The sequence below is a fragment of the Rhinichthys klamathensis genome, unplaced genomic scaffold (genome assembly GCF_029890125.1).
Source record: "Rhinichthys klamathensis goyatoka isolate OS25496 unplaced genomic scaffold, OSU_Roscu_1.1 h1tg000258l_1, whole genome shotgun sequence".
NCBI classification, from domain to species: domain Eukaryota; kingdom Metazoa; phylum Chordata; class Actinopteri; order Cypriniformes; family Leuciscidae; genus Rhinichthys; species Rhinichthys klamathensis.
In genome coordinates this window covers 14,557-75,504 of record NW_026606780.1, presented here as the reverse complement: position 1 = coordinate 75,504, position 60,948 = coordinate 14,557, and the positions used below count along the sequence as shown (strand labels likewise).

General features: G+C 39.6%; 4 protein-coding genes across 4 annotated transcripts; 2 read left to right on the top strand and 2 right to left on the bottom strand.

Moving 5' to 3' along the window:
- Positions 1-2,064: 2,064 nt before the first annotated feature.
- On the top strand, positions 2,065-10,527 carry sema4bb (sema domain, immunoglobulin domain (Ig), transmembrane domain (TM) and short cytoplasmic domain, (semaphorin) 4Bb). Its single transcript, XM_056267363.1, has 14 exons — positions 2,065-2,494; positions 5,031-5,191; positions 5,273-5,335; positions 5,428-5,526; positions 6,119-6,230; positions 6,349-6,465; positions 6,701-6,846; positions 7,505-7,680; positions 7,828-7,978; positions 8,088-8,298; positions 8,387-8,502; positions 9,132-9,289; positions 9,376-9,458; positions 9,542-10,527. Exons 1-14 carry the CDS (start codon positions 2,350-2,352, stop codon positions 10,339-10,341), a joined length of 2,538 nt encoding a protein of 845 aa, XP_056123338.1. The 5' UTR covers positions 2,065-2,349; the 3' UTR covers positions 10,342-10,527.
- A 1,736-nt stretch (positions 10,528-12,263) lies between these two features.
- On the bottom strand, positions 12,264-13,781 carry harbi2 (harbinger transposase derived 2). Its single transcript, XM_056267364.1, has 4 exons — positions 13,309-13,781; positions 13,112-13,227; positions 12,912-13,023; positions 12,264-12,829 (listed from the first exon to the last, which is right to left on the bottom strand). The coding sequence occupies exons 1-4, from the start codon at positions 13,739-13,741 to the stop codon at positions 12,429-12,431; spliced, it is 1,062 nt and encodes a 353-aa protein (XP_056123339.1). The 5' UTR covers positions 13,742-13,781; the 3' UTR covers positions 12,264-12,428.
- Positions 13,025-20,348, top strand: polr2m (RNA polymerase II subunit M). Its single transcript, XM_056267365.1, has 5 exons — positions 13,025-13,043; positions 17,651-17,768; positions 18,234-18,800; positions 19,309-19,516; positions 19,740-20,348. Exons 2-5 carry the CDS (start codon positions 17,659-17,661, stop codon positions 19,881-19,883), a joined length of 1,029 nt encoding a protein of 342 aa, XP_056123340.1. The 5' UTR covers positions 13,025-13,043; positions 17,651-17,658; the 3' UTR covers positions 19,884-20,348.
- serf2b (small EDRK-rich factor 2b) lies at positions 15,077-16,608 on the bottom strand. The gene is made up of 3 exons (XM_056267366.1): positions 16,454-16,608; positions 15,598-15,706; positions 15,077-15,500 (listed from the first exon to the last, which is right to left on the bottom strand). Exons 1-3 carry the CDS (start codon positions 16,458-16,460, stop codon positions 15,434-15,436), a joined length of 183 nt encoding a protein of 60 aa, XP_056123341.1. The 5' UTR covers positions 16,461-16,608; the 3' UTR covers positions 15,077-15,433.
- Positions 20,349-60,948: the final 40,600 nt, after the last annotated feature.

Here is a 60,948-nt window from a genome sequence, read left to right as displayed (position 1 = left end):
AAGATACCAATCAAGTAGTGGATTCATTAACATTGATTGATATTAATCATTTTAATTATGAGTGGGATCTGAAAACTGATATCATCTTGCATGCTTAATTGTGTTGGACTTTTAACTTTGTTTACGCCTCAGATCATGTGACTTTGGAGTGTAGTATGAGGGAGGTTTGATAATGATTAACATGTAAGATAACAATTTAAATGAAATTAGTTATCAATACATTTTTTTCCACAAAAGACCATTTTAGTTACAGAATAAAAAAAGTACCGTAATCTAAACCCTGAGATACGTGGTAATATTTTCAGTCTAAGAGTGAAGATTGAGTGTTGCTAAAAAATAAAAAACAGGTTAAAACTGCAGTTCCTCTAGGTGGTTAGATGAATGAAGAGGGCACATAAAAGCAAACCTTTATTGTTTACATAAACTCTGCTCTCTTTAGAACTGCATCAGCCTTTTGGATCAAAGACTATGAGGACTAGAGAATGAATACCTTGTATGTCCTATCAAAGAACCTTTTGATGTTTATATTATTTGGTAAAGATAGTGTGAGTTCTCCTGTTTTCAGTCAGTAGGGAGTCAACAAATGATAACCAGCTCTCCATTTGGTTGATCACTTTGCCAGAGGAAAAGCCCTAAGGACTCACTATGTAAACTGAAGTAGTAAAAGAAAACGACCAGTGGTGTACTGCCTTCTTCCAGCTAGTATAATAAAAGTGTTAGGGGAAAGATGCTAGGCAGCTTGTAAATTTTATTGCATATATCAGAGATCTTTTTGAAGTAAAAGATAACAAGTTTGACCTTGGTATCTGTGCCATTCTTCTCTAGATGTAACGCTTGGCAGAATGTTCAATTGTCTACTCTATGGCGACAATGAGACGCTTCGTTAAGAGTGTCCTAAGATTTAAAGATTTTACTGTATGTTTACACTTGTTCACATTGCATAATATTTTCTGCTGTTAAAAAGTTACATCACACTCCTAATCAATCATAATCTTTAGTACAAAAATCCTCAGGTTGATAGGTCAAATTATAAATCCCCCTTTCAAGTCATCATCTTTTGAGATCATGCATGTCAGATCATTTCAACATCATTAATTTGCAAAAGTTCTCATAGTAAGGGACGTTTTTTTATAGAGCCATATTTTGTGTGTGTGTACATGACCGGTCTGCTGTAGCAGTAGTTTATGAAAGTGTACGCAGCATGATTTATTTTTATCTCTGTCTTTAATCATTTAGAAGTGCCTGTCTTCCAATTCTGACTCTTGAGTCTTAGCAGGAGCACAGGGCAGTTATGTGACATCTGCAGGCTGTATGGGTGTTTGTGTACATCTTGTACTTATGTCAGTACTACACGCATTTAGGTGGAACTTTGTTACATCTATGCACGATTTAGGCTATATTGCTGATGTATACATCTGTAGTTATATGTTTACATGGCCAATTTAATGGTTTGGGCTGTTTAATGGTCTAAACTGTTTGCGTTTTATGGTTTGCAATGCTAAAGACAAGATGGTCACCTGATCTGACTAACTGAGAGTTTATTTACTGGCAGTCCAAATTCGGAATTGACTGTTGATTTTAATTTTCTCCAAAATAATAATACATAAATAATACAAATATTAAAGATAAATAGAAATTGAGAACATAAGCATGATCAGTATGGAATTTAGTAATTTTATTTGTGTGTTGTGTTTGAGGCTACAGAGACTACACAGCCTTCCTGTTTTCAGGACATACCACCCTTAAAAGCTGATCAGGCCAAAAGGGAGGAGTTGATGCATTTCCAAATTCTGTTTGGATAAAGTCATGCAGAGGAGGACATTAGATTCAGTCTCTTTCCCACAAAAACACTGAAGCATGTGCTGTGGATGTTGAGATCAGCCTCCTTTGAACTGAGAAACATCTATGAGTTGTCTTGAGTTCTTTAATTCAGGCGTGAGGTGGTTTTATCAGCTGTGAATGGCTATAACTCATGGTTGAAGCAAAATGGAATTATTCTTATTATTCCCTCACAGGGAAGCCATATCATTCAGTCTGTTCGTTTCTGTTTAATCATGTGATTTAAATGTGCTTCTGTTTCTCCCTCTGCAGATTCCAGACGGTCTAATTGGAGTTTGCTACGTGGATAGTCTCTATTAGGAGGAATGTGTTGTTTAAAATAAGTGTGTGTTTGCCCACAAGGATCTGATATCTCTCCACCTTTGACCTCTTTGAGGGCATAATTGCAGTATGGCAAGGTCTCTGTGACCTTAAGTATCCCTGAAAGAATCAACGGCAGGGTGTAAACATTTCATTTGAATACCAAAGATACCTGGAATATTACAATCTTCAATTGCAAAGCAGTTGACCATGGCAACCAAATGGAAAGTATCCATGGAAACCACAAACTCTCTCTGGCTCTTGTTTTGGACCATATGGATTTTTTTGGCTGGAGTTTTACATGCAACCGTGGTTAATGAAGATGATGTCACGGCACGCATCAGTTTCTCATATAGTAAGTGCATGAATTAATTAGTTATTCAGCAGTTGCTTTCTTATCCAAAGCTATTTACTCTTCACTTACTACTGTAAAGGCCCGTTCACACCCAATAATGAAAACTATAATGATAAAGATATAGTTCTAAATATAAAAGAAGGTAACACTTTATTTTAATGGTCCCCTTTAGACATTTTGTTGACATTAAAGTACGTTACACCTAATACTCATCAGAGTATTAGTAGACTGTCTGCTCAATATCTACTAACACTTTATTTTGATGGTTCCCCAACACACATTTTACTGGCATAAGTAACTGTGCAAGTACATGTAAACTTATTCTGCTAACCAGAACCCCTTATTCTACTAACCCTACCCCTACTCTTAACAGTCAACTAACTCATAATACTCAACTAATACTCCAATGCGAGTTAGTTGACATGTAACTTTACTTATACCCAAGAGAATGTCTAAAGGGGACAGTTAAAATAAAGTGTAACCTAAAAGAATAGCAGATGAAGAACTATAACTATAACAGCACAGAAACGATATCATTGGAATCACTTTCAGAATGTTTTTTTCTAGCTGATGAACGATAAAACAATGACAGCCAATCAGAATCCATCCTGCTTGAAAGAGCTTGAGCATTTTAAGTGGCAACAATATTATACAGGGTTCCTACGCAATTTGGAAAAGTATGGCATTTGATTTGAGTAATTTCCAGGTCTGAGCAGGTATAGAAAAAAGAAAGCAGTGTATGGAAAAATATTTGCATTTCCAGACTATTGCCCCTATTTTTTATAATTATAGTTTTCTATAATAGAAAATTGAGAATTTAATGAAATTAAATTTATCATACAAGAAGTGTTTTCATGGCAGCTGTTTAGTGATTCTTTAGTGATTGTCAAACACGACTGCCACTATTGCGCCAACAGCCCATTTGCTGTGTAGTTTCTTGGCCGCCACAGAGTACGTGTTAAAGCAGACCTAAGGCTTTGAAAAATGATGTACTTCCCTAACAAAAGCCAATTTTTTAACACTTTTACAATACCAGTCTTTTTTATAGACCCTTGAACTTGGCAAATAGGACAATGCACACAGCCATATTGTGCCATCAGCCCATTTAGTGTCATGGTTTCTCTACCGCCCCAGAGGATGCATTAAATTGGACATTAGGTCTTGCTATTAGAGGTACTACCCCAAAGAAATAGATCTCTATTAATTCATATGCATCCATGATCTCGTTTTATTTATAGTAAGATGGCAGTGACGCTCAAAGGAAATAGGTTATATATAAAACTAGAAATTGTAATGTGTAGACAAGCAAAAAAAATCCCATGTGTTTGTTGACCCCTGAGAAAATTAACATATTTACAGATTACTGTACTATATACCAAATTTAAAGCTCAAAATAATGTTGTATGAACCATTAATGTTAAATATGGTCTGAAAATCTACAGAGAGGTTTGGAAATTTGAGTCTGGAAAAGTATGGAATTTTGAAATGGAAAAATGTATAGGAATTCTTACCAATGCTGCATTTATTTGATCAGAAATAAAGTAAAAACAATAATATTGTGAAATATTATAACAATTTAAACACTTTTCTATTTTAAAGTGTGATGCAAAGATTCCTGTGATGGCAATGGCAATCATTACTCCAGTCTTCAGTGTCACTTGATCGTTTAGAAATCATTTTAATATGCTGATTTGGTGCTCAAGCAACATTTCTTATTATTATCAATGTTGTAGTATCAATGTCACAGTTTTGCTGCTTAATATTTTTGTGGAAGCCATGATATTCTTTTTATCTTTGAAGAATAGAATAGCATTTGAAATGGAAATGTTGTATAAAATGGCATTTTATGCTCACAAAAGCAGCAATGTCAGTAATGCGCACTGCATTCAGTGGAAGAAGCTCTGCTGGCCCAGATTCCCTCAGACTACCACTCATCTGCTATAATTTAGCTCAATTTTAGGGCTACTTGAACTGCCATGATGTTTCTTATTCCCGAAAGACCCATTACGAGACTGTTCCAAATGTTGCGTTCACTCATCTTAGCCAAACAAACAGGCGGGTTTAATCCTTGATTGTAAACATTTACAAGAGCTATTAGAACCATTTGCAAACCCTGGCTGGTGTACTGTATCAGAGTAACAGTCATGCTCATTAATCATTTGAGGTTGAAATGCAAATGTAATGGTTGTACTTAGAACAAAACGGCTTGTAAAAGGTTTTATGTCAGTAAACACTGACGTTAGTGACCTCTGTGCCTTGCCAGGAAAACCTTCTGGACATGCGAACCGACATCATTTTAAAGGGTCGGTTTGTGTGCCAGGTTTGTGTAGTTTTGAAGGAGCATTCCATGTGAGGAATGCAAGATGCTTTCTGAATGTACTGTAAGGCTTTATTTAGACACTGATTAAAAAAAAATATATATATATATATATATAAATATATATGTGCGAAACATTAAGATTTTTTTGGATAACATTGATTTTTGTTCTTTTTATGAGGTGTACGAAGCAATATTTTTGCCTCTGGTTGTGTTCAGATGCAGAAGGGCGATCAGTGAGAGAGTTCTCTGTGGATGGTGTGTATAACTATTCAACTCTTCTGCTGAGCCCAGATAAAAACAAGATCTACGTGGGAGCCAGGGAGAACATATTCTCTCTCAGCCTGGACAACATCAGTGTGACGTATCTACAGAAAACAGTAAGTGCGTGCGAGAATGTTTGTAGTAGTGTGTAGGAGTGCATTTTGATGGTACTCAGTGTTGTTTTGTCTCTTCTGCAGCTCACATGGAGCACTCCAGAAAGGAAGAGGAAGGAGTGTATCTTCAAGGGAAAGGACCCCCAGGTATAAGTGTGTTGCGATTATTGTTAATATAAATGTGACGCAATATATTAAAACAACAAACTAAAAGATAATCTGCCTCTTATGTGTTTCAGACTGACTGTTTTAACTACATCAAGATTTTACTGCATTTGAACAGCACACACCTGTATGTGTGTGGAACATATGCCTTCAGCCCCATCTGCGCTTACATTGTGAGACATCTCTTTTTTTTTCTTTTTTTTAATCTATTTTAAAAATTAAGTTCTTAGAAATGTCCTCTCTATATGCATGTCTGATTCATATAGTTTTGTAAAAACTTGAGAATTTAAATTTAATGTCTCTAAAAATGTGGTATTACGTAAACAGTATTAATATATAAAAGTGATTTTTTTTTAAGTAAAACTAATCTGATATTCATATATATCTGATAGTCATGAAGGTCTGTTTACAGTTTCTCTAAAGTGTCATTTATTTTATTTTTATTATTATTGTTGTTGGTTTTTACACAAACACACACACATATATTATATTTTGGGACAGTTATTTCACCGTAATGTTTTACCTTTTTCCCCAAAAAGAAATATTTAAATAAATAAAAAAATTAAATTTCAACCGGAAATTAAAAATGAGGTGTATTTAAGTCGTTGTGTATTTAAATAGCTTTTTCTAATGTATTTTTGAATAAAATAATATATAGGACAAAAAAACTGAGCTTTATGTCATTGACCCATTTGTGCAAGTGTATCTGGTGTCATTTGATTTAACGAACGAATGATGTGTTTGGGTTTTTCGTGAAATTTGTAGAACATTTCAAGTTTCTCTCTGGAAAGAGATGAAAAGGGGGAACCCGTTATGGAGGATGGCCGTGGACGCTGTCCATTTAATCCAGAATACAGATCTACAGCTATTACAGTGGGTGAGTATACTAATGCAAAAACATTGCAATCTTTTTGTTTGAACTTCATATATAAACATTGAGTTTGATGAAAAGGTTGATTTAGTGTTAATGAGCACTTGAATTTTTTGTGTTATAGATGGGGAACTGTACACTGCTACTGTCAGTAACTTCCAGGGAAATGAACCCACCATATATAGGAGTCTAGGGACTGGCACCCCTCTCAAAACGGAGAACTCTCTCAACTGGCTCCAGGGTAAATATATACAAACACACACACTTCCTCACAAGGGACCTTCTAAGAGATTAATATCTAAAAATAAATGCCAGCATCAGTGATTACAGAACCATGCTTTCTCACGCATGTTGGAAACAGAAAATTGCTGACTGATACTGATGTTAAATTAACAGTTGTACAGTTTTGTTTTCTGGAATATGGTGAATGAAAATGTTTGTGTGTGTGTGTGTGTGTGTGTGTGTGTGTGCGTCAGACCCAGCGTTTGTAGGTTCTGCTCATATTACAGGTCAAAACAGTGAGAGAAGTGATGATCAGATCTATTTTTTCTTCAGTGAGATGGGAAAGGAGTTCGACTTCTTTGATAACACTATAGTGTCCAGGATTGCACGTGTGTGTAAGGTAAGATGGCGTGTTTAAGCAGTTCACACGGTGTTGATAAAGTCAGCATAAACCTGAAAAGAAAAAAAACACACGTACTGACACACATACAGAAATCCCAATATATCCACTATCAGTATACCAGATGAAACAGGTACATATTTTCATATTTTTTAGTAAATTGTTGGGACACTTCTGAAACCGGGGCGTCTGGTCACCCTAGTTTCATGTTAATTTAAGAAGCAGATGAACAAGGTGAATCACAGAAGGCTGTGAACTCTGCCCTATTAATTTCACATATGTGTTACTTTCCCACCCGTTGACGCTCCCTGCCTCCCTGACTTCCATGGGAGTACATTGATAATACCATGTTTGTTTGTTTTTTGACATGTACCAAGGTATTACAATATTATTATTTGAAATACCCTGGATAATTATATAAATACTATAGTATATTAATATGATAATCGGTCAGTACTGTGCTATCACTATCTGAAACTGTCACTGTACCATTGGCAGCTACTTCAACAATACTTCCCCCCTCAGGATGCTCTGAAACCAGGGCTAGAGTTCTAATGCCCCCTAGTGGTCCTTTAGAGTATTATAAAATATTGTAAGAGGAAAATATGTTGAAAGCGTTAAATCAGATGCTTGTGTGTTTTTTTTTGTTTAACCTCAGGAGGATCAAGGTGGAGAGAGAGTCCTGCAGAAGAAATGGACCACATTTCTTAAAGCTCAACTCTTGTGTTCGCTACCTGATGATGGTTTTCCTTTCAACATCATTCAGGATGTATATGTGCTTCCAGCCCAACGCAAGAAAAACACACTCCTCTATGCAGTGTTCACTTCTCAATGGTATGCGGAAAAATAGAGAGGGGCACAGGAAGATAATGTTTTTCTGTACTAATACTATATACTAGAAACTGTCTGCTCTAATTTAACACTGCAAATTCTAGTGTGTCTGTTCTAAAATGTAAACTTTTTTCGCTATATTGTTTGTAGGAGTAAAGGTCTAGCAGGCAGTTCAGCAGTGTGTGTGTTCAGCATGGATCAGGTAGAACAAGCGTTTACTGGCCGTTACAAAGAGGTGAACCGAGAGACACAGCAGTGGTACACACACACTCACTCTGTACCTGAACCACGACCTGGAATGGTAAGATGACACACACTCCCATATACACTTTACCAGTTCTGTATAAGCGGGAAGGATTTTATAGTTTCTGTGAAGCTTTTTGTGAAGATTGCCCCCCCCCTTTCTACAGTGTATTACCAATGCTTCAAGGCAGCTGGGAATAGACTCATCCCTGGATATGCCAGATAAGGTACTAAACTTTGTGAAAGACCACTTCCTGATGGACAGACCTGTCAAAAGTCAGCCTGTGCTCTTCACGCACTCTGTGCACTACACACAAATCGCTGTACACCACGTGCAAGGCCTCCACAGAGCTTACGATGTGATGTTCATCGGCACAGGTATGTTGTGTTTTTTGAGTGTCTGATTTTCTCTGATTTCAATTTCTTTTCTAATTAGCTGTTGATGTTGTGCGCTGTGATTTGACAGATGATGGACGTTTACAAAAGGCTGTGAATGTAGCTGGTACGATGCACATCATTGAGGAGATCCAACTGTTCCCAGAAAAACAGCCTGTACAACACATTGAGCTGGATTCGGCTAAGGTGAATGTGTGCCTATTAAATAATGTATTAAATACCACAAACTAATAATGAAAAATACTTTTACTGCATTTATTAACCTAGGTTAATGTTAATTTCTGCATAAACTACATTTCATATTCATTAGCATGAATAATTAACAACAATCTGTGGTATATTTAACAAAGGTATTTTAATAAATGCTGTAAAATGATTGTTACTTGTAGGTTCTTAATAACTAATGCATTAACTATAGTGAACAAAAAGTGTTACTGTTTATTTGTACTTATGAAAAGGTGCATTCATTTTATTCACTACCATTCAAAAGTTAGGGGTCAGTAAGATATTTTAATGTATAAGTCATATACTATTGTCTTATACTTGCCAAAGCTATATTTAATTAGTTAAAAATACAGTACAAAATGTAATTTTATTTCTGTGATGGCAAAGTTGTATCATTTTATAACATTATAAATGAAAATATGGTCACCTTTCATCAGTTGAACGCATCCTCGTTCAGAAACAAATGGTACTTGTTACTCGCCCCAAACTTTTGCACAGTAGTGTATTTGAATTACACATTTACTTGCACTTGTTCTCTACAAAGATTGTATTTCAATCTCTTACTCTCAATCCTCTCTATCAACAAACAGGGTTTGTTATTTATGTCATCACACTCTGGTATTGTCCAGTTGCCTGTAGCAAACTGCAGTTACCATAACAACTGTGGCGAGTGTGTTTTGGCCAGAGACCCATACTGTGCTTGGACAGGAACACACTGTACTGACGTCACACGAATCACACCACAAAAGTAAGTCTTCCCTGTTTCAAATTATCTATTGAATAAATAATTTTCAGTACCAATACCAATCTTTTACCATCCTATGTGTGTTTCAGACAATGGCAGCAAGATATTGAGGAGGCTGACACTTCATCAAAATGTAACGGCACAATGTTCAGTGTGGACTCTGAAAGCTCAGGTAAACCTGCAAATCCTTGCATATACATGCATCTTATCATCCGTCTGAATATGTTATAGTATATATTTCTTCTCTCTTTCTAGTGTTACCACTTTCTTTCCCAAATTCCCAAGCATCTAATTGTGAGATCATCATCGTCCCAGCTAACACCCTTCGCCTGCTGCCCTGCAATCTTCGCTCCAATCATGCCCACAGAAAATGGTTATACAAGCCAGATGTAGGTCACTTCCTGTTCCCCAGCCCAGATGGTGGATTAGTAGTCAGCGGCCGAGCAGGCGGAGATGAGGTCTTCTCTTGTTGGTCAGGAGAACATGGCTTCTGGCAACTTTTGGCCAATTACTGTGTAAAGGCAGAGCCTTTATCCGAGACCACAACCAATACTGGGCAGATGGATGCACCTCTTATAATCCAAAGCATATCGTCGGACATCCTGTCCGGTGAATCGGCACGCTCTGCTCAACCTCGCATAAAGACGTATGCCACAGAGCTGGCAGTAGTGTGTGTTTTGTTAGCTGTGTGTGTGCTTTCGTTCGGGCTGTCGGTAGCCTATAGACACAGGGGCCGGATGAAGGAGGTACTAAGAGGGGGAGAACAAACTGGAGGAGCCCAAAAGAGCACAGTCAGGCCTGGGGAGAGTGTGCCCCTCAATGCTGGTGTGCTTCCAACCTCCCCATCCGACCACAAAAGCTACCAGACTTTGGAGGAAAACTGCGGTTACATAATCGCTCCATTAGAGACAAGCACGCAGCACAACTCCAAGGAAGCACAGACACTCGCCCAAACGCCACAGAATGGGTTCAAAGAAAGTCATGTGGAGGTCAGTGACATTAGCCCTCGCCCCCGGGTACGACTGGGCTCTGAGATCAGAGACTCTGTGGTTTAAAACATAGACATTGCCAATGAGTTTATATGATTTATGCATAAACAATCTAACAGTCTTAATGTTCACTTGGGCAGCTTTCATGAAGACTAAGCGTACTGAGCCCTGAGTATTAAGAATAGATGTGACGTGCTCAGTGTGCGAATTGCCAAATTTGAGTTATTCAAGACAATGCCCTCAAATCTACTCACATCTGGAGAAAGAGTGGACCAGATGGATTGAGCAGAGAGAAATGGGCAACAAGCCTTCTTGTGTGACTGGTACTGGTGCTTTATCACTGCCAAGACTTGAGTAATGATGCTTCACTCAAGGTGAAAAAAAGAAAAGGTTTATATGCCTATTTGTATTACTTTGCCATTTTTGTGCAAAGATTCAATGCATACGTGTTTAATGAGGGTATTTTAATCTTAAAAGCTGACTATGAAAACAAAAGCCCATCCTCTGCAGATTGTCATTATACCAGCATTGAACACCAGGCAGTTCAAACCAGAGAGCTTGTTAGTGTCGCAGAACTTGGTAACTTTCTAAACAATTTTAGAAATCATTTTTATTTATTTTTTATCAATTTCTTAGGCCTTTTGGGGAATTAGTATGTTAGTGTTTTCTATTCTGTGATTCAAATGTGTTCTTATTAGTAAAGTGCCTGGTGTTAAATACTGGTCTGTGTATGAAAATTTGAAATGCGAAAAAAATCATATTTGCTTTTAGAACAAATGTAGCAAGTGTGTATGAGCATCAAGAAACAATGTTTCTTAATACTTTTGAATGTACATTTGAAGAGCACAAGTACGCGATTATGTCTTGCCACACAGGTTGGTGGCAATTGTGTTCAGTGCAGCATATAGTGCAGTGGATGGAGTCTAAACAGACAGAAACAAAGACAATGATACGGTACAATAGTACAATACAACAAAATTACAGTCGAAACAGTATTGTTGGCATTTGGTAAAGAGTGAGGTATACTGCAAGAGAAAAGAATGATACACATTGTGGATGAATTTGATGTAAATGTACGAATGCATGTAGGAAATCATAAGTGACTAATACAGTGAAATAATTTGGAGATTCCAGTTGGAAAAGGCTGAAAACGTCTGTAAATTTGCAATCTGCTTTAGGGTTAAAAAAGAAAATGTAGAAGAACATGGTTACGTTAATGGGTCATCCATACTTAAAACAAACCCTCTCTGACACAAACACTAACTTCGCTATTATAGACTTCCACTTGGAAAAATCGTTTTAATCCACATTAACCGTGACATGTTTGATGTTGTTTAATCATGTGTTACATTCCACTGTGTTTTCAGCTTTTGTGTTTTGAATGGAAAATGTAAAGTAGATTGTGATTTTATATACTTTGACACTGTTTTGCTGTTGTTTTACATTGTACATTCACGCACTTTATTTTTTCTACCAGTATTTGTAAGCTGTAAATGAGGTAGGCCACTGTCAACGTCTTGGTTTCGTAGTCAATGTTTGTACATTAAAAGAAGGTGTAAAATAGGTCTGAAAGAGTGTCTCCACAGTCTGACATGCAAAATAAAATTTTGCATAAACTTGATCGGCCAGTCTGACTGTCTTTCGAATTAAGGTCATTTCATATGCAGTTGAGAAAAAAAATCAGAGAGCTTCTTATGATCGATTTATGTTCTTGAAATAAGACCAAAACATTTATTATACATGATAATTATACACTGAGGTCCAAAACCTGAAACTGCACTCAAAAACTGAGATTTAAAAATCTAATTGAAACTTAAGAGTTTAAAATACTAAGAAACATTTCAAATCAAATTGTAATGTGGATAATATAATTTTTATTAAAAAAATAAATGTGTAAAAATTATAACAGAAGCAGGATTCTTACTGATATCATCAGATTGAAGAATATATTACATTACATTTATCAGAATTCACAACCCGTGGAGTGCTTTTACAGAGATTTAGAATAATGCATATTAATGTGCAAGATCAATTAATTTCCAGCCATTGCTTTTCCATTGAGCATTTTTAACATCAACATGAGAATAGATGGAAACAAATTTAATGACAATAAAGGTTAATGCATTAATACGGCCTAATATGAAACATTTCTCTCAAACAGACTTATTTAGATGGTCAGTGAAATATTCTGCAGTGATGGCATCTCTAACAGCTCTGCCAGCAGGATGGTCCCGAGTAATGGGGTCAACATCATCATCATCAGGGGAGAGATAATATTCATCTGGCACTCGCTCCTTCCTTATAGTGGCTATGTTGTGAAGGACAACACATGCACCCACAATCTGAGATGCCCGCTCTGGTGACACTCTCAGGTCACGAAGACAGTTAAACCGTGCCTTTAAAATGGCAAGAGTTGTGTCAATCTTGAGCCTGGTTTGACTGAGGGCCACGTTAAAGTCATGCTGTGGTGTTGTCTCAGGGTCAGGGTAGGAAGTCATCAGAAAGCTCTGACATGCGTAAGTCTCGTCTCCCACCAGCAGACCGTCAAACTGCCCTGTCAAATGAACAGAAAAAAAAGTGTCACAATAACAGTCCATTTCTGTAAAGTGTTGTCTACTGTTCCCATTTTACCATACCTTCCTGTAAACGCTTGCACAACGACGAGTTCTCGAAAATCTGGTTGTCATGCATTGAGCCAGGCCATCTGGCATCCAGGCTTGTGACCATACACTGATGGTCACAAGTAATCTGTAATGAACACACTGCTGGTGAGTCCCACGTTTTACCATTACAATAATTCAAGTGGATGCATATTGGTTAAATGCAATATACCTACCTGAACATTGAGGCTGTGAGTAGCCTTCCTGTTAAGATAATTAGCCTCAATTTCTTTTATTGGAGTCGAGATTGGAATGTGTGTGCAATCTATTACTCCAATAGCTCTAGGGAATCCTTGCAAAAGATCACAGCATTACCAACTCTTAATATCGATCATTATTTATGGTGTATTATTGGTGTGTTGATCAATCTTACCAGCTATATTGGAGAAGCCCTCTTTTATGGCCACAGTGGGTAAATGACCAGGAAACACAACGAAAGTGTTCAGATATTTCTGGAGTGCGATAACTACCCTACGAATTGTTCGGCAAACTGTGTTCTTGCTGAGCTTCTCGGCATCGCCCACTTCATACAGGTATGTACCACTCGCAAAGAAACGCAAAGCAATACAAATCATTTGTGGGACAGTGGTCGCATGGCTTCGCCGCGTCGGGTTCTTAATATGGGGCTCTAGAAGCCGACAAAGATACAACATTCCCTCCGCCGAAAATCGGTATTTCTCGTGTAAGTTCGCGTCAGAGAATGCTAGGGGGTTTTGTTTATCTCTAAGAATTCTTTCTCTTCGTAAAGCCCTTTGTACAATTTGGGCTCCGATATCTACAGGATTATCCAGAAACGGTGAAGCCATTTTGCTACTAGTAGTACGCTTACTATGAGAATGGACTTGGTTACGTCAGAGTTATGTCACTTTGCTCACAGCTGATTGGTCTAATATCTGTCTACGAGCTGTTATCATGAATGAACGATGAACAAAAGAGGTGTCTTGAACAAAACCTGTCCCAGAGCAGTTTAACGTGTAGCATTTATTTTTACCATGGCTGTGTAAAATAAAAAAGTAATCTTTCTTGAGTTGAGAAGGCTGCTGTAGTTGATGGTTTATTGAACGAATTGTTTGTGAGTCGGATCTTTTTTCTGGTCTGAACGATTTATAAATCAGACTGATTCACTAAGAATCAGATTTCACTGGTGTAAAAGTTTAATAGCAGAAATGTTAAACCTGCTTATATGAAACTGTTGTCAACACACACATTGTTTATAGTTAGACACACTTATTCTCTTAATTATTGTATGATCTGAATCATTGCTGCAACAAACTGAACTTAGTCACAGTCAGTTACAACACCCTTATTACTAAAACTTAATTGAAACCGTATTAAACAGGAAAATGTGTACATATGGCTTTCTTTTATTGTTGTAAATATGCAACGCCATGATGTCAGCGATCACGAGCTGTTCGAAAGAAGCGATTCGCTAGCCCCGCCTCCTCTGTGCAAAACCCCGCCCCCCGAAGACATTTCAGCAAATCAAAATATTCGACTCAATGTCTGATCTAAAACAGCATCCCATGCGTGGTCAGATTCAGAGCGTGTGGTTTCTTATGGGGCCGGGCACCTAATTCAGTGATTCTTTCAAGTAGCAGCAAGTAAGGACATTTTCTGTAAAAGCTGACTGCATATTTAACGAGGGTAACCACACATTTCAGTTTTTTTGTGACACAGGCCTCATATATTATGCTTTTGCATGCCCACAGGATTATTTATATACTAACAGTGGTGGCATATGCATTATTAGTCCGTTCCAACAGGGTACCCTATGGACACCACAATTATAGCGCATTATGTCAAAGCCAACTTATAGTATATGAAGAGATTACTGACATTCCAAATAAGTAGAAAACAAATAATGATGAATGAGTAAAAATGTACTTATCTACCTGTTATGCCAGTAGAGAAGCTGGCACTGAGAGTTCACTACTGCTTTTAAACATCAAATCAGTCTGATTAGAAACATGCACTGCATTATTTGAACAGTCAATAATCATGTTGGAACTGCTTAACAGTTATATGGTTAAGGGTTGCGGTTTATAGAAATTTGCCCTCAAACGCTAGTTAATTCCGTAAAAATAAGGAAAGAAAAAAAATTGAATTGTTGAAAACCTTAAATTCTTAAACACACATGCATATAGTATTATAGGGATAACAGTTTAATTGGTAGGTGTGCATTAAAATGTACATTTTTATTAAGAAGGGCACTTTATACAAAAATACAAGATTACAAGTCCAGTCCAGACATTTTGAGACTCCCATTTATTTGGGCTTGCTCGGATTATTTGAACATAAGAAACTCTCTCCTCCTCCATAGCTGAACACAAATCATTATGTACTGTAAGGTTGATATGCCCTTTCAAGCACATTATGGAGTTTGGGATGAAACATTAAAGAATCAAAGTCTCCACATCTACACAATGAAAGATTTTTTTTTTCTTGACAAAAGGAAAAAAGATCTTGGATGCCATGTCGGTCACAACCCCATCCACTGGTTATTTGGCTTTAGGGTCTCCTTTCTCATTTGCCTTTTTTTGCTTCTGCTGCATGATTTCAGCATCTCTGAAATACAAAAATAAATAAATCATATTCGCATTCAGTAGGATGCGCTTTGTAATTCCAAGCATCTATATGTTATTGTTCTCTAGTTTAGAGGTACCTTTGCTTACGAGCAGCTGCTGAGAGGCCATCCTCATTTCTCTTCCCTTTGGTAGTATCAGTTTGCTTCTTAGCATTCTTTTGACGGGCAAGCTCACGCTGATTTCCCCCTGCAGGACGAGAGATTTCAACACTCTTAATGGCTTGTTCATACTCTACTCCCTTGAAAAGACAAAGATTGCACAGGATTGAACATGTATCAACAAGAAGATGCCACTTTGTTTAAAATCTCCAATCTGCCATCGGCAAATCTATCCAGTGTCAAGAATTCTATTTAGAGAACGAGGAAGGTTGATGCTGTGTACAGTATAACACGTAAACCCAAATCTGTGTACAGTATAATCATGTGTGGCAGTGAGGCGACGTGGCAATGAAGGCGCCAGAGAGAGCCTTCAAAATAACAACATCCGCACAAAACGATAGACTACCTACTATCGCCGATATCACAAAATAAACTACATCCTGATGTCTTATAAGATAAAAAATATCTTCGCTGTATTTGCTGGATGGCATTAATGTTGCATTACAATTGACGATATAATTTAAGTTTGCTAATGTTAAACATCTGTCAACTTTTCAACTTTTTGACAATGTTTTAAAAAGTTTTCCGTGTCGTAGTATATATATATAAATAAATAGTTTTAACTAACACCCTAAATCTGCATTTTGTCTGGTTTAGAAGCTTAATCTTGTGATTTCCTTTCGTGAACTTTACACAGAATAAGCTAGCAGGCTAGTTGGTTAGCTAGCCTTGCTATTGCATTGCTCCTGAAACCTGGATTCCATTAAAGTACTTACATTAGTAACAGTAGAAGCTTGATATAATGTCAACCGAATTAATAAAAATCAATACCCACTCGTCATGATCGCTCTTTTGTTGTCGCCGGAGCGCAAAGCTCAACCAGGCGTTACCTCTGGTACTTGTGATGGCTGGCGGACCCGAAGTCAATTCGGAAGATTTACGACAACGCAGTGTCGGAACACAGCAGTACGTTTCCAAGTGGACGTCATTACGTCACATGAAGATGTTAAAGAGTCAACAACTTATTTTACTAAAGTATATTATAAACATGTAATATCTGTATTTTTTGCAAATGTAAAAAAAGAAGAAGCAATTTTACTAAATAAATAAACAAACAAACAAACAAACAAACACTTCTGCACGTTTATTCAGAGATAATAGGAATTATAATAGGGACTAATATTTTCGCTTTATTCTCTGAATCTCGTTGATGAGATCTGATCTACCTGATTTTACCATTTACAATTTCACCAAATTATAATAATTTGTACCGTCATACCTCTCAAATATCTATTTTTGTATTACAGTAACATTTTAATGTTGTATTCCTGGGTAATATTTTCCAAATCATTATTTCTCATCAAAATCAAAATATTTAAATTCTAAAATATATTTATATCTATATTAAAATTTTGTTCAATGAAAGTGACTGAAATCTAGCATACAAGTCAATTTTTGTTTGGCATTTATGGAACTATGAATGTGTATTTCTGCTCAATTCAACAGAGCGACATAGTAACGCAATCTCCGTCATCTACGACTAAATTATATATGTAATTTATTGTAATAAATGTAATTTAAATTACTGTTATTTTGAACCTTCGCAGTGGAGTGCATGAATTTGCCCAGCAGATGGCACCAGTGCAATAGCGTCTCTTTCTTTGTTTCTTTCTTGGTTCTGTTCTTTCGAAGCCTTCGAAAGCTTTTTTTCATTTTAACAATGAAATACGGACACCAAACAATTTATTTATTTTGAACAATTTGTTGTTACATTTATTTCTTCTTCTTTTTGTTTGTTTGTTGAGAATGCCTGTTCAACTGTAGACGCCGGTAGACGCTAGTTTTTGCTTTGGGCCTTTTATTTTGTAATCTGGTGAGGTATTATCGTTGGTTACTTCATTCATTGTCGTTGCTTATTTTTGACACATGGCAGTATAAGTGGATATCTAACGCACTGTATCATCAGTCATGAAGCTTTATAGAGTGAACATGTCAGTGTGAAATTTGTACTTGGGTTACTCATTCTTCACAGATCTGATCATGTCGGCGGCGTGGACAGCGCGCCAGGGGGAAGTGGGTGATCTGAGAAGCAAGAGTAAAGATGAGCTCCTTGAGATACTCTCTCGACAAGAAAAGTTACTGTCTAATAAGTAAGTGAGGTCCTCTACCTTTTTATTTTATTTTAGCCCCATTACCCTGAATATTTAACCATAACGTATGTATATAAAACTACATTAAGATTACTGGCTAGAATATTGTGCTGCTTAAATATTCTGGATCATTCCAGGTCCACTCACTCACTGGCGCCCCCACTGTAAACTTTCTTATTAGTCGTGTAAATAACATAGATACGTGCATCATCCATCCCATGAGTGGCAGTGTACACTGCTGCACACAAAAGTTGGGGCAATTTATAATTCAAAGCAAAAACACCCCTTTTATATGTAATGCAAATTAATTTGTTACATTGTGGAAGTAATTGATGAATTTTGCAACATTAACACTGTTATTTTTCTATGTATTACTATCAAGCTGCTTTGAAAAAAGTCTAATGTTTAAAGTGTTATATAAATAAATATATCTAAATATGAATTGTACTTTTATGATCTTTTCAGGAGATTTGTTCAGAGCCTCCCAGATAAGGGAAAGAAGATTGCTGACTTTGTGGTGAAAGTACATCTTGCACTTGGACATCTGGAGGAGGAAGAGAGAAAACAAGCAAATTTAATCTCTGTCCGGACAGAGTTACAGGCTAAATATCAGCAAGCCCTTGCCAATCGGAGCACAGATAAGCATTTAGGCTCAAATTTGGACATGATTATTCCATCCCATGACGGAAAGGAAGCCAATGTTAATATTGATGAGGCTAACATACAGGAAAATGGTGGTTTGTTTGGCCAAGAGGAGTCTTTGACATCCCGGCTGCAGGTTGCTGAAACACTAGGAAAAGCCAGTGGGAATGCACCAGCCTCACTAATGAAAGACACAGAGCTTGTGGAGGCGTTTGGACGAGTAACACTTGCTGAAAGTAACCACTCCTCCAACCAAGGCACCATCAAAACCCTGCCTTCTAGTAAGCCCTTTCTGGGTAATCAGCTTCAGAAGAAACCACATTACGTAGAGGTCCTGGAGAGGACAGAGAAAAGTGTGAATATGAGGAAGCCCAGATTCAAACCAAACCAGTTAGTGGAACTACACTGTCATTGCATGGCTTTGTATTTATTTTATTTTTTAAAATAAATTGTAATTGAATACTACATTAATACACTTCATATTTACTTTACAAATTAAGTTTCTTTATAGTTTGTTATAGTTGTAATGAGAATATTGGTCCAGTTGTAATAAACATTGTCTTTTTACTTTGTTGGCGCACATTACTAGTCTAACTGTGAACAATAAATCTGCAAATTAATGCACCACAAAAATGTGTTTGTGTAGGTAATCTTTAGTCAATCTTCTTCCATTCCAATTAAGATATCTGATCTAGAATGTGAGGAATATGATTTTATGGATGTTTAACCTTAAACACTTTACTTGTATAGCTTCAGGTCTCAGGTTCATTTGCCCTTGCATGGTGCTAGTAACAGCTACGTCATGGGTTCAAGTCCCAGGAAATACATAAACTTTTAAAATCCATAGTTTAAATGCTCTGTAAGTCACTCTGGATAAAAGTGTCGGTTCTTTCTTTAGGTTAAGTGTAAAATCGACATCTACATCACCTAGTCAGGCCTCTGGCAGCACCACACCATTTACTGCAGAGGCCAGAAGACAACAAGACCGAAAACACCTGGATGACATTACTTCGGCTAAGCTTCCACCTCTGCACCACAGTCCTGCCCAGCTGCTGTCATTAGAGGAGTCTTCTGACCTTCAGCAAGAGCAGACCAGAAGGCACCTGGTAGGTTGAAGATGTTTTGCTCATAGATAAAGTGAGATTTGATCGATCAAAGTGATGAATGACATTTCTAAGCATCTGAGGCCTCAAAAAAAGTACTACTTTAATATTCCCGGCTGAGAGTATAAAACCTATACGTGTTTGCCTCTTGTGTGTTTTTGTTCCTGCCTCATTATGTATTCAGGAAGTAGTACATTCATGTAATTGTGAATGCTGTTCATTTCAGGAGTTGCAGGCCAAACAAGCTGCCCAGAAGCTGGCAGATGGTCTGAGTATCAGGATGGAGAGTTACAACCCAGAAGGAGGCCCACTGGAGGCCTACAGAGAGGTACATGATGATGGGGCCCAGCTTTCCTCAGAGGAGGACTGACCGTGGGGCCCTACAGGCAGGGTACTGGCTTGCTGATATGTTTGGCCTCTTGCCCTGGACCAGCTCTCGGCCTTGAGCCCATGCTTCAGGACCCTGGAGAGAGGCTTTTAAGCCTGAGGACAAGAGGATGTCTCTTCATGAACTGCACTGACAATGCTTTCAGATTCTGCCAGGGAAGATAAAACAGCAGGTTGAATCAAGTTGAGAGTTATTGTGTTGAAAACCCGAACATTTTTGCATGTGGAAATGTTACTATCCAACAGTAACAGATTATTTTGGCAAGCCAATTCTGAAAATCTACCTTGGCAGGTCCACACCTGTTGTCTTGTATAGAATAATATAATTTGAAGCTTTTATCAGCTGTACCTTCAAGGGTGTACTTCATGTGTTATTGTGAAGATGGTAATAGAATATTTTTGTATGACCTTTCTTAGTGTTTATTTAAAACAAAACCCTCTGAATTGACCTCCAAAGCTTGTGATTGGTTCTTTGAATCGGATAACAGAAACCGCAGTTTCATAAACTAAAGGTGGAAGCACTTAATGTTTTGTCACTTGATCGCAACAGCTTGGGAGACGTCTGTCTCCCTCCCTTTTTGCAGCATTGTTTTGATAACCGCCCCACTGGTTTGATTGGAATGAGTCAGCCGTCGTTTAAAGGGAGGGATGTTGTTATCAGTGCAGAAATCTGTGACATGCCTCAGATGATTAATATATGTAATGTGAAATATCGAGGCTTGAAGGAATTAGACCAATTGGTGGAGTACATCTGGATTGTATTTAGATCGTGTTACTGCATGAAGTGGCAATGCATTCTGGGATGGCAACAATAGACAGACGTGCCATATGGTAAATGCAATTTCCAAAGACATCAACACTGATAAAGAATACCTAAAATTCACTCTTTTATCCTCTTAGGATGTAAAAATGTTTTTGTTTTTTTTCAGGAATCTTTATATTTAGATGGAGAAAAAGGAGTTTGAAGGAAGGAAATCCAAATCCTCTCTTCTCTGCAGTTGATGACCTGTGATAACCTCTAGTAATTGCTTCTGCCCGTTGATGGGAACTGCTGCCTCAGAAAAAAAGATCCTAACACATCTGGCAGGTTAGTGTTTAGACACCGTGTGTGACGAACTCCAGAGTGCCTTACCCAGACGTCCCGTGATAAATATGTCAGACTTGTCCAGAAAGAATCTCCTCTCTACTGGTATTAATTAAGTCTAACTTGCATACAGAGGAAAAAAGACTGTTATCATTTACACACTAGATTCCTGTGCTGATCAGATTCGCTCGTGAGTACATAGATATGCTTGAGTTGGACATGCGTTCTGACTGTGTCTTTAAGTTGTTTCTTTTTAGCTGCAGTGTTTGCTTTCCACATACGTCTCGGATCAATGAAGTCTTGTGGTCGGATCAAGTGGTCTTGCAGATAACTATCCAATGATCTACCAAAAGTGTGAAATTGTGCCCTGAGAGAATGATCAACATTTTTGAGCTGTGAGGGGGATTCAAGGATACAGTTGTTGATTTTTTTCTTGAATTGCCCTTTTAACAGACTTGCCAATAAAAACACATCTTATTGCGGTAGAAGATATAAACTATAATTGTGCAGGACATAAAAAGGTTGTAACAGTACGATCAAATGACGAACAACATGATGATGCAACGCGTAAAAAATTGATACCTATATATATTTTTAAGGCACCTTTATTTTGACACTCTCCTCAACTTTGCGCAATGTCCATCTATACCCCCAAAATGGTAATTCTCGTTTAAACTCACCTGTCAGGGCTCGACAATAAGGACTGCCCGATGGTCCAGGGCCACCGTGAAAGACTGGACAGCGATCTGGACAGTTGACAGAACTGTCACTGTCCCGATCGGGCCAGTGCTTGAATCCTCACAAAACTTTATCAGTTGCCTGTATTTTAAGCCTTGCCAATTTAAACATTCAAGCAAAGAAGACACGAAAGAGAACTCATTTCGGTACTCACACATTGTGTGAGAAGTTTTCAATGCGCACACATCCAAAGCGCGCACACAGAGAGCCACCTCCCAGATAGAGCGCAAATACTCTGAATTGAGTTGTCTTTCCCTTCTTTTTGTGCTTGAATGGATAAGTACAGACAAAATGATGTCAAAATGTCCGTCTATGTGTTTCAGTAAGTAAACGTGCATTAGCTCTTAAAGTTAACTTTTGTAATCTATATTTAATTTATATAGTGGAGACTGTAGTGTTATTTTACATTTGATTATTTTACATTATTCGATTCGATTTCTGTCCCTGAAAACTTCTATTAGACCTAGCTGAAAACCTGAAAAGAGCTATTTATTTAATTTGTGTCTTTGTTCTATTGTACAGTAGGCTATTTATTTGTGCTATTGCTTGTAATTTGATTATCTGTAGAAAAGAATTCTTATCTTTGAGCCCTGCCAATAAGTTTTAACAGCTTTATTTTTGCAATTTCTTTTTTTATATATTTCTTTTTGTAAATGTATGTATTTTTCTACAACTGGAGTACCTAATTTTGCTGTTTCCTAATGAGGATTTGCACTAGATTTTACACACTGCACATTTTAGCAAGCCTGAAAGACTTTCTTGACTCTTGTCATGTCATCAGATCGCTGATCTCATTTGTGACTTGATTTTTTCCCCCACTATTTATTTTTCTTTATTATTTAAAAAAAACTAAATTTTACTTTTTCTTTTTTTTGTGGATGTCCCAATTGGGGTACAGGATGTGCAATTTCCAGAGAAATGTTCATGTTATATATTTTGTTTGCATTTGTAAGCTAAAAAAAATGTAACTGGTTGTGTAAAACAGGCACATAATATCATAATAACGAGAAATCAATCGATATACCCCTGAATCTAATCAAATCATAATCTTATTGCAGAATTTTTTGAGGTATTGGCAAATATCATATCACTGGCTATGAGAATTGATATCAAATCTTATCATGATGAAATGTCCGCTTTACACCCCTAGTTTTGATAATAAAGGCATTTTGATACATCACTGCTTTGAGACATAAATCTGTCAGTGTCCCTCACCTTAATCTTTTCTCTGTCTATCTATAGGTCCAGTTTCACAGTAAATCTGAGCTCTAATAAGACACTGCTCAGAGCAGGTCACATACTCTAAACCAGTGGTTCACAACCTTTTTTTGACTCCAAGGCGCCCTTTGTCCGAGACAATATTCAAAGGCCCTCCCATCTAATCTGATATGTAGCTCTGGTACTGCTGTTTTAATAAAACAAACAAACCCCCAAATTCAGCTTATTTTTAATGTGGTTTTGTTGTTGTTTTTTGTTGTAATTATTATGTTATTGGGGCCCCACTAGTTAGTTGAGGCCCCCTATTTGAGAACCATGCTGCTCTAATCTAATCACTTAAATCTATGTAATGTGCTGTTTTTCCCCCACATTTGATTCTGTAGTTCAAATTAATTCTACAGTGCTTACTTGCCAACACAGAAATCTATACCCTAAAAGTCACCCTGTTTTGACTGGATGTTTCTGTACCGGATATAGACTAATTAAGACAATGGCAATGAATAATTTTGAAAAATATATTTGCTTTTAAATCTGATTTGTGTGTGGTTTTGATACAGCGGTTAATGCAGGAAGGAGAGGGTGTGTCAGTGCTTAGAATGAGAAACCTCAATATTGACTGTTGGTTCAACTACGATTGGTTTTGGAAATGTTGTGAATGAGGGTGCTGCTGTTGAGAGAAACACTGCTTATAGCATTCCTGACGTCTTCCAGCAATGCGGTCATATGATTAGGAAAGACATCATGATTCCACATCTGCTCCTTAACCAAGTCCATGCGAATAAGTGGAATGATGGGAATATTTAAATACGCACAAAGGAGTGGGAATGATTATCTCTGCTATCTTTAGTACTTGACTTTACTAACAATCCTGACAAAAATACTGTGGTGGCAGCACCATGGTTGTTTCAGACAATTATGCCATAGATCTTTGATATATCATATTGTCATGCCTTATTATTTATATAGCACTCTAAGGTAATTATTGATTGAACACCATTCTTAATACTATCATACCATGTCCAATAAAAATGGTGATACCCTGCTACTAATTCCAAATCAAATCAAGAGTTTTTTTATTTTCTGTCATAATTTACTCGTCCTCATGTATCTTAAAATATCTTCTTCTGTGTTCCACTGCTTCCACAGAAGAAGAAAAAAGATTAAGGGTGAGTAAACAGTAGCAGAATGTTCCTTTTTTAGTTGAGTTGAGTTGCGTGGATGCATGACAGATTAATGAACCTAAAAGCATAATTTTTTAGCCACTTTGTTTGCAATATGTGTCCTTTTCTTAAAGTATCATAAAGGGTTTTGCTACCCTGGCAAGCCAAAACTGTTTTTTGAAGAGACAGCAGATGGCAGCAGTGCTTCTGTGTTTCACATGCTGAACAAAACCCTCTTTTTCAGTCTTTTCGATTGAGAGGGTTCATATCTTGTATGTATTTTGTCTGAGTAGATTTTTAATGTAATTATTCCTAGTCACGAGCATGAGATCTTTTTTTATATTGCCATTTAGTGCAATTTACTGATGTGAGCTCATTGAGATGAGCCACCATTAGTGGCTCCAGCTTTTTGCCATTCCTTTCAATGGCTAAATCATCTTGAAAGTGTTATGGGTAATTTGATACACATGTATGCTGAAATTATGGTTGTATGTTTAGCTCAGAGCTCTAATAACTATATAATATCAGACTGAGTGGGGTTTACACCTGCAGAAGATAATGTTTATTCCCTAGATGATCCTCCAGAGCTCTACCAGATCATTCCACATTCCAGTTTCAAATCATAGTCCACATGTGCTTAAACAAACTGTTGTTCTAAGAAGTGTGCTTAACAATTATGAGATGGCTCTTCCATCTCAAAAGCATGGAGAGGGAGAGATGGGGAGAGTAATAACCGCCAAAAAACTGCCAGCATTCTGCTCAGCCTGGCACGGCTGTAAAGCCTGTCAAAAACTCATCACGGTGAGGAAGCCGCCTCAGCAGGGATGCTTCGAGCTGCCAGGGCACGGTGGGGGAAGAAAATGGAGCCGCTTGCCCAGCAGCGTGTGATCATAATGAGGAGGAAAATTCCCATTCTTGTATCCAGATTAATGTAACAACAACAATGTGCTTTTGTCCAATTTTTTTTCGCCCCCCTCTCATATTACTCAAAGCCTCCATTCCCTTTTCCATCCATCAGCTTTACTGCGTGCATCGAGTTACTTAGTACAGTTGCATTGCTGGTTTAATGCATCTCTTGGGTGGGATCTCACATAGATGTACTTGCATATTGTGCGAGTTTCTAGTTCTTTAGCAAGCCGAGGAAAATCGATTCCGGTTACCAGGCATCCGGGTACCATCTCCAAGCAATGAGCCTCTCTATCTGTGTACATGTGTACATGAGGTCAGTCTCAAGCTGTCTGCTGATGAATGCAGTGTAATGCTGTTTTTAATTATTTCCATGCTATTCAAGTGAAATCATGCTTTCTCATTTCTGAATGCACCAATTGACAAGCACCAGGAGTGTGAATTAGCAGCAACTCGGGGAATACTGACAGACGTTACAAATGGAGAGTGCTAACTTCATTTAAAGGGTCATGAAATACAGTCGGAGACATGTCAAATATTGTCAATGCCCACTTTGCCCAGGTGCGAGAGAGGCAAACCCATCTGTAAAAAAAAAACATTCTTTTGGGACTCGACTGCTCTGTGTGCTAGATCTGGTGTTTGTCATTTCATTCTATATTTATTTCCCTATTGTCAGATTCTCTTATAATATACGACTCCAGCATGACTTGTAAAGATTTGCTCACTGGGCCTTTGGTCATACAACAGAAGTACAAGCATGCAGTAAAAACAAGGCAGTTCTCCTCAGCCAAACTCATAACAATTACAGGTCCTTGATATGGACCCATAGCCTTGTTTATGTGTTGTAATGTTGTCTGCGTGCCAAGACAACCTTGAGTGCTAGGAGCCCTGGTGATTCTGATTGGCGCTACGTGTTGACTTTGCTAGTCTGCAGCCTGGCTTATTAGACTGCAAGTTTTATTTGTGTGTGTGGATCTGTTTGCGTCCTAATTTGTTTATTTACATAAGCATTCTCTCCACAATCCCTCTGTCATGAAAACCGGAGCCTCATCTCCTCAAAAGGCAAACATATTTTTCTAATGAGGGAAGAGATGCTTTCCAAGCCCATAATGATCTTAAGCTGTGGAAACCTGACTGTATTAAAATGCAATAATTTGGTTTAACATGCTTTTAATTGACTACTTCCTCTGCGCTGTCATTTTTTCAGTCAGTATTATAACCTTTGACCTCAAGTGGCCTGTTTCTAACATAATACTTATAGCCAAAATTCAAATGAGTGGAATTCATAGAAACACCTCCTTGTTATGGCCCGAGGAGCGATTCAATGGGCGTGGAGTTTTATTCTGTGCTTTAACTACATTTCAACGGGATGTTTGTCTTCCTGTGCTTTTCTGTTCGGTACCAATGTTAAACGAAACATTATTGCGCACAGGACCGTGACAATTGTTGAAATGTATCACAAATTGGCAATCGCTCATCGCCTCAAGATGGTAATGCTGTCTTTTACAGGTGCCACAGTTTAGAGTAATATAAAGCAGAGCAAGAGAGAGAGGAAACAGCTTGGATGTTTTCCATTTCCTCCTTTTGCTGCTTTACCATTGAAAATTTATTTTGCCCTTCGTTCTTTTTTCTTTTCCTTCCCTTTGTTTCCTCTCATCAGATTTCACATGCAGCGTGGGACCCCTTCACAGACAGATGGTGTCGCTCACACAAGCGGTGCCCTGTTCAGTCACATATCAGATTCGTTCTGTGTGGATACTCAGGCATGGCTCTTTGGGAGAGGGAGGAACCCTGCAAAAGTGACAGGTCATTTGATGCCCCCCACTGATCTCATGTCTCATCATGCTTTGATAAGCATTGTGAATTTCAGAGGCAGGAAGAGGGACGACACACAAAGTGACTCGCTCTGCAGGACTTAAAGGGTGGAGTTGTTTTTTTTTTTTTTTTGACGTTTTTTTTTACCAGGAAGATAAATGTGTCACCACAGACAGTTATTAAAGTACCTTTAATGGCCAAACATAATCCTGGACATTCGTTAGTTACAGGACATTCTTATTGATAATTCTTTGTTCCTCTTTTTTCATCTAATGTTTTGACAGGTTTGCATGCAGTAAATTTCTGCAGATAGTAATTTCACCAAGATGATACAGTTCTCATTGATGTTATATTCATCCTCTACTTAAAATACCCCCTCTCACGTTTTTTTTTCTTCTCATTACTTCCCAGAAATAATCACAAACGTGATACCCAGACAGACTGTATAAAAGCACCTCACGGCAGAGGCTCTTCGCTGTGTCAGAACTGTCTTTTGTTATGTTATGCTTTCTTCTCATTCTTTGACAGCTCCAGCTTGTTCTCCCACTTAGTTGGCTCCCCTTAAAAACAAAGGAAAAGAAGACTGAAAACAAACTAAAGAAACATTTTAGAATAAACTGCATGACTCAGTTTGGTTAAATTAGTTAATTAATTAGGAATTATGAACTTACTATAAATTAACAATATATATATATGTGTGTGTGTGTGTTTATAGCATTTAAAATAAAAAGTGCAATTTTTAAAAAGAGTATAAGACGGTGTAGGAAACACCGATTTTTGTCGTTATTCTCTGTACTGACAGCACTCCAAATGTACAAAAAAATGAGAAGAGTTCTCCTTTAAGTGATTTAAAAAAAACGTAAAAAGTTTTAGCGAACTGCATTTAATATAAATATCAATTATAATACATTTTCTTTTAATTGCAATTGACATGTAATTAATTTTCCAAAACCATTACATTCAGTTCACACATGTTTTTTTAAGTATATATTTCTGTAATAAGTATTCTTTTCAAAGTATGCTAAAGTGTACTTAATTTTATCAAGAGTACGGTGTTTACATGATATTAAAACAGACTAATTATTACTTTAGTCCGACTAACATCTAACTTTTTAAAGTGCATGTAAACATTCTTGATGTGTTACAAAGGCCTAAAATGAAAGCACAGATAGAAACCGAGAACCAGAGCAAGCGATATATATGCGTTTAAAATAATAGCTCTGAGGTCCTGAGACAGGAAATGATGCCATTAGAAAGATCTCAGCAGAGCAAATCAGCGTCTCAAACATCTGTGCTCTACCCATACTCATCTGATGTATGGAACAGTTTAAGCCTTAAACACATCTTTACTTAATCACCGCTTGAGTCATTACTGGTATTTTTGGCTTTAATTGAAATGATCCATTCGGCTGTTGAGAGTGGCGGCGTGTCAGCTTGAGCGCATTGAACCAAAGTGATGAAACCTTTGGATTAACTGTACAGGCACATGGCTATGACGACGGAGGAGTCATTTGTCCACCCATTAAGCTAATGTGCTGTCCCTGTTCAGCCACATATCACTGAGGGTGCATAGGGGAGCTCTCGAAAGAGGTGGCTCTGCTGAATTGTAGCCAAGCTTATTCTCTCACCTTAACCTTGCCAGGCCATATGAAAGAACATCTGAGCAGCTCCATGCCAGAACAAAATGCTTTGGCTTTTTGCTGAGGCAATAAAGCAATTTTTTGTTCACCATAGCTTAAACAGGGCCCCCTGAAATGGTTCTTTTGTCTTGGCTTGAGTTTCTCTTTACCTAACTTTTCCTTGTCTCTCTCTTCCCAAATATTGTTCTTCAACATATGATTTTTAAACGCTCTATGTCATTGTTAGCAATTACCTCACCCCTCATTTCTCGCCTCCCTTGGGTGTGGTAGTGGATGCCAGTTTGTAAACATACATAGGCATTGCTCAATATGATCATTCCTTTATATTTTCCATCGTCATAATTGTGCACACATACTGTTCTCATGATATGAAGTGTAAATACCTCAGCGCTGTCTGTCAGTGTGTGCCCAGTGCATTTGCAATTAGGACCGAAGCAAAAACACACTTAACACCTTTCTCTCTCAGGAGATATGTGTGTGTGTGTGTGTGTGTGTGTGTGTGTGTGTGTGTGTGTGTGTGTGTGTGTGTTGAAGAGGAGTGTGTGTCTAGTGCAGAGCTTTGTTAAATAATAATCGCCCACTGTTAAAGTGACTCCTCGCAGTCTGCCCAGAAAAACACATCCCGCAGTGAGAGAAAGGCTTTCCTGCGCAACCATGGCAGATACACCCAGCTCTGGGTCAGAGAGGTCTGAGTGACATCATCAGAACTGGACAGCTCAGTGCCAAGAGCTGAACATAACTGCCTAGACGATTGAAGTGCTGTTGTAGTCTCCCTGAAAAGGGGAACATAGAAACATTAAAATACAGACAGACACTTGTTGCGTTTCCCTCAATCTCTTTATTATGAGTGGGGGAAGGGAACCGTGTGCCTGATAATATCTCTCCATGCTCGCCCCACCCCCTGCTGGAGTCTTTCGGTAATGCACCATAACAAACTACATGAACCAATGAAATAAACAATGTTCTCTTCTTATTAATTATACCCGTTACATTACTCCCCCCAAAATTAGATGTTGTCCTCAACATCATTACCTCAGTAAGAGTACTATTTTCTCAAGTACTACTCAGTAAAATGATTACAGACGGGAACTCTTTTGATACATTCAACTTTGTCTCCTCAATCCAACATCAGTATATCAGTGCAATTCAACAAATGTATACTGGTTACAGACTGGAACTCTTTTTTACATTCAGTTTTGTAATTCAACATTACGCCAATTGGTTACAGACTGGAACTCTTTTGTTACATTCAGTTTTGTTTCCTCGTCCCAACATCAGTACATACGTTTCAGTTTGTCTGGCTCATCCAGTAATGGATTAATTCATTTAGTCTCAGACTAGACAGTACATTGGATGTCAGCAACACCCACTACTGTTTCAGATAAGGTGACTGTGAGGTGCGTGTCAAATGTTCATGTACTCGCACTAAATTTGAGTCCCTGAGGAGGAGTCCTGTTCAACTACTCAATTCAGTATTTTTTCAAGTTCTGAAATGTAGTTCATTGACTTGAGAAGACACTTAGTTTTGTCTCAAGTTATTGAGGGTCTATTCAACTATTAAGAAAGTATTTGAACTTACATTCCATAACAGTATACTGGCTGATGATAGTAAGGTTGCAATTGATATGTCCACGCTTGAGGCATGGTATGTAACGGTAGTGCAGTAAGGCCATAACAAGAGGGGGGACCCAGTTTTATCATATCTAAAGATCTTTGGTGGTCTACGGTAGAGAACTGTGGTATTTCCTCAACTATTTCGGTTTCAACTAAATCTTCCGCTACCCCAGGTAAGTCACTGGCTGATGTATCCTGACTGAGACAATCATCATTCCTCTCGAGCTCTGTAGTTTCTACTGCATGCCTTTCGACTTGAGGCGTTTCTTCATGTTCAGCTACTTCCTGTGGTAGCTGGATGTCCATGACATAATAGGCATCCTCATCATCCTCTACCTCTCCATCCAGCTCTCTCCTGACTTTCGCTGGTCTGGCATCTTTTCTTTTTGGTTTTACAGGTGGGAGCCCCTCAGTTTCCAACGGTAAGTGATCACATGGTAATAAGAGGTTTCTGTGCATGACTCGATCTCCCTTTTCCATGTTCAGGTCTCAGTTCATAAATAGGAACATTGTTTGTTTAACCGTGAAAAATACTAGTTTAACAACAACATGAATTGAGTCCTCCCAATGATTTCTCAATTTTCTACGTCCACCTCGCGGAGTCAAATTCCGGACCAACACACGGGACTCAGTACTGTGCTCCTTACTTTGCCATCATAGTTTCTCTTATTTCTCTGGGCAGCTTTGTGAGCATTTTCCCTTGCAATAGTGTATGCTTCTTGCATTCCACGTTTCCATTGTTCCGCATAATTCTGGTGACTACCTCCATCTGCTTCACCCAGAAGATTGAACAACATGTCGACAGGTAATCTCGAAGAGCGGCCATACAAAAGGTAGAATGGGGGAAACCCTGTCACTTCGGTGCGTGTATAGTTGTAAGCAAATATAAGCTTGTTCAGAGAGTTCTTCCAATTGGTCTTATCTTTGTCTGTGAGGGTCTTAAACATCTGTAGCAAGGTTCAATTAAAACGTTCTACCTAGCCGTTCCCCTGTGGGTGGTAAGGGGTTGTTCTCGAGCCAGCTACACTGCAGTACTTGCTGAGTTGTGAAAAGAGTTGATTTTCGAACTCACCTCCTCGATCGTGATGAATGCGCATTGGAAAGCCAAACTTGAGGGCATAATCATTGAATATTTTGTCCGCTACTACCTTGCCTGACTTTGACCTGGTCAGGTAAGCTTGCGCAAAGAGCGTAAAGTGATCCACAATTACTAAAATATATTTATAGCCACCTTTACATTTGTCTTTGGAGGAAGTCAACAGACACAAGTTCAAATGGATGGGTTGAGGTGATGCTTACGAGAGGTGTTCTAGTTTCACGGTTGGGTTTCTTTTGTTTTAAACACGTACAACTCATAACATGCTGTTCTGTTTCATGCTGCATATATGGCCAAAAGAAGCGGTCTCAAATCAAAAATAGTGTCCTGTCGGTTCCCTGATGTCCCATTTGGTCATGCAGTTCTCTCAACACTGTAATTTTAGTGTTTGTAAGGTATTACCAGCTGTTTTCTGTGGGCCGTTTTCCTCCAAGGGACTCCATGTTAATCTACTTCCAGCTTGTCCAGTTCCCTGGCTATACAATGACTCTGTGGGCTGAAGTCCTTCAGCTTGCAATGCGATGGCTTTCCTCCAGACAACTTGCACTGCAACACCGGTCCAGTGTGTGGGTTGTCTTCCTAATCTTGTCGGATTTACATCCTCAGCAGATATCGCCATTGACCATGTTGTAGTCATCTCTGACTGTAATCCTACCGACTGAACGGCAGCTCCTACTGCATCATATGAGATTTCCTCATATGAGTCATCCAGCATTGTCTCTGCATCTAATGGAATCCTAGATAAGAATCAGCGTCTGTGTTTTCCTTGCCTGGGCGGTACTTAAAGGGATAGTTCACTTTGAAATTAATTTTTGGTATGTTTTAGCTTACCTCAAGGGCATCCAAGATGTAGGTGTCTTTGTTTCCGCAGTAGTTTCAATTTTGATATTTTTAGGTCAAACCGTTCTTGTCTGTCAGTCATATAATGCAGGTCTATGGTCACTTCCTCAAAGAGCATGCACAGAGAAGTCCAAATTAAACATGATTTAATGACTCGTAAATGTAAGTACACATTGATGGCCTAAGACACGAAACGAGCAGTTTGTGTGAGAAAACAAACAGTATTTACAGGTCCTTCTCAAAAAATTAGCATATTGTGATAAAGTTCATTATGTTCCATAATGTAATGATAAAAATTAAACTTTCATATATTTTAGATTCATTGCACACCAACTGAAATATTTCAGGTCTTTTATTGTTTTAATACTGATGATTTTGGCATACAGCTCATGAAAACCCAAAATTCCTGTCTCAAAAAATTAGCATATCATGAAAAGGGTCTCTAAACCAGTGGTTCTCAATGTGGGGTCCGCGGACCCCTGGTGGTCCGTGAACTATAGCCAGGGGGTCCGCGAAATAATTTATAACAGCCTACCGCTTTTTCCCGACTATAAGTCATGTTTTCTTTAGCATCTGAAAACTTGCTATTTATTCCAACGTGACTTATATAATGCATTTAATGTCAAATAATAAAAAAGTAGGCTCTTAAAGGTTTCTATAGATAGATAATCTATCTATATTTCTTATGTCTGTGCGTCAAGTATTCGCTGTGTTTTGGTCGATTTTTGGGCACGTGCGCCAGAAAGGAGACAGAGACGGCAGAACGCGCATCCTGTTGTGTTCTTTATTTTTAAAAGGCATGACATTTTGTAGTCATTTTTAATGTATACACAAATAAAAAATAGACACTTTGCCGTTTTGAATGATGTACTCTTATCTGTATGACCATAAATAAGAGTATTCCTTTGTTTCCACTGCTGAGGAAAAATCCAAGTGTTCGCGCCGGCGTCTCGTGTGCGCGCACAATATGTCAGTTCTAGCACTGCTAATTTGACATCAAAACCTGTTCATTGTCAAAATAAAATACTCACCGAACTTATAAAAAGTTCTGCTTAATTTAATTTGTCTGTTGTACACTATGAAGGCAGTGACGGTCAATCATATACTGTCGACTTGCTATTGTTCCAATCTCATTTCTCCAAATGTGAAGATGCTGATACGTGTAGGCCTATATTGGGACTGAAGCATGAAGCTTTCTTTACATAAATAGTTAAGCATCCAAATGTTAGGCTACATCGCAAATATGGAAACTTTGGACCGAATGAGAGATGCACGAGCCCAACGTCTGCAGTTTCAGTTTCGATTCAACTTAATTCGTTTAGAATTGATGTTTTAAATAAATGTTGTCTGTATACTACTATTATTATTATTTGTATTATTATCTATTAATAGTATAATTTTTCATTCTCGTTTTGTTCTGAATACCATTAATTTAAGGATTTGCTGTGGAGTGAGGGGAAGTATGCCTACTACGCCTCAAGAGCGCAACAAAGTATTACACACTCAGGTGCAACTTATTTTCTGGAAAATACAGTAAATTATAAATTTGTGCATAGGGACAGGGTCGTATACCCACAATTGAGGTCCGGGCCTCTGTAATTTTTCTATGTGTATAATGAAAGTTGTGAAATAATTGCCTAATATTAACTCTAATTTGGTGCTGCAAGGATATTAAACATCGCGATGATAACTGACCTTCTCATCTGAGCTGCTTCAGCAGACTAACAGCGCTCGTCAATGTCAAAATGTTTGAGTCGGAGAATAAATCAAAGTAGGCGGGTTTATGTTCACAGAAGCTGCAAGCCGAGCGCGAATTTCCGCATGACGCTTCAGTTATTCGGTCATAAAGTGCGAGATAAGATGTAAATCGCTAAACTAAACAGCTGTTTTAGATAGAAGTTTTAAACGAACGACAGAAACAATCAGTTTGCAAAGTATCAACCGGGAAAGGAAATATAGGGGATAGCGGGGCACAACGTAAATCCCAGTTGTGCAAGTAGGTCATGTTGTCACACTGCGTTACAATGAATATGTTTTGAACTATGTTGTACGTTGTCAAACTCAAAAATTTGTTTATTTTTAATTATTTTAAAATGCCATTATTTTATATGAAAAAGTTCATTGTATTTTATTGAGAAAATATTTTTGTTTGTCTTGTATATTTGTTTGATTAGATCAGATAACATTTTAATCTGTCATATGGTCATGTTACAATGTGCCCCACCTATGGGACATGTTGTCACATTGCACTTCCATTCTTTCTGGGTATATCAAGAATAAAAGTACAATTTTTGGCCTTAAAAACACCTTAAAATGCACGTGTAGATCAAGAAAATCTAAAATTCCTCGGGGGGGCATGCCCCCGGACCCCCCTAGCAAGATCACTTTTGGGACCTCAGTATGCTATTTAGAAAACCCTGCATATGACCCTGGGTGGAGACTATTTGTGTCAAAATATTTAATTAACCGCTCCCACATTAACTTTAGGCTCAGTCACTGTTATAAATATGAGGGGGTCCTTGGAAATGTTTTTCCCCTGTAAGGGGTCCCTGGCTCCAAAATGTTTGAGAACCCCTGCTCTAAACGAGCTATTAACCTAATCATCTGAATCAACTAATTAACTCTAAACACCTGCAAAAGATTCCTGAGGCTTTTAAAAACTCCCAGCCTGTTTCATTACTCAAAACCGCAATCATGGGTAAGACTGCCGACCTGACTGCGGTCCAGAAGGCCATCATTGACACCCTCAAGCAAGAGGGTAAGACACAGAAAGAAATTTCTGAACAAATAGGCTGTTCTCAGAGTGCTGTATCAAGGCACCTCAGTGGGAAGTCTGAGGGAAGGAAAAAGTGTGGCAAAAAACTCTGCACAACGAGAAGAGGTGACCGGACCCTGAGGAAGATTGTGGAGAAGGACCGATTCCAGACCTTGGGGGACCTGCGGAAGCAGTGGACTGAGTCTGGAGTAGAAACATCCAGAGCCACCGTGCACAGGCGTGTGCAGGAAATGGGCTACAGGTGCCGCATTCCCCAGGTCAAGCGACTTTTGAACCAGAAACAGCGGCAGAAGCGCCTGACCTGGGCTACAGAGAAGCAGCACTGGACTGTTGCTCAGTTTTGCATGTCATTCGGAAATCAAGGTGCCAGAGTCTGGAGGAAGACTGGGGAGAAGGAAATGCCAAAATGCCTGAAGTCCAGTGTCAAGTACCCACAGTCAGTGATGGTCTGGGGTGCCATGTCAGCTGCTGGTGTTGGTGCACTGTGTTTTATCAAGGGCAGGGTCAATGCAGCTAGCTATCAGGAGATTTTGGAGCACTTCATGCTTCCATCTGCTGAAAAGCTTTATGGAGATGAAGATTTCATTTATCAGCACGACCTGGCACCTGCTCACAGTGCCAAAACCACTGGTAAATGGTTTACTGACCATGGTATTACTGTGCTCAATTGGCCTGCCAGCTCTCCTGACCTGAACCCCATAGAGAATCTGTGGGATATTGTGAAGAGAAAGTTGAGAGACGCAAGACCCAACACTCTGGATGAGCTTAAGGCCGCTATCGAAGCATCCTGGGCCTCCATAACACCTCAGCAGTGCCACAGGCTGATTGCCTCCATGCCACGCCGCATTGAAGCAGTCATTTCTGTAAAAGGATTCCCGACCAAGTATTGACTATTGAGTGCATAACTGAACATAATTATTTGAAGGTTGACTTTTTTTTTGTATTAAAAACACTTCTTTTATTGGTTGGATGAAATATGCTAATTTTTTGAGACAGGAATTTTGGGTTTTCATGAGCTGTATGCCAAAATCATCAGTATTAAAACAATAAAAGACCTGAAATATTTCAGTTGGTGTGCAATGAATCTAAAATATATGAAAGTTTAATTTTTATCATTACATTATGGAAAATAAAGAACTTTATCACAATATGCTAATTTTTTGAGAAGGACCTGTATATAGTTTTTACCTCTTGTAAACACAGCCACATCCAAGTGATCTGAGGGCGCGGGCGCGTCGGTCTTTTCCGGCAAGCGCTGCTGGCACCCAAAACACCTAGGCCTAGGACGGGGCATGGGGTATCTCTGTGTTGCAAATCTCTGCTGAAACTGGGGCGGCGCCACAACTCGCCTGGGACATGCACCGCCACGGTAGTCCTGTATTAGCCTGCCATTTTGACGAAGAGCAGTACAGCTCTCTATGTTCCAAGGGGCAAACTGAGGCTGAGAATTCATTGTGTGTTGGGCTGACTCACAGTCCATTTCCCTGTTGACAGAGTTCCATTTTGTAGCATGATCTGTCTTTTGGATGATCTCTCGGATCTGCGCCATCTCGGTTTTAAGGTCTTTTAACAATACCATATCTGCTTTGAAACCCTTTAAATCTGACAACACATCTAGGGGCAAAGTAACAGTGTGCTGCTGAGCTGTCTGTTTTCTATCTCCACTGGCATCACTGGACTGTACAATGTGCATACCTGCTGACCGCTGTGGTGTCTGCCACCTTTTATCTTGTCTCTCTTTCTCATGCCCACATGCTATATTGAGTCTCTCAAGAAGCAACTCATCTGAGGTGGTAGGTTGCAAGGGTTGGAGGTCACTTTTGATGTTATCACTCTGCAGACCTGTAAGTATAGTGTGCATGAACATGCTCTGTACGAGTACAGGATCATACTTCAGATTCGACTCTGCCTCTTGTGATGCGAACAATATTTTTTGCCTAAGGTCCATCGCTCGAATTAAAAAGTTCTGCGGGGTCTCCTGATTGTTCTGCACTTTGGTCGCAAGCTGTTTATAAAGCTCTGTGGCACTCTTTTACCTTCAAGGTAGCTTCGCAGTTGCAGACCAGGTACAATGGCCCTGATAACAGCATCCACTATTTCTGCCTCTGAATACCCTCTGCTAAGGCCATTCTCAATTTTACGCGCTAAACTGGAAAACGTGAGTCAGTCCTTTTGGCCCGGTTCACCAATCTGGCCTGAGATTTTATAGTCTTTTCGCCAATCAAATATAATTATTTTGAAGTGTTGGTGCTTAATGTAACAATATCTAGTGTAAATGATAAATTACGTAGACAACACGTGTCAGGACCTACTCATTGTTGTAATGATACTCTAGATCTAATATTATCACATGGAATCAATGTTGATGCCATTGAAATTCTGCAGCAGAGCGATGACATCTCAGATCATTATCTAGTCTCGTGTAAACTTAATTTAGCCAAGGCTGCAAAGCCGACTCCGTGTTACAAATATGTTAGACTTATAGACTTATCACTTCTGCCACTAAAGATTGCTTTATAAATAATCTTCCTGATCAGTTTCATCATCTCAGCATCCCAGATAGCTTAGAACTCGATATTGCGACAAACTTTTAACTCTCTCTTTTCCAGCACTTTAGACACAATTGCTCCTGTACGCTTAAAGAAGATTAAAGAAAATAGTCCAGAAAAATGGAGCGCAATTGGAAGAAAACAAAACTAGACGTATTTAGCATTTCATAGAGAGCACGATTGCATACAGAGAGGCCTTAAAAACGGCTAGATCTGCTTATTTTTCAACCCTATTAGAAGAAAATAAACAAAACCCTAGGTATTTATTTGAAACGGTGGTTAAACTAACGAAAAATAAAGCTTCAAGCCCAGAACTTTTAAAGCAGCACAGCAGTAATGACTTTATGAACTACTTTACTTACAAGATTGATAATATCAGGGACAAAAATTATAACTATGCAACCGTCTACTACAGTATCGCATCAGGCAGTGCATTGTAGTCTCCCTGACGAATAATTCGATTCATTCATCATTGCTATAGGAGAGGATGAATTTTCTAAACTTGTTAAATCATCTAAATCGACAACATGTATGTTAGACCCTATACCGACTAAACTACTGAAAGAGATGCTTCCAGAGGTCATAGATCCTCTTCTTAATATCATTAATTCATCTTTGTCATTAGGATACGTACCAAAAACTTTAATGCTGGCTATGATTAAACCGCTTGGTAAAGAAACGCAACTTGATCCTACAGAATTAGTCAATTATAGGCCGATCTCGAATCTACCTTTTCTGTCAAAGATACTAGAAAAGGCAGTATCCTCACAACTATGTTCCTTTTTAGAAAGCAATGGTATCTGCGAGGATTTTCAATCAGGATTTAGACCGTATCATAGTACTGAGACAGCTCTCATTAGAGTCACAAATGATTTGCTCTTATCATCCATCCGATCGTGGTTGTATCTCTATTAGTGTTACTCAATCTTAGTGCTGCATTTGACACTATCGACCACAACATTCGTTTAAATAGACTAGAAAATTATGTTGGCATTAGTGGAATTGCACTAGCATGGTTTAAGTCATACTTATCTGACCATTATCAGTTTCAAGCAGTAAATGAAGAGATGTCTTATCGGTCAAAAGTTCAGTATGGTGTACCACAAGGCTCAGTACTAGGACCGTTGCTGTTCACTCTGTACATGCTACCCTTAGAGATACCATTAGGAAGCATGGCACTAGTTTTCACTGTTATGCTGATGATACTCAGCTCTATATTTCTTCATGCCCTGACGAAACTTACCAATCCATAAAATTAATGGAATGCATAGCTGATATAAAAAACTGGATGACTAGCAATTTCCTACTACTTAATTCTGAAAAAACAGATTCTAATTATTGGACAAATTTCCTCACGTAATAACCTAGAATACTGTCTAACACTTGATGGCTGCTCTGTCAAGTCCTCGTCGTCGGTTAGGAACCTGGGTGTGCTCTTTGATACAAATCTTTCATTTGAAAGTCACGTGTCTAGTATCTGTAAAACCGCATTTTTTCATCTTAAAAATATATCTAAATTACATCATATAATCTCAATTAAAAATGCAGAACAATTAGTTAATGCGTTCATGACATCAAGGCTATATTATTGTAATGCTCTACTGGGTGGTTTCCTTCGAACTACACTCACTTCGAACATCCCAGTGGTGCCTCCAAATGTAGTCTCCCTGAAAAGGGGAACATAGAAATATTAAAATACATGGTGCGTTCTATTATTTATCCGTGTCGGAGGAAGACAGACGTTGCCTAGCAACACGCACCAACGCGCCCCCTTTAATCGGATTTCCCAGCTCAGAAGTCGGACAACCGTGAGGACACCGAGCAAGAATTCCGATACGGAATCCAAGATGGCTGTGCCCTGTGTGACTTAGTATGAATTGTTTTCATTGTTTTTGGAGCGCTTTGGTTGTTTAAATGAGGATTTTAATCACTCGTATTACTGCAATACCTTACTAAGTCCATATCACTGCCTGTGGGTATGGGAATCGGTCTTGTTGTGTGTGCAATATTGAATGAAGCCTTGTTTCAAACGGGTGTTACTAACGTGGCTATTGTTGCTAACAGAAGATAAACTAAAACATGAAATAAAGTGAAAATTTTAGAAGTTCAAATGGCTGCGTTTTTTGATAAGCGCCTGGTACTCGGCCAGTGCAACCATAGCAACAGCTTTCCGGGTGGCATCCTTGTTTTTTCTCCGACTCGGACGCGCAAAACATACCAGAACGCTTGAAGTGTGGAAATGGCGTCACATCAGAGGCCCGAGTCAAGTCAAGTCATCTTCATTTATATAGCGCTTTTAACAATGAATTGTTTCAAAGCAGCTTTACAGAGATAAACATATAATTTAAGGTAACAGATTGTTTTGGCGTTATAGCGGTTCTTGAATAATGTTACTTCCAGCTAAAGTTAACTTTGATTGATTCACCTCCGTCGAAATGATCAGACTTTAAACGCGAACCTGTGATTAACGCTGACGGCGTTCACATGCTCATTCAGAATTCTATAGTTATGTGCTTTTTAAAATATGTGCGCAGGTTTGTAATTCATACAACCCAGCCTAAACAAACTACTTTTCTTGCCTATAAATTTTGATACAGAATTTTGTTTTATTTTATCACTTCGGGGTACGCGAGCCGGAATTCACAACGCTTTATCTGTAGAGTGGGAAAGGGATCCTCCATAGGGAGAGGATAGTGGATACTTCAGCACTGCATTGTCATCGGGTCCAGGCGAATCTCCTTCGTCAGATCTGGACACGGCCTGGATCCGGCAGGCTGCGGGAAAACCTCGGGATAAACAAAGACACTAATATTAGCGTAGATGCCATTCTTCTTATGATGTAGCGAGTACATCAAGATTTAAGGGAAGTGTTCCCAGTTCCGGCTGACCTAATCTATGCAGCCTAACATTGAATTTATAGAAGTCTATAATGTATTATGTGTATGCTAGGTCAAAGAGATGTGTTTTTAGTCTAGCTTTGAACTGACAGAGTGTGTCTGCTTCCCGGACAATGGTAGGAAGACTGTTCCAAAGTTTTGGTGCTAAATAGGAAAAGGATCTACCGCCAGCAGTCGATTTAGATATTCTAGGTATTATCAACTGGCCGGAATTTTGAGATCGCAATAGACGTGAAGGACTATAATGCGTTAAGAGCTCGCTCAAGTACTGCGGAGCTAAACCATTTAGTGCTTTGTAGGTAATCAACAATATTTTAAAATTTATACGATGTTTAATAGGGAGCCAATGCAGTGTTGACAGAACCGGGCTAATATGGTCATATTTCCTGGTTCTGGTAAGAACTCGAGCTGCGGCGTTTTGAACTAGCTGTAGTTTGTTTATTAAGCGTGCAGGGCAACCACCCAGTAGAGCATTACAATAATCTAGCCTTGAGGTCATGAACGCATGGACTAATTGTTCCGCATTTCCCAATGAGAGCATATGGCGTAATTTAGATATATTTTTAAGATGGAAAAATGCAGTTTTACAGATACTAGACACGTGGCTTTCAAAAGAGTCGGTTCGTTGACAATAATAGAACGCACCAACAGACAGACACTTGTTGCATTTCGATCTCTGTATCATGAGTGAGGGAAGGGAACCGTGTGCCTGATGATAACTCTCCATGCTCGCACCACCCCCTGCTGGAGTCTTTCGGTACTGCACCATAACAAACGTCTCGGTTACGTCTGTAACCCTCGTTCCCTGAATCGACTGATTGGGATCACGCTTAGAGAGCCTGTCATCTTCGAGTACTGTTAAAACGAGCCAATGTACATTGGCGTGCGTGAAATGCATCACACACTCCGCCCCCGTGGCGCGGGTATAAATACGGGAGTGGATGCAGGCACTAGTTGTTTTTCGCTGAGGAGCCGAGCGTAACTCGGAGTCAGCGGTGGTCCAGCAATAGTGGCGACAGGACTACGTCTCTGTTCCCTCCTTCAGGGAACGAGGATTACATACGTAACTGAGACGTTCCTTTTCAGTCGCTCACGTTCGACATAGTCGACGTGTCGACTGATTGGGATCACAATTAAAACGCCATCTAGTGATGCCACCTTCCAGTGCTGTTCCTACAGGACCACTGGGAAAGCGTTCCCTGTACATGGAAGGAAGGGACGCTGCGGAAGCCACATCCTACCCGAAGGGAGGTAACGTGGAGAATACACATATGAACTGGGCGGATGACCGGGCAGTACAACATATGAAATGTTACTGGGAAATGTCCAGCCTATGACAGGGGAGAAGACTCAACCGGACAGTGACGGCAGAGCAGGCTCTGCCAAGGGAAGACACGGGCTCGCCGCAGGGAGCCGTACTGTGGAAAAATACACATATGGGATCGCCTTAGGTATCACAGCATATGGACCCAGCCTAACACAGGTTTCACCAGTGCATACGAGTGATAGGCCTGGCTTCGGACGTTCCGCCACGTCCGTGGCCGAAGGGTATGGAGGAACTCAATAGGGTTTGGCTAAAAAGGGGAACTCAACTGGAGCAAGAATTGTGCACGTATCCAGTCCATAGGAGGGGAATGGCGCAGCAAGCCGACACAACAAACCGGTCTTACAGTGAAACTGGCTTCATGTAAAGGGAGCACACGGGAAGCAGCGGTTCGACACATAGGCTAGTTTTCTAGCGAACGTGATGGGTGTCGCCCAGCCCCCAACTCTATGGGGCTGTTTACACCTGGCCACTTCATGCGTTTTCTCAGATCGGATAGCTATCTAATTTATCAAAACGATTCCATTTACACCTGGTCACATAAATGTGTTTTTGCAAAACGGATATATAAATCAGATCTTCAATTCCCGCGCTATATGCAGATTTAATGGAGTGCACGTCACCGAAAGCAACAGATATGAGCTGCATTTTATTAATCATCAGCTAATTTCAAAATCAAAGACAGCAATAAGAGAGAGCGGCAACAGCCCTGGTAAGATCATTTAGTTTCTTTACTTTTAATGAAGATGATTGTGTGTTAAGCGTCTGCGCCTTTCACTTTGATTTGCGATAGTTTGCACGTTGGCTTGATGAATAGATGAGCAGCTGCTCATCTGCGGTAATGCGTGTCGCAGTAGCGTCGTCATATCTGACTATAACATGACATATAGCCTTTATAACACGCTCTCACACGTTTATTTTTTAGCATTTTTGGGAGGAGTAAAATTTGCATATGTGGTTTCAACAACCAGATGCATTTACACTTGTCCAGTTTCGTCTGGAATGCGGCCCAGACCACCTCCTGAAGTGGTTTGAGCGATCGGATTCAAATCTGTCTCGAATGCGTTTCGGAGGGCATTTACACCTGGTCTTTTCACGATCGGATAGCTATCCGATCACAGAAAACGCATGAAGTGGCCAGGTGTAAACAGCCCCTATAAAACGTCTGTTGAGCAAGGCACTCTGTGTCAACGCCTAGGAAGGAGCAATACCCTCACTTAGGAGGAGCTCACCACCTAGGTGGGCATGTGCACCTTGGGAAAACTTTCTCACCAAGATGAAGACAGCCACATGTAGTGGGCCAACCTCTGCTTGGTTGGGCCAAACAGCCTTCCCTTCTGCTGGTTTCCGTAACAGACAAGAGCCGGTCTGAGGTCCAGGCTTTGCATTCTGTGCACGTAAAACTGCAATGGAGCGGACGGACAGAGAAAAGCCAGGACTGGGTCTGCCGCCTCCAGGCAGCGCTTGCAGGTTCACCACCTGGTCCCTCTTTAGGGAGAGGTAGGAACCTATTGCACATATCCAGGCCAGGGTCTCAGCTCGTGAGAGTAGCCGGCCCGAATTCCAGGCACAACTCGTTGACTGACAGCGAGCAATTCCCTACCCTCTAGTAGAGACCATGCGAGCAGGAGAACTGTTTCAACACAGAATTTTTAACTCACTGCCTGCAGTGGCTCAGGGGCGGTTTCTGCAGTGCAGTAGTACCAGATAGAGTTCTCAACGGGCCTGAAAATTACAACCCGACCCGACCCGGCCCGTGGCTTTTAAAGCCCGGACCCGATGTAACCCGACACATCAACATGAATTATCTGCCCGAACCCGGCCCGCGGCCCGACACCACCCTTTTGATCGGCGAGTGATGTAGAATAGAATGACTGCTGCGCTTGACGCAGAGAGAGAGCCCCGGCCGCGCGCGCACACTCTCACGTCTCCCACGTTTCGCCCATCCAGCTGACATAAACCACATTTCAATAAACGAAAAAACCTATCCAGTGATTAAATGTTTTCTGTATTGACGCAAATCTTGTGCGATGTCCTAAACTGCCGAGATAATCACACAACGTGTGCCGTGGCTAGACGTCCGATACGCTAACGAATGACTCACTTTAACCATTTACTTTAACTCACCACTGAACTCACGAGACCTCTGAATTGGTGTATAAAAAAATCGGTAACACTTAATTAGATTAGTTAACATTTACTATTAAGAAACTGCACTTCTACAGCATTGTTAAGGTCTGCGTCAGGTCTGCCCTCGCGTCGCGATGCACGTTGAACGCAGCAGCCAGACTTTCTTTACCGTGAACAGCAGCGATGAATAATACTTTTTTTTTCACTGTACAATTCAAAAGATTAAGCCCGAGGTCCGACCCGAGTCATTTGCAAATATTTTCGACCCGAACCCGCGGCCCCGTCGGGTTTGTCGGGCCGACCCGACCCGTTGAGAACTCTAGTACCAGAGATAGGCCCAAGAGGATAAAGAGTGGCGCAGGGATTTCCCTTGCTCCCTCAGGAACATGACGATCAGGACTTGCTTCCCATGGTTCTGCATCATGATGTGCGTCAAGAAAAAATAAGGCACATCATTTTGTCATCATATACATATACAGAGAAGCATCCAAGATGGCACCATGTGTCTCTGTTTGTGCATGACTGAGTGATTGATATTTGTTTGTTCATTGGAAAATTGCAAACTGATCACTGTTCCTAGCAGTGCTTTCTGAAAACGCACGGTATCCGTATAATCCCTGTCTGGAAAAGATCTGTTTCATGCTGACTGATCGGTGCCTGGAGCCTGTTTACCTGCTGGAGCTTGAGTGCAGACGTGTCGCTGATTTTTGATGTGCCTGATCTCTTCATAATGAAGGAAAGTGCTTTTTCCCTCGTTCTTACTGCTGGTTTAAGATATAGTCTGATGTTTTAGAGGTGGTTGGTCTTGATTTTAACTCTTTTACCTGCAGCATTGCTATACTCGCCGGGCTTCCTGTTTTTTGAGTGACGACACATTACATCATCGGTCGTCGTGGTGAACCGTACTGGATTTCTTCTGTCACTGACCTGGACGCCGTTATATACTTGGGCCTGTTTCTTGGCTGTCGGGTCCCATGTTATATTTTGTCTTTCCACGTCTGGATGGTGCGTAGGGCATGGAGAATAAGAAGTGGTTGCTCCTTGCCTTTTTATGTTTTTATTTTTCTTTGTCCTTATTTATCACTGGGGGCACCTACCACTGGAATGGCTACTCCGGTCCAGTGCTCCCAATACCGTGTGATTCATACAAGGGCACGTGTGCATTTGGTTGTTCACTTAATGTTGCATCATTCCTTCTGCCCCTTTTCTTCCCCTCTGACACTGTTAACTTGGTCTGCCTGTCCAGTATCATGACGTTACATGACAATTTTACCACTTTCTCCTGTGTGCTCCAAGATTCTAATTTTGGACAGAAAAGCAATGAACCGTATAAAAAATCAACTATGCACAAATATTTAATTGTTTTGTTGCTGTTAATGTCAGGGAATGTACAGCCCAACCCAGGCCCAGACACCCCTATAAGTTTTAACACCTCGGCTGATTTTAAAGAAAGATCTGGTCTTGGTTTCTTTCATTTGAATGTTCGCAGTCTTGTTCCTAAAATGGACATGCTGCGTATCTGGGCTCACTCCACAGATGCTGATGTATTTGTCTTATCTGAAACTTGGTTAAGAAAATCTGTTTCAGATAGGGAAATCAATATTAGTGGTTACAATGTTTTTAGGACTGACCGCCTTAATAGAGGTGGGGGTGTAGCAATTTACATCAAAAATCAATATCAAGTTAATGTACTACTGTCAAAATCATTAGTTAAACAATTAGATTTTTTAGCTTTGGAGCTCGAAGTATCTAAATCACTTAGTATAACGGTTATTGGTTGTTATAGGACACCCTCGACTATTAGTGGTGCTCTGCCCTCCTTAATGAAACTTCTTTCTGATTTTAACTCTAAGCAATTAGTAGTCTTCGGAGACCTAAATTGGAACTGGTTACAACCAGTATCTGATGATTTCAGAGCTTACTGTGATTTATTAAATCTTTTTCAGATTGTTGACAGTCCCACACGGCCAAACCTCAAAAACCAGGAAAAATCATCGCTAATAGATGTAATTCTAACTAACACTCCTCATAAATATTCAACAGCTTCCATTTTTGCAAACGACATCAGTGACCACTGTGTCGTAGCAACAGTTAGAAATACTAAAATGCCTAAAACTAAATCATGCATTATCGTTAAGCGAAATATGAAGCACTTCTCAGAACAAGACTTCCTTCATGATTTATCTAACTATGACTGGGAAAAAATTAATATTAGTACAGATGTTGAAAGTGCCTGGAATCTCTTTTATGAAGGGTTTACCAATATAATTAATAAGTATGCCCCTTTAAAGAAGTACAGAGTCAAAGGCCAAAACAATGCTTGGTTTTCACCTGATTTAGCAAATATCCTTCATGAGCGCAATGTGGCATGGGCAAAAGCCAGAAAATCTAATCTGAACTCTGACTGGCTGGTCTTCAGACAACTGCGCAATACATGTACTCTTAAAATTAGAAAAGCTAAATCTGATCATTTTCTTTCTCAAACCACTCATAATTTGAATAATCCTTCAAAATTTTGGAAAATTATAAAATCGTTATCAGAAAACAGTAAAGGCCAGGAGCTTTCCTCAAGCATTGTCATGGACTCTCTAAAAGTTACCGACAAGGCCAAAATGCTTCATCGTTTTAATGAACATTTCATAGCCTCAGGATCTTTATTTGAGTCATTCAGTCCTCAACATGAGTATTCCTCTACAGTTGAGCCTGTTAGTCTTGACCCTCCTAGTCTGTCTTTTAGTTTCGGTCCTATCAAAGTCTCAGACGTAAATAAAGCCCTCAAGCATTTGGACACAACCAAATCTGCAGGCCCTGACAAACTGGATCCCTACTTTTTAAAGATAGCAGGAAATTGTATTGCCGTGCCCTTAACTACTATTTTTAATCTGTGTTTGAATACAAATGTCATTCCTCTCATCTGGAAATCAGCCTTAGTGGTTCCCCTGCTAAAAGGTGGTGACCCTACCATCTTAAATAACTACGGACCAATCTCTAAACTGTCTGTCCTGGTCAAGATTCTAGAATGATCAGTTAAAGAACTTTTTTTACAGTCATAGTGTGTTGTCTGACTTTCAATCTGGTTTTAGAAAAGGGCATAGTACAACATCGGCAGCTCTTAAGGTTTTAAATGACTTTGTTGAATCCATGGATATTGATAATAAACAGCATTGTGCAGCCCTTTTTATTGACCTTTCAAAGGCATTTGATACAGTGGACCACATAGTGCTTAAACAGAGACCGTATAGGGCTGGGCTTTGTGAGAAAACTGTTGGCTGGTTTGTTAATTACCTTACAGACAGAACTCAGTGTGTGCAGGCAGAGGGTTGTACTTCTCGCTACCTCCAAATAACAAAAGGCGTGCCCCAGGGGTCAGTCTTGGGGCCACTACTATTCATTCTTTATATAAATAACATTGACCATAACGTGTCTGATGTAAAATTAAATTTTTATGCTGATGACACTGGATTGTATTGCTCTGCACCCACCGCAGACCGGGCCCTCTCCCAGTTACAACTTGCTTTTAACACACTTCAACAAAATCTTTATGATTTTTAACTTGTTTTAAACGCAGATAAAACTAAAGTCATGCTTTTTTCAAATTCAAAATCTAAGTCAAATCTCCCGTCAATCCTTACTTCCCAGGGTATGAAAATCTAATGTGTTTCTAAGTACAGATATCTTGGTATTTTAATTGATGAATCTCTTTCTTTTAGTCTTCATATTCAGCAGCTAGCAAAAAGATTAAAACTTAAATTAGGATTTTACTTCAGAATCAAATCCTGCCTTTATTTCAAATCTAGAAAGAGGCTGGTCGCTGCCACGTTTATGTCTGTAGTTGACTATGGTGATGTTTTATATATGCATGCGTCGTCTCAAAGTTTGCATGCACTGGACACTGTATACCATGGATCTCTGAGGTTCATCACTTGTATGAAAGCCCTCACTCACCATTGTGAACTGTATGAACGTGTTGGATGGCCTTCACTATCAACACGGAGACTTCAACACTGGCTTATCTTCATCTACAAGTCTATTTTAGGTCTCCTCCCATCCTACCTTCTGACCTATATCAGTATAAAAAGTACCGGGACTTATAATCTTCGTTCCCAGGATCTTTTCCTGCTATCTGTCCCAAAGGTCAGTACTGAGCTAGGAAAAAAGGCTTTTAAGTTTGTGGCTCCCTCTGCTTGGAACAATTTACAGAAATCCATGAAACTTACTAAGCTTGTCTCATTGGTTGCTTTTAAGAGGTTGTTGATTGACATGGAGGCAGCCACATCTGGCTGCAGATGTTTTACCTAATGTGTTTTTAGGATTGTGGTTGACTTTGAAAGATTTGCTGTGTCAGTTGTTTTATGTTTCTAGTGTTTTTGCATATTTTATGTTTGTATATGTGGTATAGTACTGCTTCCTGTCTTGGCCAGGACACTCTTGAAAAAGAGATTTTTAATCTCAATAAGTCTCTTCCTGGTTAAATAAAGGTTTAATAATAATTTAAAAAAAAAATGAGGGTGAAGGAACAGCCTACTCCAACCCATCTTTCAGGAAAGAGAGCACTGAAATGACCGAACGCTCTCAGGATCTCCTCACGGAGAGAAGACTTATTCAACGAATAGGTTCCACTTTTAATTAGCAAAGCACTACTTCCTCTTTTTAGGGGGTGCTTGCAGAAGTGATGTTAACTACCACATATTCCTGTGGTAGCCACCTGAACCTCCGCATCCAGTTTTTGAACGCGGGTGCCATCATGCCTCGTCCCTGAGATGTATTCAGGGGAAGTCAGGAAGGCTGTCGAGGGGAAACTAGGTCTGGTTGGGCCAATAAGGGGCAACTATCAAGACCTGCTCCATTCCTGACCTAGCACAGTAGGTGCTAGCGACATGCGCTCACAAGACAGGAGCACAGCTCAACACTAGATGTGAAGATCACTGAGCTTCAGGAGCATCTCTGCTCAACACCTGAGTGTGATAAAATTCACTGAGCTTCAGGAGCATCTCTGCTCAACACCTAAGTGTGATAAAATTCACTGAGCTTCAGGAGCATTTCTGCTCAACACCTGAGTGTGATGAATTTCACTGAGCTTCAGGAGCATTTCTGCTTAACACCTGAGTGTGATGAAAATCACTGAACTTGAGCAGGCGCCAAGCGACAATGAATCGCATAGACGCTTTCTTAGAAGGCTCACTGGGCATTTCTACGGAGCCCCAGGGTCAGCTGAGAGCCAGTGTCTGTCCAAGGGATGTCCGCTCCGACAGAAACACAACTGGCAAAGGGACGAGTTCGGAGAGGCAAACAGATGTAACTGTGCGGCCCTGACGTGGTCCCTACCCAGCTGGACCGCCTGGGGATGGAGTCTCCACTCTCCCTGGCCACAGCTGTCGTGAGGCTCGTTGGCGGCACGATTGAGCAGCCCGGAAGAAATAGTGGAATGAAGCGACCTCAGAAGCTTCTGACTCCAAGGAGGAGGTGACGGGCGAGTTGTGACATGCGAGGGAAGCTTAGCGCAACAGTCGTGATGTTGTCTTTTCAGACCAGTACCAGCTCGCTGAGCAGCGGTGGCTCAAAGCGAAGGTGAACCGCAACAACTCGAGGTAACGAATACCAATGCAGTTGGAGGTCGCCCAGGCCTCCGTTAAATCATGCCCTTTGTACATAGCCCCTCAGTCGGTGTTAGTAGACCTCGTTCTAGGAGCGGTTTGGCCCGGAGAAACGAAAGGTCTGATTACGGGCTGAGGGTTTGGCGGCAGGCTGGGGTGATCTGTTGTCACGCAGGGCGTGCTGCTCTGCCACGGTCACCTTGGGACTCGATCATAAAGCTAGTGCTGAAGCGGTCTTTACATGGAGGAAGCCATAGCGGCTGCGTCTGCCATATGCCCCAGGAGCCTCTGAAAGTTCTTTCAGTGGGACCCTTTCTCACTTCAAGCACCAGCCGAACACACTCTTCTTGAAGAGACGTGTTGGACCGAGTCCTTCTCCTGACCTGAAAAAGAGATACTCAGCCCGTGGGCGAGATTTCTCTCCCAGTTGACCTTAAAGACTGTGTTGCAGGGTTAATTTTTCAACGAATTTGTGCAATTTGCTTGTTGGTAATTAACATTTAAACTGTTATCCATTGTATTTTATGTTGTTGAGTATCACAAAACGGAATATAATACGAAAAAGTAGGTACTATCTTACAGCGGTTTGCAACGACAGTCAGACAGACCGCTCCACTGGAGGGATTCAGGCAGTTTCTGGCAGAGAAAGGTGCCGTCCACAACCTGGTAAGCTCTCCATGCACTTCGGGAAAGAAAGGCACTGAGGCAGTGAGCTGAGAACCAGCGCAGCTCGCCCTGAGATACCAATCCTCCAACCGAGACTGAACGGGACGCGGTGGAGGGTTCCACTCGAGCCCGGCAGCCTCAGCGGCCCGTTTCAGCATAGCTGACATTTCTGGGTCTGGCTCGGGCAACGTTACACTCCCAGAGGGAGATAACACAGCGAGTAGTCATCTCCAGAGGCCAGCTCACCCTCCGATGCTGCTATCGACATCTTATCCTCTGGGGGAACCCCAATCGAAACGGCTGATCGGTCCATTACAGAGGGGCCAGCACGTTCAACAGGAATTCCATTGGCTGCGGTGTGATGGAGGAGTGAGGAGCCCACAGGGAATGGTTACCGGGCGAGACATCCATCACTATCCTCCGATCACCCATCCCACACGGCACCCGGGGGTGGGGCATGGTAATGGGGACTCGCGCTTCGAGGTCAAGGCGAGTCTCTATCTCAACACCGCGACAGTCATATTCCCGCATTGGGAATATGAACCGTTCACAAAGGCTGCTTCAGCGTGCTGTAAGCTCAAACACGTGATGCAACAATTGTGACCGCCACAGAGGAAAAGGGAACGACCGCATCCAGAAATGCACAGGTGGAATGACATCTTAAAAAAGACGCAAACGCACCCGTGTTGCTCTTTCAGGAAATAGGACCCATCACCAGTGCCGGAGCACACGGGAATGACCGCGGCAACACTGAACCGTGAACTGAAACAGTGAAGCACTCACTTTTCCACCATCTAACCAGCCGTCGACACACAAACATTTAGAAATTTGTTGCTGTTAAAACAGCAGTTGAGAGCTCAAAGCTCGCGATCACCGCTGCACTCGCTCGTTGTAAACAACAGCACTCTTCAGAGACATCAAACGATCGGCTCCGAAGCGAAAGACAACTATTGCGTGCATCCACTTCCGTATTTATACCCGCGCTGCGGGGGCGTAGTGTGTGATGCATTTCATACACGCCAATATACATTGGGTCGTTTTAACAGTACTCGAAGATGACAGGCTCTCCAAGCGTGATCCCAATCAGCCGACACGTCGACTACGCCGAACGTGAGCGACTGAAAGGGAACTACATGAACCAATGAAATAAACAATGTCCTCTTCTTATTAATTATACCCGTTACACTGTTAGGGAGAAAGTGAACTCTTGCTGGAATGCACTGATCATCCTGATCTAGTCCAACTGCTTTGCATTGTAGATAGGAGATCTGACTTTAGGACTTGTCCATCTTTTCAGTATAATGAAAGAAAATTGTCATTATTCACTCACCCTCATGTCATTTCAAACCTTTCTTTCCAAAGAAAGATATTTTGAAAAATGTTTAAGCTGTTTTTGTCTATAAAATAGATGTCGATGGGATCTAAAACAACATTGGGGTAAGAAAAAACTTTAAAACCCCTTTTTCAAACCCTCTTCTGTATTCTGCTTAAGAAAGAAAAAACATAAAGGTGAGTAAATGATGACAGAATCTTCATTTTGTGTGAAGTATCCCTTCAACGTAACATTTTACATGTAAATGTGTTACATAAATCTTTATTTAGCTGCTTGATAAACCGCACCAGCATCCTTCTTGCTCATCATGAACTTCTTTTGTCTTATTCCTGCTTTTGTTATGTCCCCAACTTTCACACACAAGAAGAAGAGTCAATAGTTATTCCCTTTGGCAGAACTGTCTGTGTGACGCACATGATATTAAACAATGGATACACACTTGTGATTGTGTATCTTGCTGGCTGTCTAGACACATTTTAGGCATTATTTTTCAGCCATTAAACTAATTGATCTGATATCTAGTGCAAAATGCTTGAAAACTGTCTTTTCTATCTACTGCAAGATAGAGATGTTGAGGTTACAGTAATATGGGTCATTGTGTTTTTACAGACAATATAGGGAACTTGCTAAACTGATGTGTGCTCTACAGTCTTCATTGTCATGTGCATTTATACTGTAGCTTTTGCTTGATTGTTTCATCACAAAAGGAACATTTCTTCCATAAACCTCAAACTAAACGTTCCTTTCCTTTCCCGTTGGCCAAATTTAGCTGTTTTCTGCTCTTTCTCCCCACTTCATAACCACAGCATTCCTCTTCTTTGGTAAAACAAGACATAATTCACTTGTGTGCATATCAATAAATAGTTTCCATCTGCTTGGCTGCACATACATCGCCCTTCATCATTTCCAGTGTATTGCATAGTAGGATTTTATGTGAAGTTTGTGTACATCATTGGCTCCTGTTTGTCACTATAAACAGCTGCTGAATCAAGTCCTTAAAAGTTTATCATTTCTGTGCAACTTTATAATTTCTGTGCAACTAATAAGGATTGTTTTCAAACAAGTTTCCCAAATATTCAGGTAATTGTTACGATAGCACTACAGTCTTTGTTCACACTTTTCAGAGGAATTAATATACCAATTAATTACTTAGTTTTCTCTGCATAAAATAATCTGGGATAGACTTTAGTTAGGGATAGTAAATTTTGGGGTGTGTGTTTTATTTCTTTGAAAGATATTAATAATTTAATAATAATAATTGATGAAGGTGATACTAAAGACATTTATAATGTTACAAATGATTTTTATTTCAAGTAAATGCTTGTCCTTTTGAACGTTCTATTCATCCTATAATCCTATAAAATGTATCAGGGTTTACGCAAACAAAATACTGTTTAATGTCAATAAAAACTCTTTGAACATTAATAATAATAAGAAATGTTTTTTGAGCACCAAATCAGTGCATTAGAATAATTTCTAAAGGATCATGTGACACTGAAAACTGGAGTAATAATGCTGAAAAATCACCTTTGCCATCACAGGGGGAAAAAAATTAAAACATTAATATAGAAAAAAGGTTTTTAAATAAAAATATTTCACACCGTCTTGTACTATCTCTGAGATGCATTACGTCATCACGTTGGAAAGGTCACGCGTGACGTAGTCGGAAGTACCGACCTAGTGTTTACAAGTTTGGAGTCGGAGGACCGTTCAAAGTTATTGTATGTTGAATGACACATTTATATGTATTTGTGTCAGTTTATTGTTTAAAATGGTCCTTACGTGTGCATGTCCTGGATGTTTAAAGATGTCTTTTTTTTTTATGTATTAATGTTTAAAACAATACACAAATAATAACAGATAACAACAGAATACAAAAACAACAAAAAACAAAACAAAAACAATGGGGGGAATAATAAAAATTAAACATATTGACAAATTATGAGAATTACATGAATGTTTAACAATGTCACTCATGACCTTTCCAACGTGATGACGTAATGCGTGGCACATCTCAGAGATGGTACAAGATGGGCATTTGTGGTTAAAAAGTATATAATTTTTATTTTATTTTAGAAAATGACCGATCATTTCACTAGATAAGACCATTATTTCTCGGCTGGGATCGTGTCGAGCCTTTGAACCTTCAAACCGTTGGTTGCCATTGAAGTCCATTATATTGAGAAAAATTCTGGAATGTTTTCCTCAAAAACCTTAATTTCTTTTCGACTGAAGAAAGAAAGACATGGACATCTTGGATGACATGGGGGTGAGTAAATTACCAGGAAATGTTTAAGTGAACTAATCCTTTAAAACATTATGCTTTTATTAAAGCTAATAATATATCAACATTCATTAAATAATGCTCTTTCCATTTCACCAGTGAGAATGGGCTGAACAGAACACCATGCTGTGACTTAACATGAACATCTGGTTATAGAACAATGCTGTGACTTCAGGTTTTTTATAAGGATTCACAGTTCCTGCCTTTTCTGCACAAGCTTCCCTGTGTTTTGGACACCACCTTCACCTGGTTAGCCTTTCACCCCCATCTCAAAAGTTAACACTGTTTAGTTTAGTTTATTTATTTATTTATATAGCACTGTTAAAACACAACCAAGGTTGAACCAAAGTGCTTTACATAGAAATTCTATAAAAAGATAAAAGTATATAAGAAAGGATATAAGAGTTACTGATGAGCCTAAAAGGCAATAGTAGAGAAATGTAAGATATTAGTTGAGGTAAGATTAATTGCATTTAAGACAGATACGATCCTCATGTCGTTCCAAACCCGTAAGACCTTTGTTCATCTTCGGAACACACATTACGATATTTTTGATGAAATCTGAGGGCTTTCTGAACCATTCATTGGCAGCAACATAATTGCAACTTCCAAGGCACAGAAAGGTCTTAAAGACATTATTAAAACAGTCCGTGTGAATACAGTGGTTCAACCTTAATGTAATAAAGCGATGAGGATACTTTTTCTGGGTAAAAACAAACAAAAATAACGACTCTATTCAACAATCTCTTCTACGCTATTCCAAGTTCTACGTCAGAATCCTGGCTCACTATTGGCCGGATCCTGCGTCAGCATCACACACGTGTCCCGGTGATCACGTGAACAGCATCGGCAAATCATGAGCCGGCATTCTGACGAGGAACTGGGAAGTGCTGTACTGTGTTTACTACACGAATAGTGTTGAAGAATGATGTTGGAAGGGAAGAGATTGTTGAATAAAGTCATTATTTTTGTTTGTTTTTGCGCACAAAAAGTATCCTCATCGCTTCATAACATTAAGGTTGAACCACTGTAGTCACATGGACTATTTTAATGATGTCTTTACTACCTTTCTGGGCCTTGAAAGTTGCAGTTACGTTGCTGCCAATGAATGGTTCGAAAGCTCTCGGATTTCATCAAAAATATCTTTATTTGTGTTCCGAAGATGAACGAAGGTCTTACGGGTTTGGAACAACATGAGGGTGAGTAATTATCATTTTTGGGTGAACAAACCCTTTAAGGCACAGCTTATAGTAAATGACAATTCTACATTCCTGAATAGAGCTGGGAAGATGGGCAAGATATCCAAATAATGATATTTAATGACCAGCAGAGGATTTATGCTGGTCATTAATATCATTATGACATGGAAATGCAATATGACATCCATAACTATGTTTTCAGTGGTGTATAAAGAACTTACTTAATAAACCGTAATGTTTTTATTACCTTAGAATGAGACATTTATATCTACATAACCGCGGGCACCCCCTTCTTTGAAGGTCGACATATTGTGACGTCATGTTTCTACCGTAGCCGACAGCGAACAAACAGCGCTACAGAGCGCGTTTCGTCACTACCTTGAAAGAGAAGCAGCAGAAAGCTATAAGCTAACCATAAACACCGTGAGTAGTGACTTTTCCCTTGTCAGTGGTGTAAAATGTGTAGTTGGATTGTTTCATGTAACTTAGTTCTTCTCCCTCGCTGTGTTATGGCTTTGCTATGTGGGGAGAAATGTGCTGGTTACGTTCGTGAGACAGCTGATTAGTGCTCTTGTCATTGACCGTAAAACAGTATGTTACAGGAATCACCAACCCGTCGATCTTGGAAGCATTTTATGTCGATTGCGAAGAGTTTTCAAAATCAGAGAAAAAAAGCCTATTGTGTGTAGTAAATGGTGTCTAGGGGATGCGGATGCGGAGGCGCTGTTACAATCATGTCATTTTTGCCGCGCGCACCTTTGGGCTCATGCGGACGCGTCGAGTTTAAACAAGGCTTTACGCTCAGCTCAGCCACAGTAACAGCTCATATTTAGCCAGCTAAACTTTTACTACCCTGTTATAAAAAATATGTAGTTGGAAAGTTTCATGTGGTTCTTCTCCCTCGCTGTATTATGGGTTTGCTATGTGGGGAGAAATGTGCTGGTTACGTTTGTGAGACAATCAGCTGATTACTATTATTATATAGTAACATCTACTCTCGTGTAATGGAAATTATATTAAGACCCTTGATCCTCACCTGACTATGGCTTTGTAAACTTTATCCATGATATGGTTTATAATGGACTGTGGTACAGAAACAGTGACAATGTTACACACTCTTGGCTTACTCTGGCTATTCTCTGCTGTCTCAGACGACGATGTGTTTGTCCCGTTTTAGCCACCGTAGCTTCTTCGAAAGGGAGGGGTGAGCAGTGGGCTGAGCCCTTAGTGTAACTCGCAACCAAACCGCTAGATGTCGCTAAAAAATACACACTGCACCTTTAAGTAACTACATGTAGGATTAGGGTAGGGTAGGATTAGGATTTGGTTGGGGGTTAGTTGCATGTAATTATGCATAATTTACTGTTATTACTATGGTAAGTACATCATGTAACATATGTAACAAAGACACTGTAAAATAAAGTGTTACCATATGTTCTATACTCCATGCCTTGCTTATCTTACACTTATCCAGTATCAGTATCAGTTGTGGACTGCAGGGTGGGCTCAATCTGACCTGCTTGCAGTGGCAGACATCTGTAGAACATGGACAATGGTATACAATTTAAGAATGAAATTGTGCATACAGTCATAGCAGGCATAAAAAAATAACACTAAACAAAACTTACAACAGTAAAAAAAAAAACTGAGTTTGCATGAAACTATGAAAAACTACGAGTTCGCGTGAGACATATGCAAAGTGTGTTGTTAAAGGTCTTAGCACATATGTTGCAAGTTATCCTTTTTATACTGCAGCCTACAGACCTAAACAGCAAAATAATCTTACTAGTCCAACACAATATTGAAGGTCTCTCACACACAGAATAATAAATTACATGCAAAACAGAAACAACCAGTTGGAGTAACTGTGAGCTACATAACTTTAGTACACATTTCTATAAATCACACAACAAATGGTAAAATAAAGCCCAGTCCCTCACGTAGATTTTTACAACAAATCAAGATGATCACACACCTCATACATTTGATTATTGCAAATAAATGCTAACGAACAGCTGGCTCACATAGTTTGCCGATTTGTTTACCGTTCAGACCCGTGGGTATACAATTCAGATAAATCGGATTGTTATTGGTAACGTGGTTCATTAAAAAATATATACAATATTGTGAATAACACAGGGTAACACTGACTTTAATAAGACGGCAATTACCTTAGCAAGGAGGAAACGGATTATGCGTCGTCCACTTCGGTGCTGGCCGGCAGGATCACAGTCAAGGCCAAAATCTTCTCCTTTAATTATGCTTCGTATTCTTTCTTCTCTTTAATAAAATAGATCTGCAATTTTAAACCTATTGACTTTAGGACTGTTAATGGGACTTGTAGTGATTTTCCTCAGATGAGTTATGAGTGTGCTGCAACAGCGTGGGCACTTGTCAAAACGATAAAATACTGTATCATACCAAAGACTAAACAGAAGCTTGCTGTTAATGGTTTGTTCATGAAAGTTATTGTCATTTACAGTATTCAGCTGTATTTACGAAGAATGGTAAATTACTGTACAAAATTTCCTGTTATTTTACAGCATTTTTTACAGTGCAATATTACAGTTTTTACTGTATTTTTGATCAAATAAATGTGGGCATAACAGATTTCTTCAAACACATTTAAAAATCTTACCGACCACAAACTTTAACAGCCCGAGTCCTTTATAATTTAAAAAGTTTATCATAGACAGGAATAGTTTTCATCATTTAAAACATAACTAATCCTCATAATCAGTTAATCCATTTGCCATTTTACACTGTAAAAAGTGATCAGTTGACAACTTAAAAAAAGTTAAGAAACCCATTGCCTTAATTAGTAAATAAACTTAATGCATAATTGAAAAAAAAAAATGTAATGTGGAGCTGTCAAGTTCACATAACTTTTTTTTTTTCAATTACGCGTCGTTTATTTACTTAATTTTAAGGCAATGGGTTTCCTCACTTTTTTTAAGTTAAGTCAACTGATCACTTTTTACAGTGTATCTAAATAGGTAATTGAAAGCATTTAAAAATCCTTTCTTCTTTTATTCACCATTTGCTGTTGCACTAGATAGCATTTCCATCAGATTGAGCAAATGAACCTCAAGAGAGAGAGACGGAGCAGAAAGCTGAGCCTTTCGTAATTTGTACTTTTTGTCTAGTCACGACTTCTTCCCAAGCCCACGGTATGCTGACCTCTAGTGTTTGGAGACCTTTGGTCCAAGTGCTCATTTAGGTTGAGGCCTGGCTGGGTGCAACATGTCCCGAGCTGAAATGGAGTGTTTGTCTTTTCTCCCCTTATCTCCCATCCTGCTGTCTGTGGACTACGGAGGCATTCATCACTGCAGGGCAGCAGTATTTACTAGCCTTCCCTCTCTTTATTAATCTCTCCCAGCTGCCCGTGCCTCGCTGCTACACGGCTCGCTCGCACTAAACACCTTCAGGGGCGACCGGCATCTCCAACATGTGGGCCGGAAACAGGCCTTTTAATCCAGCAAACCACAAATAAACCCCATTAAAGAAAGGAAAGGGTTGTTTTAATTTTTTTCTTCTTCTAAAAGATAGATTTACATGGAACATTTTTTTTTAATTGTTGTGTTTACTGCGCTCATTTCAAGGCTTTTATAGTGAAAGGCGACTCCGTCTCTTGGATGAGACTGGGATGGTAAAGGCTGCTAACTAGCCCCTAATGATCAGTCAAAGCAGTTGGATGCCCTGTGGACTGAAATAACTGTTTTCTCATCTCTTTAAGCAGAGCTGTATATAATCTGCTGGCGCTTTCATGTTAATTAATCCTTTGTGGCTCTCTTTCAGCATTTAGTGCGAACGAGCAGAATACCGAATGTTTTACTGAAGTCTGGAGATTCTTCTCATTTCTCGCTCGCTCTCTCCCTCCACACACGCACGGCCTCCCTCCAGTCTCCTGCTCTCTTCGCATGGCAAGAGTCCCACACTCACAATCAGCTCAGACTCTTTGCTTGTTTTACTGGGCTCCCCCCGCCGCCGCCTCCTTCTTTCCTTTCCCTCTCTTCCTTCCTTTCCCAGAAATGACACTGTCAGATTTTGAAACATCTCTTTCTCTGTTGGCACTTGCTTTGCGTTTCCTCTGTGTCTATCTGTTTCTCTTTCGAGAGGACCACACAGAGGGATGACATGCATGAGGTTCGTCCGTACTGGGTGGCCTGAAAGCCTGGAAAACACGGGGTGACAGGATCGGTCTTCAATCAGCGCGAGAAGTAATGCGTGAGGACAGTGCAAAACCAGTCTCCTGGAGACCCTGGGAGGAAAAACGAAAACCTGGATAATTGCTGTGCAAAGTAGCAGATATGCTTTAGGTCTTTGGCAGTGTCCAAGGCTGAATCTCCCCGAACACCCTGTCTGATGCACCTCAAATGCATTAGCCAAGAAAGGAAAGGCAAAGAGACTTTATCCTTCACATTATGCGCTGAAAGCCATTCTGAATTGTCAGACCTCATGTTGATTCAGTCTTATCTCAGGGGACAGAGAGACTATTCTCATTCAAATGAAGCCATCTTCATCCCCTAGGAGGCTAGTCAGTGCACTAGCTGTTATTTTATAAGCCTTAGTTCCTCCAGCATCCAAAACATGTAAGTATTGTCTGTGCACAGCGGCTACAGTGAGGATACACAACAGCTGGAGGCTGCATGGAAAAAAGTAAAGTTTCATGCAAAGTATGGCACATTGTTTTGCTAGGATTTGCAGTCCTCTATAGAGCTGCCATTGAAAATACACACAATTTCCTGTTTTGATTGGATTTTGCTGCGATTCTCATTTGTTCTGCAGTACCAGGCAGTATAAGTGATACTTGGTTGATTATTCGGAATATCGGTTTCATCTCATTGGCATGATCGGGGAGTGTATTAGGTCATACTAAAGTCTGGTTGGAGTTCCTCAGTTGTGATCACTTCCTCATGGAATTCTGTTTCAACAGTGTTAAAAGTTGTTTTTGTTTCTCTTAAATCCCCAACTTCTAAAAGTTGTGATATTTAGGTCAGTTATGATTACGGCAGGGTTTGGGCAAAATTGAATTGAAGAAGTGGTTTCCTTTCAACGCATGAGTTGGGATTTGAGTTTAATTGGTCACACCTCCTAGGAAGTTGAATTGGAATTACAGAAAGTGTGATTTACTGAAATTAAAGAAATTCATCAGGCAGGAATTCTTGGAAATTGAGTGTTGTTCCACCCTGATTCATAAAATGTATCAAATATAAAGAATTATATATAAATAAAGTTTCTATGTCACATTTAAAACAGATATAAAAGCTTCAAGACCTTTTAAAAATATATATATTTTTAAAAAACTCTACTTATTTGAGTTGAATTTCAGATAATCTTAAAAGGATAGTTCATCCCCAAAGAAAAATTCTGTCATCATTTACTCACCCACACGTAATTCCCAACTAGTTTGACTTTCTTTCTTCTGCAGAGCACAAAAGAAGATATTTTGAAAAATTCAACTGTTTCAGTCCATACAATGAGAGTCCATGGGGTCCAGAACAACACTGGACCCCATTATTATTATTCATTTTATGGAGTACTATGGACACAACATTCTCCAAAGTATTTCCTTTTGTGTTCTGGAATTTGTTTCTCCACTGAAGTTGCAGCACAATTAGCTCTTCCTTGATTATTTAACAACTGAATTACATTGACCCCTTAGTGAGTCCTTATACATCTGGTAAACAAATGCAATGAATGCATGTAAACCCACGTAAATGGAGCATTTAGGTTCTGCACGCCCAAAGCTCTGTATGTTTATATTAAGGAGCTTTAGTTTTAGGAAGCATCAAGCCTCAGCATCCTGGCAAATGCAAGAGATCTGACTCTGTCAACAGTCTTTTCCCTCAATGGATGAACAGCAAAGATGTTCTATCACTCATTGCTCTACATATCAGCACTTCAGCGTTTGTTTTCCTGCTCTATCTCTGCTCATGGCGCCTTCTTCAAATGAAGATCCCCTATTGTAAACTTAGCTTTTGCCCTCATCCATTATCATCACATTGTCAGGGATGGGAAATCATGGGTAATGTTATTTTGGGGATGAAAGAATGAAAAACACTGTCAAATCCAATTTCCTCAGCTTTGTCATCCCGCAGCTGTACGTTGAGGCGAATGGTACAGACAGCACAGCTGTGAATCATAAGAGCTGAAAATATAAACTGTTTAGTAGTAGAATCCGA

Bases quoted from the DNA above. Each gene is read 5' to 3' on its own strand.
- serf2b (XM_056267366.1), bottom strand. The intron at 15,501-15,597 runs GTACCTCTAAAC...TTTGTATTTCAG, and splicing joins GCAGCTGCTCGTAAGCAAAG to AGATGCTGAAATCATGCAGC.
- harbi2 (XM_056267364.1), bottom strand. From the start codon at position 13,741: ATGGCTTCACCGTTTCTGGATAATCCTGTAGATATCGGAGCCCAAATT. The intron at 13,024-13,111 runs GTAGGTATATTG...TGTTCATTACAG, and splicing joins CTCACAGCCTCAATGTTCAG to ATTACTTGTGACCATCAGTG. The intron at 12,830-12,911 runs GTATGGTAAAAT...TTCATTTGACAG, and splicing joins GTGCAAGCGTTTACAGGAAG to GGCAGTTTGACGGTCTGCTG.
- sema4bb (XM_056267363.1), top strand. From the start codon at position 2,350: ATGGCAACCAAATGGAAAGTATCCATGGAAACCACAAACTCTCTCTGG. The intron at 8,503-9,131 runs GTGAATGTGTGC...ATCAACAAACAG, and splicing joins TTGAGCTGGATTCGGCTAAG to GGTTTGTTATTTATGTCATC. The intron at 9,459-9,541 runs GTAAACCTGCAA...CTCTCTTTCTAG, and splicing joins TGTGGACTCTGAAAGCTCAG to TGTTACCACTTTCTTTCCCA.
- polr2m (XM_056267365.1), top strand. From the start codon at position 17,659: ATGTCGGCGGCGTGGACAGCGCGCCAGGGGGAAGTGGGTGATCTGAGA. The intron at 17,769-18,233 runs GTAAGTGAGGTC...TGATCTTTTCAG, and splicing joins GAAAAGTTACTGTCTAATAA to GAGATTTGTTCAGAGCCTCC. The intron at 19,517-19,739 runs GTAGGTTGAAGA...TGTTCATTTCAG, and splicing joins AGCAGACCAGAAGGCACCTG to GAGTTGCAGGCCAAACAAGC.